Source organism: Crotalus tigris, unplaced genomic scaffold, assembly GCF_016545835.1.
Source record: "Crotalus tigris isolate CLP2741 ecotype Arizona unplaced genomic scaffold, ASM1654583v1 scf7180000018366.374532, whole genome shotgun sequence".
In the NCBI taxonomy this organism is placed as follows: Eukaryota; Metazoa; Chordata; class Lepidosauria; order Squamata; family Viperidae; genus Crotalus; species Crotalus tigris.
In genome coordinates this window covers 31242-102434 of record NW_024096967.1, presented here as the reverse complement: position 1 = coordinate 102434, position 71193 = coordinate 31242, and the positions used below count along the sequence as shown (strand labels likewise).

Below are 71193 nucleotides of genomic sequence, written 5' to 3'. Positions count from 1 at the left end.
GTCATAACACTGGACTTCACACAATCTTCACTGTAGCTCCTGCTCCCCAGACTTAGCTGTGTGTTTTCCTCAGCTGAGTGAGCTCTGGAAATGTGTGTTCACACCTCTTCTTTGTTTCTGTCACTCTCTGTTCACAGCGGTGGGATCCCCGAAGGAAATCACTTTCTCAGAAATAACAGAAAGTTCTGCTGTGGTTAGTTGGAAGCCTCCAATGACGCGGGTTGAAAGTTTCCGGATTTCCTACAGGCCGGAAGCTGGAGGTAAGAAACAGTGCTGGCTGCCCATCTTGGCTAATCGTATGCTCTGCTTTGAAGAATGATGCGGATTAAACCAAGCACAGAATTGATGACACTAGAGGAAGAGGCTTGCAAAAGTGAAGACGTTAAGGGTGGATGAGAAAGTGTGTTTGATTGTCGAAGGAACAGCACGAGGGCTCCTTGGTGTCTCTCTGAGCTTAGTTGTTTTCTTGCAGACGTTTCGTGACCCAGATAGGTAACATCATCAGTGTTAGAAGGGAATGGAGTCTGTGGAGAGGAGGAGGAGGAGACGACTGTGGGGTCCTTAGTGTTCTCTGAGCTTGATTGTTTTCTTGCAGATGTTTCATGACCCAGCTAGGTAAAACCTTGTATGAAAGCCCAAACTGACAGTTCTATTCATCCTCTATTCCAGATGATCTCAAATCTCTGACAGTTGATGGAAACAGGAGTAGAATCAAGCTAGTAGATCTGATTCCGGGCATAAAATATGTCGTCAGTGTTGTGGCTGTCAAAGGATTTGAAGAAAGTGAACCCATCTCTGGATCTTTGGTCACAGGTATGTACGGGGAGAAAATTACCGTTGATTTATTCCCCCAGGAGAATAGGGAACTTTAACAAAGTGAATAATATCCAGAAGAAAAAGAGAGAGAGAGAAAAAAAAACACCTCTTCAAAACAAGGTCAACGTGAATTTCTGAATTCACCTCTAAAGCCCTGGTGGCACAGTGGTTGGAATGCAGAATTGCAGGTTGATTCTGCAGGCTAACTTTGCCAACTGCCAGCAGTTCGATCCTGACTGGCTCAAGGTTGACTCAGCCTTCCATCCAGGACCCAGATTGTTGTGGGGCAATAGGCTGACTGCGTAAAATGGCTTTAAAGCACTGTGAAGCAGTATATATGTCCAACTCATGAGATCAGAATAACAGAATAACAGAGTTGGAAGGGACTTTGGAGATCTTCCTGTTCAAGCAGGAAACATTATACAACTTACAGACAAGTGGTTGTCCAGTCTCTTTTGAAAACTCCAGTAATGAAGCACTCACAACTCCTGGAGGCAGGTTGTTCCACTGATTACTTGTTCTCCCTGTCAGGAAATTCCTCCTTAGTTCTAGGTTGCTTCTCTCCTTGATTAGTTTCCATCCGTTGCTTCTTGTCCTGCCCTCTGGTGCTTTGGAGAATAATTTGATCCCCCTGTTCTTTGGGGCAGCCCCACAAATACTGGAACATACTGCTATCATGTCCCCCCTGGTCCTTCTCTTCATTAAACTAGACATGCCCAATTCCTGCAGCCATTCTTCATGTTTTAGTCTCCAGTCCCCAATCATCTTTGTTGCTCTTCTCTGCACTCTTTAAAGTTCAACCCTTTTCATTTATATCCATTTGCTCAGGGCTTACTTGCTGAGAGTCTACAGATGGGGAATAGTTTAAGGCAGCAATTGGTAATGAGGCCATAACTCAACCCTCTTGCCGAACTGATTCAGCCCAAAGCAGACAAAATTTCCCCAGCTTTAATGCAAAGTATGACAGCTCCTTTGATTAAGCACCATGGAAGCTGAGAGAGAGGATGAAAAATCGCCACTGAATTTTGGCCTTCTGTTCAACCCTTCCCACGCCATCTCCAGTCTCTGTTTTGTTTTCCCCAAGAAATGGCTTGAGGTTGGAAAGACAAACACAGGAGCTGTCCACAAAGGCAGATTGATGAGTACAGGCTGAACTTTTTAAGCCAGGGGCCTCTTTTTAATGAGGGAATATAAGCCAGGCTGCTTTATTTCGACATCTTTTTTAAAGCCACTTGCACATTCCTTTCTTTTTGATTTGGACTACACGTCCACCTAACTGCATCTTCTTGAACTCGGCACATTCTGGGGGGAGAAATTGGAGGGATTATGTGGGCCCTTCTGTCTTCTTTATTGGAAATTTGGTCACTGTCAATTGGATGGCAATCGAACGAGTCAGTCGCATGCAGCGTAGTAGAATAGAATAGAATAGAATAGAGTACAGTACAGTACAATACAATATAATACAATACAATACAATACGAGATAGAAAATAGAATAGAATAAAATAGAAAATAGAAATTATAAATAGAATACAATACAATACAATACAATACGAGATAGAAAATAGAATAGAATACAATACAATACAATACAATACAATACAATGCCCCCTTTAGCGACCATCTGACAAGCAAAGCCAATGGGGGAAGGCTGGATAACTTAATAATGGCAGGGGTTTGCTTAACAAGTTGCAAAATAGGGCAAAACTCACCCAACCAATTTCTTACTTAGCAACATAAACTGGGGGCTCAATTGTCGCCGTAAATTGAGGACTACCTGTACATGCACAACTTCCCATTATGACCCCAGTGCGCATATCCTTCAATGGATTGGACAATATTGTCCATATTGCTGGAGCAGGAGATCTCCAAGGTCCTTTCCAATCCTATTGTTGTATGTTCGGTGTGCTCAAGCAGGGAGTTGTCATTTATTGCAACGGTGTTGCTCTCTTTCTAGAATTGGATAGTCCGTCCGGGCTGAGGGTGGTGAACATCACGGATTCCAAAGCTTTAGCTGTTTGGCAGCCAGCCCTTGCCGCAGTCGATGAATACCTGATTTCCTATCTTGGAGAAGCAGGTGAGTTCTGATTGCTCTGGAGCTATTCCGAGTTTTCCCACTCCGGGAAAAGTGAGCATCAAATCCAATCATGTGATTTTGTGACAGCCTTAAGGCCAGAAAACCGTGATATCACCACTAAAAAGGAAGCAAAACTGGCTTTCTGCGCAGGGGTGGTGAGAATTTTAATCCAAAATAGCTAGGATTGTGGCGGCCAGGCCCGGCTGCTGATGTTGCTGCGCTGTTTTCAAGAGATCTTGAAAGAGAGATGCAACTCCGTTGGCGTGGCTGTGGGAACAAATGCCTCTCTCTCTCCCCCCCCCCAAAAAAAACCAAAACCCCAACAACCTTCCAATGCTATCTTCCACAGAAGAAAGACCATGCTGAGCCCAGCAGCTCTACTCTGCATGCCACAGATCACTCCAGCATGAAATTTGTCAACATCCACAAGCACTGGATGGATGGATGTCTCTTAAAATAAGCAAAGCAAGAGGAACAACTCACGTTTGCTCATTTATCTTATGTTTATCCTTATTGGTCATTCAGAGGCAGAAGTGACACGGAGAGTATCCGGCAACACGATGGAATATGATCTCGTTGGCCTTCGACCAGCTACCGAATACACCCTGAAGATTCAAGCCATCAAAGGCCCGCAGAAAAGCAGAATCCTCTCTGCCAAATTCATTACAGGTAACTTGTTCTGGCTTTCATCTCATTTGCTGAGATCCCTGAAGTTGGGTCAAGTCGTGACACCTGATCCAGGTTTCTGTGTCCCAAAGTGGCCTATTCAGGGAAGTCCCAAAACAGGAAATTCGTACCTTAGAGGATCAACCTTGTTAACTCTCAAGATGCTTTTTTTTCCTACTATGTATTCAAAATGGACTGTGATTAAGATAGATAGATGATAGATGGATGGATGGATGGATGGATAGATAGATAGATAGATAGGTAGGTAGGTAGGTAGGTAGGTAGGTAGGTAGGTAGGTAGATAGATAGGTAGGTAGGTAGGTAGGTGGATGGACAGATAGATAGACAGACAGACTTAGACAGATGGACAGACTTAGACAGACAGACAGTAGATAGAGATAGATAGATAGATAGATAGATGGATGGATGGATGGATGGATGGATGGATGGATGGATGGATGAGAGATTTGTGCTGATGGAGTTCCGTCAAGCTGAATCCTGTAAACCATCTCACAATATTAGGTCCTGATGCTCCCAAAGCTCTGACTGCTTCAGATGTCCAGTTTGAAACAGCCCTGCTCACGTGGAAGCCCCCCCAGGCATCTATCACAGGCTACCTCCTGATCTATGAAGCTGCTGATGGCAAAGTCAAGGTAAGGGTTTAGGTCCAGAATTGGTCCTCTCTTACATGCAAATCATCTATTGCTCTATTGGTAGCATTTAAAGGGCTTTCTCCTTATTCTTCTATTTCCCAGTGGCTAGACTGGGAAGTCAAGGGACAAAAGGGAAGACAATAGATGCGTCCATGATGTTGTCAAGAAAAAACTGCATGGATAGAAGGATTGGAAATTAAACTCAACTCAAGGCATTTTTATTTTAGATGGACTTGTAAGAAGTTCAGGTCTGCTAGAAAACAGTCCATCTGTTAATTCAATGCAGTTATTTTCATAGAGGTAGATCTTTGTATTTAATAAGCTCCAAACAAGTCATGGACATGCTAAATCAGGCATACCAGAGGTGTTTTGGACATGGTACATTCATGTGAAATTTTTGGACAAGTATTGTTCCTAGAAAAGGAGTAGGGATGACATGATAGCAGTGTTCCAATATCTCAGGGGTTGCCACAAAGAAGAGGGAGTCAACCTATTCTCCAAAGCACCTGAGGGCAGGACAAGAATCAATGGATGGAAACTCATCAAGGAGAGAAGCAACCTGGATCTAAGGAGGAATTTCCTGACAGTTAGAACAATTAACCAGTGGGACAACCTGCCTCCAGAAGTAGTGGGTGCTCCATCACTGGAGGTTTTTAAGAAGAGATTGCACACTCATTTTTCTGAAATGATATAGGGTTTCTTGCCTGAGTAGGGGGTTGGACTAGAAGACTTCCAAGGTCCCTCCCAACTCTGTTATTCTATTCTGTTCTGTTCTATTCTATTCTATTCTATTCTATTCTATTCTATTCTATTCTATTCTATTCTATTCTATTCTATTCTATTCTATTCTATTCCATTCCATTCCATTCCATTCCATTCCTTATTTCTATTCTACCCTACCCTACCCTACCCTACTCTACTCTAGATCCAAAAATGGGAATGAAGTAAAGCTGGGAGACAATTACAGCCCGAATTTCATCAGTCTTCGGAACCGTTTTCTTAAAGTTGTATGTATTATTCAACCAGCATCCATCTTCATTCTTTCTTGGTCTTCTACCTTTATATCTCTGGCAGGAAGTGGTCCTGGGGCCCGAATTGACTTCTTATAGCCTGGTGGACTTGAGTTCATCCACTTTGTACACAGCAAATCTTCAGGCACTGTTCCACACATTAAAGAGCAACTTCATCCAAACCACGTTCACCACAAGTAAGGGATGGCCTTTTCCAAAGAAAGTCATAGGGCAATTCCATTTGGGGGGCGGGGGGGGGAGAGGAAGAAGGATAAATTAAAAGCAAAAAGAAGAAGAAGAAGAAGAAAGAGGTAGAAAATGGTGAGATGAAATGAAATTTGCTATTCAAAAATCTTGGCAGCCTCTGAAGGAGTGGGGTGTGATAGAATACAATTCCTTCTTTTCTGTGATTATTGTGTTGTACGGGAAGCATGATGTGGTGCTCATGGAAGACATAGGCAGAGATTATGCAAAGAAAATCCTCCCGTTTCCCCATTGGCATAAATCTGGAACAATAGATTACTCTTTGCAAAAAGAAAGTGAAGCATAACACAGTTTTATAACGGGCCAGAAAAAAAAATGAAATACTGTAAGCTGGGAGGGACAGAACTGCATTCCACACCCCCTCCACTGACCACAGTCCCCAGGTCTAGCTTTCTTTTTCTTTTTAATCCTAATGGTTGTAATGCAAACATTGTGTGGAGAGAGGGAAGAGACAGAGAATGTCAATAGGGAGAAGGAGGAGGGGGAGGAGAAGAAGATAAAAGAGGAGGAGGAGAAGGTAAAAGAGGAGAAAGAAAAGGAGGGGAAAGTAGGAGAAGGAGGGGAAAGGAAAAGGCGGAGGAGAAGGTAAAAGAGGAGGAGGAGGAGGAGGAGAAGGAGGAAAAAATAAAAGAGGAGGAGAAGGTAAAAGGAGGAGGAAGAGAGAAGGAGGAGAAAGAGGAGGAGGCGAAGGTAAAAGGAGGAGGAGAAGGAGAAGAAGGTAAAAGAGGAGGAAGAGAGAAGGAGCAGAAAGTAAAAGAGGAGGAGAAGGTAAAAGGAGGAGGAGAAGGAGAAGGAGGAGAAAGTAAAAGAGGAGGGGAAGGTAAAAGAGGAGGAGGAGAAAGAGGGGAAGGTAAAAGAGGAGGAGGAGAAGGAAGAGAAGGTAAAAGAGGAGGAGAAAAAGAAGGAGAAGGAGGAGAAGGTAAAAGAGGAGAAGGAGGAGGAGGAGGCAAATGTCCTCTTCGACAACACATCCTGACTTCCCTTCTCTTCCCTTGCCTGCAGCTGGACTCCTCTACCCTTTCCCCAGAGACTGCTCCCAAGCTCTGCTGAATGGAGAAATCGCCTCTGGACTCTACACCATTTATCTCAACGGCAATCAGTCTCAGCCCCTGGAAGTGTACTGCGACATGAGTTCTGACGGAGGCGGGTGGATTGTATGTATTTCTCTCTTTGGCTTCTTCTTCCCTTCTTAAAGTGTTTTTGTGTGTGTGTGTGTGTGTGATTTGCACCGGTGCATGGAGAACCTAAGAAATGGCAGAAGCTTCTCCTACGCTTCAGAGAAACTCCTGCCGTACCTTAGCTTCTCACCTTGGATGTCTTTCCTAATTGATCGCAAGACTTTAGAGAGCAACCCATAGTAAGGAAGGTTAAGGAAGTTGTGCTGGCTAATGTCCAGCTCAGATCCTGTTTACCGTTCTCTAAAATGACCCTAATTGCATTGGGATTCCTCACAGGTCTTTCTGAGAAGGCAGAACGGCGAAGTAAACTTCTACCAGAACTGGAGGACTTATGAGAGTGGCTTTGGAGATCCCAACAATGAATTCTGGCTAGGTAGGTGGCTACATAGTTTATTGAGTCAATCAAGATCTATTGGTTCTGCTAAATGAATATGCAGGACTTCAAACTCCTGTATGCTTCACTAGAATGGTAAAATCCAATAAGGTTTCCCACCATGATGTCACTCCTACCAAGCTTACTTGTTTCCAAAATCACGTTATCAACCGTTACAACTGGTGGTGGGAAGCAGATAATTTCAATTACAGTTTCATTCATCTCTAACATGTGGCCATGCAGACTAAAACCCATAACACATAAAGTCCAAAACATTGGTGGGCCCAATAAACACATGGGGGGGTAATTTCAGCTGGCTGAGGAATTCTGGGAGTTGAAGTCCACAAGTCATAAAAGGGCCAAATCTGAAGACCCCTGGTCTAAACCCACTACAATGAAGGTCAATAGATTGAGCTACACTTGTTAGATATTTTGTGCCACCACTTCAACACACAAATTATGCCACGTTTTTTCGAGCAATGCATCCATGGAGGTTGCGACGAGCAGTCCATTCTATTGCAGATTATGAATGTTTTTTTTTAAAAAAAAAACCCTCTGACAGATGAATGTTTGAGTTCAAATGTGTGTTTTCCTAAAACTCTTAAGAGTTGAAGGCAAGTGACACAAAGATGGCCACTGGACAATCTCCAATCACTTAGTTGTTGGCTTTTTGTTTTCGCAGGGCTGGACAAGCTTCACAAAATCACTTCCCAAGGCCAGTATGAGCTGAGGGTGGATCTGCGCGACCGCGGAGAGACTGCGTATGCTCTCTACAACAAGTTTACTGTGGGTGATGCCAGGACACGCTATCGGCTGAAAGTAGATGGCTACAGTGGCAATGCAGGTAGATCTTTCTGATTGTTTTGTGAAAAGTAGGATTGGCAGCCATTTCTCTGGGGTCCTCGGTGCTGTCTGAGCTGGGTGGTTTTCTTGCTGACGTTTCATGACCCAACTCGGTAACATCATCAGTGCTGGAAGGGAGTTTGCAAGGAGGAGGACTATGGGGTCCTTGGTGCTCTCTGAGCTTGGTGGTTTTCTTGCTGATGTTTCATGACCCAACTAGGGAACATCATCAGTGTTCCATCAGTGCATCATTAGCATTGGTGATGTTACCTAGTTGAACCATGAAACATCTGCAAAAAAACCACCAAGCTCAGAGAGCATCGAAGACCCCACAGTCCAGTACCACCACCACCACCATCTCCTCCTCCTTCTCTTTCTCCTCCTCTTCCTCCCTGCAAACCCTTCTAGCACTAATGATGATGATGTTACCTAGTTGGGTCATGAAACATCTGCAAGAAAACAACCATGCTCAGAGAGCACCTAAAACCATATAATCTTCCTCCTCCCCCCTCCTCCTCCCTTCTGCAAACCCCACTCCCTTCTAACACTGGTGAAGTTCCCTAGCTGGGTCATGAAATGTCTGCAAGAAAACATCAGAGCTCAGAGAGCACCGAGGACCCCACAGTCTTCCTCCTCCTCCACTCTGCAAACCCTACTTCCTTCTAGCACTGATGATGTTACTTAGTTGGGTAATGAAACATCTGCAGGAAACCCTGAGCTGCAAATACTCTCTTCTGCTAGCTGCTTCTGTCTTTTGTTCTGAAAATCCGGTGCTCCGTGGCCATAATAGTAATAATAATCCCGACAGTAATACAACTATCCTTATTTACATGTCAAAAATATTCTCCTCTTCCCATCCTCTAGGTGATTCCATGAGTTACCACAACGTGCGACCGTTCTCCACTTTTGACAAGGACCACGACTCTGCCATCACAAATTGTGCCTTATCGTACAAAGGGGCGTTCTGGTACAAAAACTGCCATCGGGTCAACCTTATGGGTCGGTACGGAGACAACAGCCACAGCCAGGTAAGTAGTTCTGGTTGAGTCAATTGGCCTCCATTAGCATTGAAGATTAGAATAGAATAGAATAGAATAGAATAGAATAGAATAGAATAGAATAGAATAGAATAGAATAGAATAGAGCTAGAAGGGACCTTGGAGGTCTTCTAGTCCAGCCCCCTGCTCAAGCAGGAGGACCTATACCATCTCTGACAGATGATTGTCCAGTCTCTTTTTAAAAACTAAACCACCAGGGACTCTACATCACCTCCTCCTCCTCCTCCCTGTAAACACTCTCTTCAACCACTGATGATGTCATCTAATTTGGGTCATGAAACATCTGCAAGAAAGCCACCCAGTTCAGAGAGCACCAAGGACTCCCTCATTTCAACCCCGAGCTTCCAAAGATTCTCCTCCATTGATGAATCAAATTAAAATATAATTAGTCGGCCATTGACAAAAATATCCACATCGCCTCCCTTCCTCCGAGTTCACGGCACGGCTTTCTGTTGTTTTTTTTGCAGGGCGTCAACTGGTTCCACTGGAAAGGCCACGAGCATTCCATCGCCTTTGCGGAGATGAAAGTCCGACCTTCCAGTTTTAGGAACTTAGAAGGAAGGCAGAAGAGAGCATAAAGGATCTTTTTTTTTTCTTCTTTTTCTTTTTCTTTTTTGGCATTGACCGAGGGGGGGGGAAACCAGAATAAAAAGGGTGGGAGAAAAAAATAGAGCCTTTCTCCCCACCCCACCCAGAAAAAAATTGAGAAGAGAGAGCGATTGGCGACGAAGCTGGAACGTGTGTACCAAAGCATCCGTGTTGTTGTTGTGAGCGCTTACTCTGTGGCTCCCTTTGACCAGTTTCTATTTTTTTTTTTTTTTTTTTTTTGTGGAGTGTGGGTTGGGAAAGCCTTGTTCGAAACATGCGTTCTTTTTCCTTGTCCATAGATGGCTTTCTTTGCACCAAAGAAGATAATCTTGGAAGGAGAGGGAGGGAAGGAAATATTTCTTCACAGGACTTTTCATTTTTTCTCAGTGGGCTTTTGTTGACTTGAAACTTGGTGGGTCAGAGGAACAGTAGCTGAAGCTGGGGAAATAAAGGACTTTCTTTCTTTCTTTCTTTCTTTCTTCCTTTCTTTCTTTCTTTCTTTCTTTCTTCCTTTCTTTCTTTCCTTCCTTCCTTCCTTTCTTTCTTTCCTTCCTTCTTCCTTCCTTTCTTTCATATTCCTTTCTTTCTTCCTTCTCTCATTCCTGTCTCCTTCCTTCCTCCATATCCCTTCCTTCCTTCTCTCCTTCCTTTCCTTCCTTCCTTTCTTTTTTCTTTCCTTTCTCTTTCTCTTCTTTTTTTCTTTCTCTTTCTTTCGTTCTTTCTTTTTCTCGCTTAACAAACTATATGTTTTCACATCAACAGACACAAAAAAAAATCATATTTCATTCCGAACCATTAGTTCACTCTCTAGAGTCTCTCTTCATCTCCATCTATCCGTCCATCCATCCATCCATCCATCCATCTATCTATTTCTCAGTACCAGGAAGTCCAGAGAGTGTGGGAGTAAAACAGTTCAGCCTAAAAAATTAATATTATTAATATAAATGAAAAAAGGGATTATAATAATAAGCTAAATTTGTGTCCTTTTTAAAAAAAATAGAAGCCCATGCTTTCTGAAATACAACAGGATGGTGTCTGATTGTAATTTTTTTTTAATTAATAAATAAAAGCACAAGTTTACTTTTATACACAATTCTGGTTTCTTTCTGCCCCAGGGCGGTGTTGTTTGTGTGCAAAATCAGGGTTGTGTTGGAATAAGAGTGCAATTGTAGGGGGTGTGTGTGTGTGTGTGTGTATTTATGTATTAAATGGATGCAGATCAGTTTTGATTCAAAACACCAATTTCACTCAGAATTAAAGCAGCAACTTTAATTTTTTTCTTGGAGTATGATTCCTTCCTTCCTTCCTTCCTTCCCTCCCCCTTCCTCCACTTTCTTTCTTTCTTTCCTTCTTCCTTCCTTCTCTTTCTCCTTCCTTCCTTCCTTCCTTCCTTCCTCTCTTTCTTTCTTTCTTTCTTTCTTTCCTGTCTTTAACTAAGGCATATAAAAGGAGGAGAGAGAGAGAGAGAGAGAAGGAAACAGGGAGAGAGAAAGAGAGAGACAGAGAAAAGAGAGAGAAAAAAGAAAAAGGGGAAGGAGGGAGAAACAGAGAAAGACAAAGAGAGGGAAACAGAAATAAAAACAGCAAAAGAAATAGACAAAGACAAAGAAAGAGAGAAAGAAAGAGAAAAAATAGAAAGAGAACAGAGAAAGAGAAACAAAGAAATAGAGAGAGCACCAGAGAAATAGAGAGACAGAGAGAGAAAGAGAAAGAGCGAGAATAAATCAAAGAATTGTTTATGGGTTACTTCACAGATTTCAATGTATTTCAGTTCTTCAACCTCAAAACATCCCAGACAGGATCGCGTCAGATCCATACTGTAAATAACAAATGCAAGTCTAAAAATAAGACATGGTCAAGCCTTCGCAGTCAAGCTACTTTGGCTGGTGAGCAAAGGACAAGCTTTTGAGATGGGCTGCATTGCGCCCATCCTTGGTGTTCTCCGCACATAACCAAAAAAAGGAAACTTCGGATACTTTACGTGACGCATGATGTTACCAACCAAAGGTCATTTATCCTGTCCGCATATTTAACAGAAAGCTGCAAGATTCTGCTAACTTGGGAGCCAGGAACATTAACAACATTAACTGGCATTTTTATGACTGCACGTTGTTACCTGTTATCCGGGCACAGAGAATGGGGTTTCCGAAATGTCATTCTGCTGGAAACCTCCATTGGCAGCTGAGTTACTCATTATATGATCGGAAACCATAACTCGCAGTTTTCCCCACCAGCAGCTCTGCACTGGCGACCCAGTTACTTTTGCTAAAGGACATGAGTCAGGATCTATCTGGATTTCCTTGGTAGGGAAAATGCACAATCCAAGGCAGGGGGTCTTCAACCTTGGCCCTTTGATGACTTGTGGACTTCGACCCCCAGAATTCCTCAGCCAGGCTGGGAGTCAAAGTCCAAAAGTCATAAAAGGACCAAAGTTGAAGACCCCCTGCTCTAGAGACTTGCTAGGCTCAGCAGAAGACCTTCATTCAGATAACCTAAATATGACAAAAAGCTCCTCCATTTATGCCAGGGATCCCCAAACTGGGCAACATGAAGACATATGGACTTCAACTGCCAGAATTCCTCAGCGAGTTAACCAAAGCTGCCAAACTTGGCAACTTTAAGACTTGTTGTGGACCAATTCCCAGAATTGCTCAACCAGATTTATGGACTTCCTCAGCCAGCCAATGAAATCATGGAATTGAACTTCGCAAGCCTGGCTGAGGAATTCTGGGAGCTGAAGTCCACAAGCCTTAAGCTTGATAACTGCCTTCCAGTAGTTGAGGGACAATCACAGAAAAGAGGGAATTGACTTATTCTCCAAAGCACCTGAGGGCAGGACTAGAAATATCAGGTAGAAAATCCGTAAAGAGTAATCCAGTCTAGAACTAAGGAGAAATTTCATTATGTGGAACAATTAATCAGTGGAAGGATTTGCATCCAAGACATGGTGGGTGTTCCATCATTGGACATTTTCAATAAGAGACTGGGCAGCCATTTGCCTGGAATGGTATAGGGTTTCCTGCCTGAGCAAGGGTTAGACTAGATGACCTCCAAAGTTCCCTCCAACTCTGCTATTCTGTATTTTTGCTACCAGGAGCTCATTTCTCAAATGTGGGCTTGTAGTGCCATCTAGTGGTTCAGTATGGAGATTTCACATAAAAGGAATTTGGCAAAATACTATAGGTACAGGTGAAATACACATCTCCATTTTAACCATCATCAAAGGAAATCACAAACTGTGATAACTATGTTCAGATACATTAAAAATGCCCCCCAAATAGGAAAAGAAATAATGGGTGTACATTACAGTCAAGTAAATATTGCATAAACCAGGGGAGTCCAACTTTAGCAACTTTAAGACTTGTGGATTTCAATTCCCAGAATTCTTCAGCTGGTCATGCTGGCTAAAGAATTCTGGGAGTTGAAGTCCATAAGTCTGGCTGAGGAATTCTGGGAATTGGTCCAAAAGTTGCCAAGATTGGAGACTCAACTCCCAGAATTCTTGAAACAGACCTATGGACCTCAACTCCCAGAATTCCTCAGCCACACTCGTTGACTTCAACTCCTAGAATGCCTCAGCCAGACTTATGCAATTCCCAGAATTCCTTAGCTAGACTTATGGACTTCCCAGAATGCCTCAGCCAGCCATGAAGTCATGGAGTTGAAATTCAAAAGCCTGGTTGAGGAATTCTGGGAATTGAAGTCCACAAGCCTGGCCGAGGAATTCTGGGAGTTGAAGTCCACACGTCTTAAACTTGATAACTGCCTTCCAATAACTGAGGGACAATCACAGAAAAGAGGGAATTGACTTATTCTCCAAAGCACCCGAGGGCAGGCTAGAAATAACAGGTAGAAAATCCTTAAAGAGAAATCTAATCTAGGATTAAAGAGAAATTTCCTGATGTGGAACAATTAATCAATAGAAGGATTTGTGTTCAGATATGATGGGTTTTCCATCACTGGACATTTCAATAAGAGACTGGGCAGCCATTTGCCTGGAATGGTATAGGGTTTCCTGCTTGAGCAAGGGTTAGACTAAATGGCCTCTAAAGTTCCCTCCTGCTCTGCTATTCTGTATTTTTGCTACCAGGACCTCATTTCTCATACATGGGGCTGCATTGCCATCTAGTGGTTTTGAATAGAAATTTCACATAAAGGCATTTTGGCAAAATATTATAGGTACAGGTGAAACACCTTCATTTTGACCATCATCAAAAGAAATCACAACGGCTGGATTTGGGTCTACTAGCTACGTGCCTCCTTGGTGCTGTTTTTGCTGCTTATGCAGTTCTGAACAGCATCAAAAGAAGTTTCATGTGATACAGATATGAAGTACTGATGGTGGTGTGTGTGGTGCTCTTTGACCTTAGCTGTTTCTTGCAGACCTTTCATTGCCCAATAAGGTAATCCCATCAGTGCTCATTCCCCTTTGTTGCGCTCTGATAAATCTATGCCTCAATTATTGTGTATGATTCAGGGTTTATTGACTGGCTAAAACAAATTCAGAGAAGGAACTACAACAAAGATAAATACATGCCCAGTGTTTGCAGACTGAAAAAAACCCTGATCCGATCATCTGGAGAAATGCATCCATTTATGTGGACAGAAAAGAACTGTGATAACTATGTTCAGATACATTAAAAATGCCCCCCAAATAGGAAAAGAAATAATGGGTGTACATTACAGTCAAGTAAATATTGCATAAACCAGGGGAGTCCAACTTTAGCAACTTTAAGACTTGTGGATTTCAATTCCCAGAATTCTTCAGCTGGTCATGCTGGCTAAAGAATTCTGGGAGTTGAAGTCCATAAGTCTGGCTGAGGAATTCTGGGAATTGGTCCAAAAGTTGCCAAGGTTGGAGACTCAACTCCCAGAATTCCCCAGCCAGACCTATGGACCTCAACTCCCAGAATGCCTCAGCCAGACTTATGGACTTCAATTCCCAGAATTCCTCAGCTAGGGTTATGGACTTCAATTCCCAGAATGCCTCAGCCAGCCATGAAGTCATGGAGTTGAAATTCAAAAACCTGGTTGAGGAATTCTGGGAATTGAAGTCCACAAGCCTGGCTGAGGAATTCTGGGAGTTGAAGTCCACACGTCTTAAACTTGATAACTGCCTTCCAGTAACTGAGGGACAATCACAGAAAAGAGGGAATTAACTTATTCTCCAAAGCACCCGAGGGCAGACTAGAAATAACAGGTAGAAAATCCTTAAAGAGAAATCTAATCTAGGATTAAAGAGAAATTTCCTGATGTGGAACAATTAATCAATGGAAGGATTTGTGTTCAGACATGATGGGTTTTCCATCACTGGACATTTTCAATAAGAGACTGGGCAGCCATTTGCCTGGAATGGTATAGGGTTTCCTGCCTGAGCAAGGGTTAGACTAAATGGCCTCTAAAGTTCCCTCCTGCTCTGCTATTCTGTATTTTTGCTACCAGGACCTCATTTCTCAAACGTGGGGTTGCAGTGCCATCTAGTGGTTTTGAATAGAAATTTCACATAAAGGCATTTTGGCAAAATATTATAGGTACAGGTGAAACACCTTCATTTTAACCATCATCAAAAGAAATCACAACGGCTGGATTTGGGTCTACTAGCTACGTGCCTCCTTGGTGCTGTTTTTGCTGCTTATGCAGTTCTGAACAGCATCAAAAGAAGTTTCATGTGATACAGATATGAAGTACTGATGGTGGTGTGTGTGGTGCTCTTTGACCTTAGCTGTTTCTTGCAGACCTTTCATTGCCCAATAAGGTAATCCCATCAGTGCTCATTCCCCTTTGTTGCGCTCTGATAAATCTATGCCTCAATTATTGTGTATGATTCAGGGTTTATTGACTGGCTAAAACAAATTCAGAGAAGGAACTACAACAAAGATAAATACATGCCCAGTGTTTGCAGACTGAAAAAAACCCTGATCCGATCATCTGGAGAAATGCATCCATTTATGTGGACAGAAAAGAACTGTGATAACTATGTTCAGATACATTAAAAATGCCCCCCAAATAGGAAAAGAAATAATGGGTGTACATTACAGTCAAGTAAATATTGCATAAACCAGGGGAGTCCAACTTTAGCAACTTTAAGACTTGTGGATTTCAATTCCCAGAATTCTTCAGCTGGTCATGCTGGCTAAAGAATTCTGGGAGTTGAAGTCCATAAGTCTGGCTGAGGAATTCTGGGAATTGGTCCAAAAGTTGCCAAGGTTGGAGACTCAACTCCCAGAATTCCCCAGCCAGACCTATGGACCTCAACTCCCAGAATGCCTCAGCCAGACTTATGGACTTCAATTCCCAGAATTCCTCAGCTAGGGTTATGGACTTCAATTCCCAGAATGCCTCAGCCAGCCATGAAGTCATGGAGTTGAAATTCAAAAACCTGGTTGAGGAATTCTGGGAATTGAAGTCCACAAGCCTGGCTGAGGAATTCTGGGAGTTGAAGTCCACACGTCTTAAACTTGATAACTGCCTTCCAGTAACTGAGGGACAATCACAGAAAAGAGGGAATTGACTTATTCTCCAAAGCACCCGAGGGCAGACTAGAAATAACAGGTAGAAAATCCTTAAAGAGAAATCTAATCTAGGATTAAAGAGAAATTTCCTGATGTGGAACAATTAATCAATGGAAGGATTTGTGTTCAGACATGATGGGTTTTCCATCACTGGACATTTTCAATAAGAGACTGGGCAGCCATTTGCCTGGAATGGTATAGGGTTTCCTGCCTGAGCAAGGGTTAGACTAAATGGCCTCTAAAGTTCCCTCCTGCTCTGCTATTCTGTATTTTTGCTACCAGGACCTCATTTCTCAAACGTGGGGTTGCAGTGCCATCTAGTGGTTTTGAATAGACATTTCACATAAAGGCATTTTGGCAAAATATTATAGGTACAGGTGAAACACCTTCATTTTAACCATCATCAAAAGAAATCACAACGGCTGGATTTGGGTCTACTGGCTACGTGCCTCCTTGGTGCTGTTTTTGCTGCTGACGCACTTCTGAACAACATCAAAAGAAGTTTCATGTGATACACATATGAAGTACTGAGTATGGGGTCTGTGGTGCTCTTTGACCTTAGCTGTTTCTTGCAGACTTTTCATTGCCCAATAAGGTAATCCCATCAGTGCTCATTCCCCTTTGTTGCGCTCTGATAAATCTATGCCTCAATTATTGTGTATGATTCAGGGTTTATTGACTGGCTAAAACAAATTCAGAGAAGGAACTACAACAAAGATAAATACATGCCCAGTGTTTGCAGACTGAAAAAAACCCTGATCCGATCATCTGGAGAAATGCATCCATTTATGTGGACAGAAAAGAACTGTGATAACTATGTTCAGATACATTAAAAATGCCCCCCAAATAGGAAAAGAAATAATGGGTGTACATTACAGTCAAGTAAATATTGCATAAACCAGGGGAGTCCAACTTTAGCAACTTTAAGACTTGTGGATTTCAATTCCCAGAATTCTTCAGCTGGTCATGCTGGCTAAAGAATTCTGGGAGTTGAAGTCCATAAGTCTGGCTGAGGAATTCTGGGAATTGGTCCAAAAGTTGCCAAGATTGGAGACTCAACTCCCAGAATTCCTGAACCAGGCCTATGGACCTCAACTCCCAGAATTCCTCAGCCACACTTGTTGACTTCAACTCCTAGAATTCCTCAGCCAGACTTATGTAATTCCCAGAATTCCTTAGCTAGACTTAGGGACTTCCCAGAATGCCTCAGCCAGTCATGAAGTCATGGAGTTGAAATTCAAAAGCCTGGTTGAGGAATTCTGGGAATTGAAGTCCACAAGCCTGGCCGAGAAATTCTGGGAGTTGAAGTCCACACGTCTTAAACTTGATAACTGCCTTCCAATAACTGAGGGACAATCACAGAAAAGAGGGACTTGACTTATTCTCCAAAGCACCCGAGGGCAGGCTAGAAATAACAGGTAGAAAATCCTTAAAGAGAAATCTAATCTAGGATTAAAGAGAAATTTCCTGATGTGGAACAATTAATCAATGGAAGGATTTGTGTTCAGACATGATGGGTTTTCCACCACTGGACATTTTCAATAAGAGACTGGGCAGCCATTTGCCTAGAATGCTATAGGGTTTCCTGCCTGAACAAGGGTTAGACTAAATGGCCTCTAAAGTTCCCTCCTGCTCTGCTATTCTGTATTTTTGCTACCAGGAGCTCATTTCTCATACATGGGGCTGCATTGCCATCTAGTGGTTTTGAATAGAAATTTCACATAAAGGCATTTTGGCAAAATATTATAGGTACAGGTGAAACACCTTCATTTTAACCATCATCAAAAGAAATCACAACGGCTGGATTTGGGTCTACTAGCTACGTGCCTCCTTGGTGCTGTTTTTGCTGCTTATGCAGTTCTGAACAGCATCAAAAGAAGTTTCATGTGATACAGATATGAAGTACTGATGGTGGTGTGTGTGGTGCTCTTTGACCTTAGCTGTTTCTTGCAGACCTTTCATTGCCCAATAAGGTAATCCCATCAGTGCTCATTCCCCTTTGTTGCGCTCTGATAAATCTATGCCTCAATTATTGTGTATGATTCAGGGTTTATTGACTGGCTAAAACAAATTCAGAGAAGGAACTACAACAAAGATAAATACATGTCCAGTGTTTGCAGACTGAAAAAAACCCTGATCCGATCATCTGGAGAAATGCATCCATTTATGTGGACAGAAAAGAACTGTGATAACTATGTTCAGATACATTAAAAATGCCCCCCAAATAGGAAAAGAAATAATGGGTGTACATTACACTCAAGTAAATATTGCATAAACCAGGGGAGTCCAACTTTAGCAACTTTAAGACTTGTGGATTTCAATTCCCAGAATTGTTCAGCTGGTCATGCTGGCTAAAGAATTCTGGGAGTTGAAGTCCATAAGTCTGGCTGAGGAATTCTGGGAATTGGTCCAAAAGTTGCCAAGGTTGGAGACTCAATTCCCAGAATTCCCCAGCCAGACCTATGGACCTCAACTCCCAGAATTCCTCAGCCAGACTTATGGACTTCAATTCCCAGAATTCCTCAGCTAGAGTTATGGACTTCAATTCCCAGAATGCTTCAGCCAGCCATGAAGTCATGGAGTTGAAATTCAAAAGCCTGGCTGAGGAATTCTGGGAATTGAAGTCCACAAGCCTGGCTGAGGAATTCTGGGAGCTGAAGTCCACACGTCTTAAACTTGATAACTACCTTCCAGTAACTGAGGGATAATCACAGAAAAGAGGGAATTGACTTATTCTCCAAAGCACCTGAGTGCAGACTAGAAATAACAGGTAGAAAATACTTAAAGAAAAATCTAGAACATTTAATCAGTGGAAGGATTTGTGTCCAGACATGATGGGTTTTCCATCACTGGACATTTTCAGTAAGAGTCTGGGCAGCCATTTGCCTGGAATGGTACAGTATTTCCTGCCTGAGCAAGGGTTAGACTAAATGGCCTCTAAAGTTCCCTCCAACTCTGCTATTCTGTATTTTTGCTACCAGGAGCTCATTTCTCAAACGTGGGGCTGCAGTGCCATCTAGTGGTTTTGAACAGAAATTTCACATCAAGGGAATTGGGCAAAATACTATAGTTATAAGTTGAAATAAAGGTAGATCACATCTAAATCTAACACATTTTCATTTTAACCATCATCAAAGGAAATCACAACAGTTGGATTGGGGTCTACCGGTTACGTGCCTCTTCAGCACGTAGTTATCACAGTTCTTTTCTGTCCACATAAATGGATGCATTTCTCCAGATGATCGGATCAGGGTTTTTTTCAGTCTGCAAACACTGGACATGTATTGATCTTTGTGGTAGTTCCTTCTCTGAATTTGTTTTAGCCAATCAATAAACCCTGAATCATACACAATAATTGAGGCATAGATTTATCAGAGCGCAACAAAGGGGAATGAGCACTGATGGGATTACCTTATTGGGCAATGAAAGGTCTGCAAGAAACAGCTAAGGTCAAAGAGCACCACACACACCACCATCAGTACTTCATATCTCTATCACATGAAACTTCTTTTGATGTTGTTCAGAACTGCATAAGCAGCAAAAACAGCACCAAGGAGGCACGTAGCCAGTAGACCCAAATCCAGCAGTTGTGATTTCCTTGATGATGGTTAAAATGAAGATGTGTGTTTCACCTGTACCTATAGTATTTTGCCAAAATGCCTTTATATGAAATTACCATTCAAAACCACTAGATGGCACTGCAACCCCACGTTTGAGAAATGAGCTCCTGTTAGCAAAAATACAGAATAGCAGAGTTGGAGGGAACTTTAGAGGCCATTTAGTCTAACCCTTGTTCAGGCAGGAAACCCTATACCATTCCAGGCAAATGGCTGCCCAGTCTCTTATTGAAAATGTCCATTGGTGGAACACCCACCATGTCTGGCCAGAAATTCTTCCATTGGACTTCAACTCCCAGAATTCCTCAGCCAGACTTATGATCTTCAATTCCCAGAATTCCTCAGCCAGCCATGAAGTCATGGAGGTGAAATTCATAAGGCTGGATGAGGAATTCTGGGAGTTGAACTCCACAAGTCAGGCTGAGTAATTCTGGGAGTTGAACTCCACAAGTCAGGCTGAGGAATTCTGGGAGTTGAATCTCCAACCTTAGCAACTTGCAGACTTCAACTCCCAGAATTCCTCAGCCTGGCTTGTGGACCAACTCCCAGAATTCCCCAGCAGGCTTGTGAATTTGAACTTGTTGACTTTGTGGCTGGCTGAGGAATTCTGGGATTTGAAGTCCACAAGTTTCCAAGTTTGGACATCCCTGGTTTATGCAATGCTCTGTTCAACAAAGTTATGTGACTGTCATTTAGCCCCATTATTTCTGGTCCTAGATTGGAGCATTCCTCTTACACAAGTGTTTTATGTACTTAAACATGGTTACCACAATTTTCTCCTGTCCACATGAATGGATACATTTATCTAGGTGAACATACAGGTTTTTTTCAGTCTGCCCATACAGAGCATGTCTTCAGGCCCCTGTATTATCTTTCTTGCTTTAATCAGTCAATAAACCCAGAACCATACACAATAATTGAGGCGTAGATTTATCAGAGCGCAACAGAGGGGAATGACCACACCTAGCACTGATGAGGTTACCAAAGTGGGCAATGAAAGGTCTGCAAGGAAAGCTAAGCCCAAAGAGCACCACACACATCATAATCAGTACTTCATATCTCTATCACATGAAACTTCTTTTGATGTTGTTCAGAAGTGCGTCAGCAGCAAAAACAGCACCGAGCAGGCATGTAGCCGGTAGACCCCAATCCAGCTGTTGTGATTTCCTTTGATGGTGGTTAAAATGAAGATGTGTTGGATTCAGGTGTGATCTATCATTATTTCCCCTGTAACTATAGTGTTTTGCCAAATTCCCTTGACATGAAATTTCTGTTCAAAACCACTAGATGGCACTGCAGCCCCACGTTTGAGAAATGAGCTCCTGGTAGCAAAAATACAGAATAACAGAGTTGGAGGGAACTTTAGAGGCCATCTAGTCTAACCCTTGCTCAGGCAGGAAACCCTATACCATTCCAGGCAAATGGCTGCCCAGTCTCTTATTGAAAATGTCCAGTGATGCAATATCCACCAAGTCTGGATGCAAATCTTTTCACTAATTAATTGTTCTAGGTTGGATTTTTCTTTAAGGATTTTCTACTTGTTATTTAAATTTAAATTCCCAGAATTCCTCAACCAGGCTTGTGAATTTCAACTCCATGGACTTCATGGCTGGCTGAGGAATTCTGGGAATTGAAGTCCACAAGGTGCCAAGTTTAGAGACTTCAACTCCCAGAATTCCTCAGCCAGATTTGTGGACTTTAACTCCCAGAATTCTTCAGCCAGCCTTGTGAATTTCAACTCCATGACTTCATGGCTGGCTGAGGCATTTTGGGAATTGAAGTCCATAAGTCTGGCTGAGGAATTCTGGGAGCTGAACTCAACAAGTCTGGCTGAGGAATTCTGGGAGTTGAGGTCCATAGGTCTGGCTGGGGAATTCTGGGAGTTGAAGTCAACAAGTGTGGCTGAGGAATTCTGAGTTGAGGTACATAATTCTGGCTGGGGAATTCTGGGAGTTGAGTCTCCAACCTTGGAAACTTTTGAACCAACTCCCAGAATTCCTCAGCCAGCATGACCAGCTGAAGAATTCTGGGAATTGAAGTCCACAAGTCTTAAAGTTGCTAAAGTTGGACTCCCCTGGTTTATGCAATATTTACTTGACTGTAATGTACAAACATTATTTCTGTCCCTATTTGGGGGGCTTTTTTAATGTATCTGAACATAGTTATCACAGTTCTTTTCTGTCCACATAAATGGATGCATTTCTCCAGATGATGGGATCAGGGTTTTTTTCAGTCTGCAAACACTGGACATATATTTATCTTTGTTGTAGTTCCTTCTCTGAATTTGTTTTAGCCAGTCAATAAACCCTGAATCATACACAATAATTGAGGCATAGATTTATCAGAGCGCAACAAAGGGGAATGAGCACTGATGGGATTACCTTATTGGGCAATGAAAGGTCTGCAAGAAACAGCTAAGGTCAAAGAGCACCACACACACCACCATCAGTACTTCATATCTCTATCACATGAAACTTCTTTTGATGTTGTTCAGAACTGCATAAGCAGCAAAAACAGCCCCAAGGAGGCACGTAGCCAGTAGACCCAAATCCAGCCGTTGTGATTTCTTTTGATGATGGTTAAAATGAAGGTGTTTCACCTGTACCTATAATATTTTGCCAAAATGCCTTTATGTGAAATTTCTATTAAAAACCACTAGATGGCAATGCAGCCCCATGTATGAGAAATGAGCTCCTGGTAGCAAAAATACAGAATAGCAGAGTTGGAGGGAACTTTAGAGGCCATTTAGTCTAACCCTTGCTCAGGCAGGAAACCCTATACCATTCCAGGGAAATGGCTGCCCAGTCTCTTATTGAAAATGTCCAGTCATGGAACACCCACCATGTCTGGACAGAAATTCTTTCATTGGACTTTAAGTCCCAGAATTGCCTGAGGAATTCTGGGACTTGAAATTCACAAGCCTGGCTGAGGAATTCTGGGAATTGAAGTCCACAAGTCAGGCTGAGGAATTCTTGGAGTTGAGTCTCCAACCTTGACTACTTGTGGACTTCAACTCCCAGAATTCCTCAGCCAGGCTTGTGGACTTCAATTCCCAGAATTCCTCAACCAGGCTTTTGAATTTCAACTGCATGACTTCATGGCTGGCTGAGGCATTCTGGGAATTGAAGTCCATAACCCTAGCTGAGGAATTCTGGGAACTGAAGTCCATAAGTCTGGCTGAGGCATTCTGGGAGTTGAGATCCATAGGTCTGGCTGGGGAATTCTGGGAGTTGAGTCTCCAACCTTGGCAACTTTTGGACCAATTCCCAGAATTCCTCAGCCAGACTTATGGACTTCAACTCCCAGAATTCTTTAGCCAGCATGACCAGCTGAACAATTCTGGGAATTGAAATCCACAAGTCTTAAAGTTGCTAAAGTTGGACTCCCCTGGTTTATGCAATACATACTTGAGTGTAATGTACACCCATTATTTCTTTTCCTATTTGGGGGGCATTTTTAATGTATCTGAACATAGTTATCACAGTTCTTTTCTGTCCACATAAATGGATGCATTTCTCCAGATGATCGGATCAGGGTTTTTTTCAGTCTGCAAACACTGGACATGTATTTATCTTTGTTGTAGTTCCTTCTCTGAATTTGTTTTAGCCAGTCAATAAACCCTGAATCATACACAATAATTGAGGCATAGATTTATCAGAGCGCAACAAAGGGGAATGAGCACTGATGGGATTACCTTATTGGGCAATGAAAGGTCTGCAAGAAACAGCTAAGGTCAAAGAGCACCACACACACCACCATCAGTACTTCATATCTCTATCACATGAAACTTCTTTTGATGTTGTTCAGAACTGCATAAGCAGCAAAAACAGCCCCAAGGAGGCACGTAGCCAGTAGACCCAAATCCAGCCGTTGTGATTTCTTTTGATGATGGTTAAAATGAAGGTGTTTCACCTGTACCTATAATATTTTGCCAAAATGCCTTTATGTGAAATGTCTATTCAAAACCACTAGATGGCAATGCAGCCCCATGTATGAGAAATGAGCTCCTGGTAGCAAAAATACAGAATAGCAGAGTTGGAGGGAACTTTAGAGGCCATTTAGTCTAACCCTTGCTCAGGCAGGAAACCCTATACCATTCCAGGGAAATGGCTGCCCAGTCTCTTATTGAAAATGTCCAGTGATGGAAAACCCATCATGTCTGAACACAAATCCTTCCACTGATTAATTGTTCCACATCAGGAAATTTCTCATTAATCCTAGGTTAGATTTCTGTTTAAGGATTTTCTACCTGTTATTTCTAGTCTGCCCTCGGGTGCTTTGGAGAATAAGTTAATTCCCTCTTTTCTGTGATTATCCCTCAGTTACTGGAAGGCAGTTATCAAGTTTAAGACGTGTGGACTTCAACTCCCAGAATTCCTCAGCCAGGCTTGTGGACTTCAATTCCCAGAATTCCTCAACCAGGCTTTTGAATTTCAACTGCATGACTTTATGGCTGGCTGAGGCATTCTGGGAATTAAAGTCCATAACCCTAGCTGAGGAATTCTGGGAATTGAAGTCCATAAGTCTGGCTGAGGAATTCTGGGAGTTGAGATCCATAGGTCTGGCTGAGGAATTCTGGGAGTTGAGTCTCCAACCTTGGCAACTTTTGGACCAATTCCCAGAATTCCTCAGCCAGACTTATGGACTTCAACTCCCAGAATTCTTTAGCCAGCATGACCAGCTGAAGAATTCTGGGAATTGAAATCCACAAGTCTTAAAGTTGCTAAAGTTGGACTCCCCTGGTTTATGCAATATTTACTTGACTGTAATGTACACCCATTATTTCTTTTCCTATTTGGGGGGCATTTTTAATGTATCTGAACATAGTTATCACAGTTCTTTTCTGTCCACATAAATGGATGCATTTCTCCAGATGATCGGATCAGGGTTTTTTTCAGTCTGCAAACACTGGACATGTATTTATCTTTGTTGTAGTTCCTTCTCTGAATTTGTTTTAGCCAGTCAATAAACCCTGAATCATACACATTAATTGAGGCATAGATTTATCAGAGCGCAACAAAGGGGAATGAGCACTGATGGGATTACCTTATTGGGCAATGAAAGGTCTGCAAGAAACAGCTAAGGTCAAAGAGCACCACACACACCACCATCAGTACTTCATATCTCTATCATATGAAACTTCTTTTGATGTTGTTCAGAACTGCATAAGCAGCAAAAACAGCCCCAAGGAGGCACGTAGCCAGTAGACCCAAATCCAGCCGTTGTGATTTCTTTTGATGATGGTTAAAATGAAGGTGTTTCACCTGTACCTATAATATTTTGCCAAAATGCCTTTATGTGAAATGTCTATTCAAAACCACTAGATGGCAATGCAGCCCCATGTATGAGAAATGAGCTCCTGGTAGCAAAAATACAGAATAGCAGAGTTGGAGGGAACTTTAGAGGCCATTTAGTCTAACCCTTGCTCAGGCAGGAAACCCTATACCATTCCAGGCAAATGGCTGCCCAGTCTCTTATTGAAAATGTCCAGTCATGGAACACCCACCATGTCTGGACAGAAATTCTTTCATTGGACTTTAAGTCCCAGAATTGCCTGAGGAATTCTGGGAGTTGAAATTCACAAGCCTGGCTGAGGAATTCTGGGAATTGAAGTCCACAAGTCAGGCTGAGGAATTCTTGGAGTTGATTCTCCAACCTTGACTACTTGTGGACTTCAACTCCCAGAATTTCTTAGCCAGATTTGTGGACTTCAACTCTTCAGCATGACTGGCTGAGGAATTCTGGGTGTTGGTCCACCAGTCTTAAATTTGCCAAGTTTGGAAAGCCCCAGTTTATGCAATGCTCTCTTCAACAATATTTACTTATTTGTAATTGTGAATGAGGGAGCCAGATTCTCTTATCAACTGCTCTGTTTAACATCAGAAATTCTGGCCCCAATTGTGGTTGCAAGTTGAGGACTACCTGTATTGTTTGGTATGGGATTTCTGGAGAATTGTGATTAGCAACTGGTGTCCTTGCCCCTTGGCATCCAAGCCTTTTTTTGATGGTCTGGAAAAGAACCATTTATCACAAAAGTTTAATATTACCGGTTTTCTTTCTTCAAGGTGGTGTTTTGCCACTCATATCAAACTATTCTCCAAAGCACCAGAGGGCAGGACAAGAACAGAACAGAACAGAATAGAATATAAGTAGAATAGAGTAGAGCAGAGTAGAGCAGAGCAGAGTAGAAATACAGAAGAATAGAATAGAATAGAATAGAATAGAATAGAATAGAATAGAATAGAATAGAAGAGAAGAGAAGAGAAGAGAAGAGAAGAGAAGAGAAGAGAAGAGAAGAGAAGAGAAGAGAAGAGAAGAGAAGAGAATATGGAAGGGATAGAGTATTGTAGTCCCACCTTAGGCATGAAAGCTGACTGGGTGACTTTTGGCCAATCATTAGGAGACAGTGAGTTCTAATCCTACCTTAGGCATGAAAATTGGCCTGTTGACTCTCTCTCAGCCCTTGGAAAGAGGCGATGGCACATCAGTTCTGAAAAACCTTGCCAAGAAAACTGCAGGCACCGGTCCAAGTATTTGCCTGAAACCAACGAAACAGAAAGTTGTTTTTTTGTTTGTCTTTAAAGTGGTAATTTCCTACCTGAAATGAGAAAAAAACAGAAGCTTCTAGTTTTGGGTGATTCAATAATGAACACGTTCAAAGGACAACATGTAAGTCGCTGAGATTTGTTTTGATTGCAGTGGTATCGAATCCATCTATAAATAATTCAACACATAAAGATATGGCACCCCCCAAAAAAATCTTTGAGTCATTTGTATGTGTGATTTAGAACTCAGGGACTGTTTGAAGCTACAGGGCCAAAGCATAGCTCATAAACGGGGGGGGGGGAATAATCATAAATTTTGGTTTATGATCTTGTAAAATTGTCCACGTTTCTGCCTTCTCCGTATTTAGAATGTGAATGAATTGAAGGGATAAGTTTTTATGAAATGAACTAAACTGACTTGATTTGAACCGACAGAGATTTCTCTGGAGACACTAAATGCATTCCATTTGCTGAGCTGACAGCATCTGACTGTATATCTGACTCCGAGTTTCAAAATATAGCTGCTAAGTTTAGAGTAAATAAAGAGTAATCAAGGGAATCACCCTGGTCACTTGCTTAGACACATCTATCTAAAAACAAACAAACAAACAGACCCGCAACAAATAATAAGAAGATCGTGTGAGGTGGAAGTGAGCAGTAGCATACACACAGGCAGGGGAGGCAGGAAAAGAGGAGTCATCCATGCGAAAGCCATAATTAGAACGCAGTCAAACCAATTAGGACCTGTGACGAGGTCCAGGAGCCCAGTGCAAATGGCGGTTTGCCTATAAAGGAACTCTCCCATAGACCAGCATTAACCCTGACGATGTCAGAAGTCTCTGACGAAACCTTGGTGATTGGTGATGGTATTAAACTTTTTTAGTTTATAATATTCCTGGTGTTCATGTTTTTACTGGTTACTTAGAGGATATATATATATATATATATATATATATATATATATCAATTGCTCACCAACCACACTCACTGGAAGAAAGTATGAGAACATGACTTTTTTTTCTTCTTCTTGTGGATGGGAAGTCATTGTGAAAAAGTGCAAGTGAATGTGGTCACAGAGCATGGAAAAAATGAACCCACAATCTGATTTCCATTTCAGTTTGTGTTTAATGGTACAGAAAGTATTAAGAGAAACAGAAAGAATTTGCAGGGAGAAAAGAGCAATAGAGACAGCTGCCTGCTTCTAATCTATGTCATAGAATCATACAAAATAAAAGAATTGGAAATAACAGTGTAACAGAATACCAAAGCTGGAAGGGACCTTGGAGGTAGTAGTAGTAGTAGTAGTAGTAGTAGTAGTAGTAGTAGTAGTAGTAGTAGTAGTAATAATAATAATAATAATAATAATAATAATAATAATAATAATAATAATAAAAAGTTGGAAGGGACCTTGGAGGTCATCTGGTCCAACCCCCTGCTCAGGCAGAAAATCCTACACTATTGTGGAGAAACGAGTATCCAATTTCTTCTTAAAATCCTCCAGTGTTGGAACATCCACAACTTCTGGAGGCAAGTCGTTTCATTGGTTAATTGTTCTAACTGTCAGGAAACTCATGAGATCAGAATAACGGAATAGCAGAGTTGGGAATAGAATAGAATAGAATAGAATAGAATAGAATAGAATAGAATAGAATAGAATAGAATAGAATAGAATAGAATAGAATAATTATTGTCACTTTAGATGTACACTAATCAGCATACATTAAAATCAGATTTCATTGCATACAGCTCTCAATATACACTGCACAAACATGACAAAAATAAATAAAACAAAATAAATTATTCATATACCCATATGGACACACATATGTGGCCCGGAGACACAACACAATCTAGTTCGAATGTATACATATACATGGTGAGAAAATATATGTATATATTATCCTGGCTATCCAGTGATCAGTAACACTGTCTCAAGAAAGCAAAGTCTAACTAAGACGACCAGTAGACCGCCTAAGGTTCAGAACCCAACAGCCTGCACCAACCCTTGGGGATAATGGAGGTTGTAGTCCAGCAATCCAGAAAGTCTGCATAATAGTATCTGGGGGATGCCCTTAAGAGATAGGATGAAGGAACCCAGTCAAGGAAGCATGCAGATAAAAGCTGTTCCCGTAGCAGGAATATGGGAGGGGGATGTGGCTTGGAAGAGACCCTCCCTAGTTTCATAGGCAGTGTAAAGGGTGAGTTTCATACTTGCCAGATTCTGCTAATATAATCTTACGAATAAAGCAGAATAGCCTCCTTGTAAGAGGAAAGTAATCTCTTCCGGCCGTGGTCTCTTTACAGTCCAAGAAAAAATAGGGAAGATCCTATCTGAGCTGCTAGCCCTACCCAATCTTCCACCACAGCTTTGGATGGGTGTGTTTCTTTGGCTCACCCTGTGCCCACATACCATCAAAGCTGGTGATTGACAGAGGCAATCTTCCATGGAGGAAGTAATAAGCAATGTCTGTCTCGGCAGCCATTTCTCCTGCACAGGGAACTCTCCAGCATTTGGTATCGGTTTCAAGTCATGAACTTCTCTTGAAAAGGAGATCAGGAAAGTTGACGCACTGGTTTTGCTTTTCACCGGCTCATTTCTTGTAAGGGTGGCCTCCCCACATCTAGAAGAAAGGAGAAAGATGAAAGAACAAGGAAGGGAGTGAGAAAGGAAGGAAGGAAGGAAGGAAGGGGGAGGAGGAAAAGGAGGAGAAGAAGGAGGAGGAGGAGAAAGAGAGAGGAAGAGGAGGAGGAGAAGAAGGAGAAGGAGAAGGAGAAGGAGAAAGAGAAGGAGAAGAAGAAGAGAGGAGGAGGAGGAGGAGGAGGAGGAGGAGGAGGAGGAGAGGAGGAGGAGGAGGAGGAGGAGGAGGAGGAGGAGGAGGAGGTGAGGAGGAAGAGGAGGAGGAGGCGGAGGAGGAGGAGGAGGAGGAGGAGGAGGAGGAGGAGGAGGAGGAGGAGGAGGAGGAGGAAGAATCTTTGGCATTGTCAAGATAGAACAGGAAGGAGAAGCCAAAACTAGACACACAATGACAGTTTCCTATTGGCCTTGCTGTGTAGCAGCTGAAAACAGCTTAACAGTTCCTTAACACCATTTGATTATCCGTGCCAACTGACAGCACTGAGTTCAGATTCAGTTTCTCCAACTCCTGATGTGACTGGAGCTTCCTCTTTGGGACAGGCTTACAATTGTCACCTTATGCGAACGCCTGTCCTTCCTTTTCTCAGAACTCTTTTTCTGCGCAACAACTAGTTTCTCTTTGAATCCCATTATTTCATTTCCATTGCCTGAACTTTCAACTTCATTCATATTCATTCATTCATTTTTCATAAGAAGGATCTACCGGGGTGAATTACTTCCCGGGGAATCCTTCGTGTAAGGCCTGGATGATGGTTTCAATTAATTAAAAAAAAAAAAACACTTCCTTTAAATCTTAAAATGGCTTTGGTTAATTTTTTTCCACCACGCCTTTTTTTTCTGTTATGCCTAAATGTTATGGTAATATATATATATATATATAACCATAAGTTATATATATATATATATATATATATATATATATATATATATATATATATATGAAATGGTTCCTCAAACTCAAACTTTTGTTGGTTCCAAAGTCACTTGCTCCAGTGTTCTTGTAACTTCAAATGGTCCCTAAATAAACTGTTCTAAATCAGCATACTAAAAAGCAGAGACATCACCCTGCCAACAAAAGTGCGTATAGTCAAGGCCATGGCTTTCCCAGTTGCAATGTATGGCTGTGAAAGTTGGACCATAAGAAAGGCTGAGCGCCAAAGAATGGAGGCCTCTGAACTATGGTGCTGGAGAAGACTCCTGTGAGTCCCCCGGACTGCAAGGTGATCCAACCGGTCAGTCCTAGAGGAGATCAACCATGACTGCTCTTTAGAAGGCCAGATCCTGAAGTTGAGACTCAAGTACTTTGGCCACCTAATGAGAAGGAAGGACTCCCTGGAGAAGAGCCTGATGCTGGGAAAGATAAAGGGCAATAGAAGAAGGGAACGACAGCAAAGGAGGTGGCTGGATGGAGTCCCTGAAGCAGTAGGCGTGAGCTTCAATGGACTCCAGAAGGTGGTAGAGGACAGGAAGGCCTGGAGGAATGTTGTCCATGGGGTTGTGATGGGTCAGACACGACTTCGCAACTAACAACAACAATAGAAAATAATATTTGTAGCTCAGGGTTGAACTGTGCGCTCCTTGGTGCCCTGGTTCTCTTCTTGCAGAAGAGAAGAGAAGAGAAGAGAAGAGAAGAGAAGAGAAGAGAAGAGAAGAGCTCACCCATGCCATATTCTTAGCAACCGTACAGAAGTGTTTAGCTCCTGCTTTCTTCCTATGGGCTTTTCCAAGTGCTCAATCCACCCTCCAACAATAGGTTTCCATCATTCTCCCATCGGAAAGCCAACTAAACAAGGATGCTGTCCAGAGGCTGTTCTTTGCAGAGTTTCCCTTGAGAGAAACTCAAATCTCAATGACGTCATGGAGCACATCCATGTAGGTTTCACAACAGCCTTATGGAAATAGTGTGTCATATTTCCCCCTCCCCCACTACCCAGTCTTGACGACAAGCCTACAAGGACTACAACCAACCTTTCCAGGGGCTCTAGACTTCTAAAAATGTCTAAGACCTCCAGAAGACAAGATCAAGATCAAAAAAGATCTCAACAGACTTGGACCCTGGGCCCTATCTAATGAAATGCAATTCAACATAGATAAAAAAAATAAAGTTTTGCACTTAGGCAAGGAAAACCAGCTGTATGGGTGCAGACTAGGTGAAACTTGGCATAATACACCTCTGAGAGGGATCTTGGGGTCCTAGTGGACAACCACTTAAATATGAGCCACCAATGTGTGGCAGCGGCCGAAAGAGCCTAGACTGCATTAATAGAGGGGCAGTATGAAGACCACACCAAGTATTATTACCACTTTACAAAGCCTTAGTAAGGCCACACATGGAATCCTGCATCCAGTTTTGGTCACCACAATATAAAAAAGATGCTGAGACTCTAGAAAGAGTGCAGAGAAGAGCAACAAAGATGGCCAGAGGGCTGGAGACTAAAATATATAAGGAACGGTTGCTGGAATTGGGTATGCCTTGTTTAATGAAGAGAAAGACAAGGGTGATGTGATAACAGTGTTCCAATATCTCAGGGGCTGCCCCAAAGAAGAGGGAGTCAAGCTATTCTCCAAAGCTCTTGAAGGCAGGACAAGAAGCAACAGATGGAAACTAATCAAGGGGAGAACCAACCTAGAATTAAGGAGAAATTTTCTAATGATGACAGCAATTAACCAATGGAACAGCTTGCCTTCAGAAGTTGTGAGTGCTCCAACACTGGACGTTTTCAAGTAGAGACTGGACAGCCATTTGTCAGGAATGGTATACTAGAGCAGGAGGTTGGACTAGATCAAGGCTTTTCAACCTTTTCACCCATTGTACCACTTTTAGGATATGGCAACATCTGAGTACCACCAGTCGCCTAGCAAAGTGTCAAAAACTTATTTCCTCTGGTCTTTCCCCCAACCAGACAGATCAGCTGCTTCATTTGTTCCATTCCTCGCAATTTTCACTACTTGTTTCATGCGAAAGGAAAATGCTACTTTTTCTACCGTCCTGCCTTGAGCAGGGGGCTGGTCTAGAAGACCTCCCAGGTCCCTTCCAATCCTGTTCTTCATCCACTCTTAGAGGTGCAGTTTCCTGCGGCTGCTTGTAAATTGGCTTCTTCTACTCCTCGGCAACTTTTCTTATCACGATGAGATGTTATCTCCTCTATCTAATCCTAGGAAGGAATTACCACTGCGGAAACATAAACCACCCACACAAAATCATTCAGAAAACCTGAGAAAGGTGGGGCTGGCTACCTGCCATCCTTCAGTTAAAGGACATGCTTTGGTTTCTCTTCCGATGGTAGACGAGTTGTTTTTTTTTTTTTTTTTTTTGGTTTTTTGTTTGTTCTTCCCCTGAACTGACTATCCCCATTCAATGCCTTTTTCTTTGTTTCCAAGTCCACGTGAGCTGGTTCAAAAATGCAGAATCTACAGAGGTGGCCTGTAGTTCATTTTGTTCGTTAAGAAGGGACTTACAGAGTGACCATTTGTCCAGATCAGGGGTAGGCAACCTTGGCCCCTTCATGACTCGTGGACTTCAACTCCCAGAATTCCTGAGCCAGCATGAGGGAAACTTTGGCCCCTTCATGACTTCTGGGCTTCAACTCCCAGAATTCCTGAGCCAGCATGAGGGAAACTTTGGCCCCTTCATGACTCCTGGGCTTCAACTCCCAGAATTCCTGAGCCAGCATGAGGGAAACTTTGGCCCCTTCATGACTCGTGGCCTTCAACTCCCAGAACTGAGCCAGCATGAGGGAAACTTTGGACTCCTGGGCTTCAACTCCCAGAATTCCTGAGCCAGCATGAGGGAAACTTTGGCCTCTTCATGACTCATGGACTTCAACTCCCAGAATTCCTGAGCCAGCATGGCTCAGCTTGGAAACCTCTCCCTTTCCCCTCAGCATGGCTGGCTCAGGAATTCTGGGAGTTGAAGTCCACGAATCATAAAAGAGCCAAGGTGGCCTATCCCTGGTCCAGACTGACTCCCACTTTCACCTACCTGTCTAGATCTTCTCAGTCAACTAGGTCATATTTGTCCCAAAGGTGCTTTTTTCAGGAGGCAACTGGACTTCCTTGTTTTTCCTTTGAAGATGTTTCGCTTCTCTCCCAAGAAGCTTCTTCGGCTTCTTCCCCACCGTCCAGCCAAAGCTGAAGAAGCTTCTTGGATGAGAAGCGAAACATCTGCAAAGGAAAAACAAGGAAAGTCCAGTTGCCTCCTGGGAAAGCATCTTTGGGACTTTCACCTACGTTGTTCCTTTTCTCGCAGCTTGACAATAAACAGAGAGGGGGGGGTGGATGGAATGCAAAGGTAGGGGTACCATTGCTGGCATTTTCAAGGGCACACCGAGCAGATGTGCCAGTGTGGCTGGCTGTTTCTCACAACAATATGAACAGAATGTCCCAAAGATGTTTTCTCAGGAGGCAACTGAGCAGGGATTCCAAGCAGAGTTATCATATCAACAGTATCCAAAATTATAGAGGTCATTACTTATTTAAGATTTTAGAGCAGGTATATTTCAGGCCTGGGCACTGTCTATCTTTATGATGTGGAAAGAAAAATCTTCAATCCAAGCTGGGAATCATTAAGATGGAAGCTGCTTTAGAAAGAAGGTTGCAGTTTACTGAAGAGCAGAGCCAGACAGAAAGATGGCTGTGGAAAGAAAACTGACCACATGGAGCAGAGTGGTGGGTTTTTATATCTTCTGGAGCTCTTGAGGTTGTTTCCTGTTCCTGTTTGAGGCTTTGCATGTACTGCATGTGTCATGTACTGAGTATGCCCTCTTGGTATTGGTGGGTTAATCCTATTATGTCTCCTGTCCTAAGAATTTGGGTGGGGGTATGTAGATTTGGGGTGTCTTTGTCTTCCTAATTTCTAGCTTCCTGTCTCCAACCTTCCTGAATGGATTATCACATCTGCATTTCTAAAAGCTGGCCTCTGCCTAGGGGTTGGGGCTGATTTCTGTCTTTTTTAAAAGATCTTCTCCATTATTTCTTTGGGGAGATATATTCTGTCTTTTTAAGATCTCCCCAAATATTTCTTCCTCTGGATCAGTGGTTCTCAACCTGTGGGTCGGGACCCCATTTGGGGTCGAACGACCTTTTCACGGGGGTCACCAAACAACGCAGTCTGCCATTTTTTCCCCCTTTTCCTTAGCTGTGCTACTCCCTTTTATTCTATTGGCTTTTGAAAGCCAATAGAATAGACTCTCTTGAATAGAGTCTAATTCTATTGGCTTTCAAAAGCCAATAGGAATTGTCCAGGCTGTCTCTGCCCTGCTGAGCCCGCCAAAAGTCCCATTCTGCAAACGGTGCTGCACACCAGTTGAGTAGTCCTTGACTTACGACCGGTTGAGTAGTCCTCAACTTACGACCGGTTGAGTAATCCTCGACCTACGACCGGTTGGGGGTCGCGGCATTAAAAAGGTTGAGAACCACTGCTCTGGATTCTTCCCACAATATGATACTGTAATCGCTGTTCTGCTAATCAAACGGCTGCGCTTTCTGGAGCTTAACAAACAGACGATATCGTGTTTTCTCTCAAGTCAATCCAGGCAGCCGGAAGTTGCCTTGAACGCGTTCCAAAGAACCACAAAACTGTACAGGGCCAGTTCACAAGCCAGTGTAAAGTTCACACACCCTTAGGAGGTGTTTCGTTTTTTTCCCCTTCCTCCAGCCCTGAACTTTGAAAAAAGTTCTGCTAAAACCAATAAAAACCTCTCAGAGCTCTGCGGGACACAACGGGCACGTGTATCTGTGTGTCTGTGTCTGTGTGTCTGTGTCTCTCTGTGTGTGTAATAACCTGTTCACAGTTTACTCTGAACCATAAACTAATTTATGACCATTACAGCATTCCCAGGGTCACATAGTTTACATTCAGATGCTCGGCAACTTATGATGGTCGCAATGTCCCCGGGTCACATGACCCCCTTTGATGACCTTCTGGCAAGTCAATGGGGAATCCAGATTCCCTTAACAATCACGTTCCTAATTTAAAAACTACAGTGATTCCCTTGACAAAGACGGGGAGAATGCTGACTTAACAAGTTTCCCACTGAGCCACCTCAATTTTGGGCTCCAGAATGATCGTTAAGTGGAGGGGGGGAAAAAAAAATCAAAGCCAGAAGAAATATTGGCTCTTGTGAACGGATGATGTAGGATGTATGACGTGCCAAATCTGTCCGTTTTGTCAATAATAGTAGAATTTTTAGTCCATTTTGCTATTATTATCCATAGATTTTAAAAAGTGACCGTGTTACAACTTGACACTTATTACCCAACTAGGTAAAAATAATTCCCTGTTATGAGATTTCTCTGGCTGACATTCTGTGACTCAGGCATGATCCAATGCTGTTTTTTAAAACAAGAACTCCCTCTGATGTAAGCTCACTTTTTAAAAATAACTGTTGTTATCCACATACAATCTTATTTACAGCCTAGATATGTCCTGCTTTGTTTGACTCAGGGAAAGAAAGAAAGAAAGAAAGAAAGAAAGAAAGAAAGAAAGAAAGAAAGAAAGAAAGAAAGAAAGAAAGAAAGAAGGAAGGAAGGAAGATGAGAGGAAGAAGGAGGGAAGAAGGAAGGAAGGAAGGAAGGAAGGAAGGAAGGAAGATAGACAAAGAAGGAGGGAAGGAAGGAGGGAGGGAAGGAAGGAAGATGACAGAAAGAAGGAGGGAAGAAGGAAGGAAGGAAGAAAGGAAAGAAGATAGACAAAGAGGGAGGGAGGGAGGGAGGGAGGGAGGGAAGGAAGCACCAATCAGCTGGAAAGCGGCACTGATCCTGGCGCTTCTGCTGAGCCCTGACAGCCCTGCAGCTCCAGCCGTCTCTCGCTCAGGCTTGTGCGGTGCTGCCACCATTCCCCTCCCCCATTACCATTTTTCTAGGATGGTCGCGTACCACCTGCCAGGTGCCAATGTACCACAGGTGGTTGAATTGGTTGAAAAGCCCTGATCTAGTCTAATGCCCTACTTCAAGTAGGGCTCTATATCCTTCTGGACAAACAGCTGTACAATCTCTTCTTGAAAACCTCCAGTGATGGAGTACCCACAACTTCTGGAGACAAGCTGTTCCACTCATTGATTGTTCTCCCTGTCAGGAAATTTCTCCTTAATTCTAGGTTGGATCTGTCCTTGATCACTTTCCATCTATTACATCTGGTCCAGTCCGCAGGTGCTTTGAAGGACAGGTCAAGATCTTCTCTGATCTTCAGAGAAGAAGTTCATCTCTGCTCTATTCTGAAGTCAAGGAAAGCATTGCGACACAATCCTTAGTGAAAATTATTTTTATCTCTATCATCTCCAGATCAATCCATGCAAGATTTCCCCCACAAAACTGCTAAGAGAGGTAACCACTTCAAAGCAGGCTTTCTACAGTGCTTCCTTGTCAGTTACTGGAGGAAGAATTAGTCAACCGTGAGATGACGTTCCTTCATTCCCGATGGAGCTTCCTCCCACTTCTGAACTTAATTGCTGATGTTGCTGTTCCATGCTCTCTGTATTAACCAAGGAGTATTTTCTCTCATGAGTTTTGCAATCCGACCTCAGGCTAGGATCATGGGAACATATGCAGCCATCCTTTCTGAAGCATTGAGAAGATTGGAAGAATCCCTTCAACCCAGAGAAAGTCAGAAGAACTTTGATAACCAATGAAGGAGAATCTTTGTAACTCAGGGTTGAAATGAGGGCTCCTTGGTTTGACTTTGCTCATTTTCTTGCAGATGTTTCGTTACCCAACTAGGTAACATCTTCAGCGCTAGAGAATAGGGCTTGCTCCCTGTTTATATACAGTAGCTCTGAGCTTGGTGGTTTTCTTGTAGACGTTTCATTACCCAACCAGGTAACACCTTCAGTGCTAGTCACTGCACTGATGGTGTTACCAACTTAGGGTAACGAAACGTCTGCAAGAAAACAAGCAAGCTCAGAGAGCACCAAGAACCTTGATAAATCAGACCAAAGGCTTATTTTGCCCAGCGTCAGCTGATGAAGAGAACGAAGAGAGAGTGTTACCAACTCAAGGCTGCTTTGGCCTTCAGAATCCTGATTCAGGGAAGCAGAAGCCATTGTTCCATCCAATATAAGCAAGAACATACGGCTGGGGAATTCTGGGAGTTGAAGTCCACAAGTCTTTTGGTTGCCAAGTTTGGAGAACCCCTGGCCTAGAATAACAGAGTTGGGAGGGGCCTTGGAGGTCTTCTAAACCAACTCTCTGCTCAAGCAGGAGAACTTATACCACTCTGGGAAAACGGCTGTCCAGTCTCTTCTTGAAGACCCCCCCAGTGAGGAAGAATTGCCTCTTTCCCGTCTTTTCTCTTAGATCCTGACATCTTCGGGAGCTACCCAGCTTTCTGACTTGAAACCTGGAACTTTCTCTGGAACAGGAGTCTCCGGGGCTCTGTCTCCCGAGATCCGATCAGCTCCAATCCTCTTTAGTTTTAGGACAGTTTGGCTTCTCAAGAGACCCCCCCCCCGGAATGAGTCTCCATCCTGGGTTTCAGTTTGTCTCAGTTGCCAACATGTTTTTTGTTGGTTTTGAAATCATATCTGTAAGTGGTTAGATAGATAGATAGATAGATAGATAGATAGATAGATAGATAGATAGATAGATAGATAGATAGATAGATAGATAGATAGACAGACAGACCCTTAGATTAGATAGACAGATAATAGATGATGGATCTATCTATCTATCTATCTATCTATCTATCTATCTATCTATCTTTCTATCATCCATCTATCTGTCTGATGGAAGATAGATAGATAGATAGATAGATAGATAGATAGATAGATAGACAGACAGAAAGACAAATAGACAGATAATAGATGATGGATAGATCTATCATCTATCTGTCTGTCTATTTATTTATCTATCAATCCATCTGTCTGATGGATGATAGATACATAAGTAGATGATAGATAGACGGATGATAGATGATAGAGAGAGAGAGAGAGAGAGAGAGAGAGACAGACAGACAGACAGACAGACAGACAGACAGACAGAGCAAAATGTTATGCATAGCTGTTGAATGCAAAATATTATAAAGAAATATGCTTTTCAACCCAACATACAGAAAGAGTGATTTCCAGCTGCATATACACATTGCGAAATAGTTTATGGAAAGCTCTAAAATTCACTAAAGCTGAAAACCAGCACGATCAGCACTGTGCTCATCCTGAGTGACTCGGGTGGACCATCGAGTGACTCAAATGGATGTGATCTTTCATTTTGTGAAAGCGAGTAATGCTTTCTACAGAAATAGCCTGAGAAAACCTGACAAAGAACATGACAAAAAAAGAGGAAAGGGAAAAGGAAAAGTATCTTTTTCCGGCTCTGTGCTGTCGGTCAGAATTCCACCCCCGAAGCACAGAGGCCATCAATCAATTCTGCAAGCATTCAAGGAACCTAGCAGACTGACTCCAGATCAAGCTTGTGCAGAACAAGGTGGCTTTTTTTTTTTTTTTTAGATCACAACATTGCAAACCCCGTTTATCCAAGACCCACCCTTATTGAACTCAGCACTGTTAGTTTTGGGATAGACATTCCTAGCACTGTTCTGTTAAAGAGGTGGGGTTCCCCCCCACACACACACAAAACAATCCTTATCTCAAGATGATTGTGTTGAATTACACGCAAAGTCCCTTTCTTCCATGTCAAGTTCTCAGCTTCCAGCCAAATTTACGTTTGCATCTGTCTTCGCTTCCTGTGTGACTCAGCTTTCCTCTCCAAGCAGGAATTAGCTCAATAAACCTATGACTTTTACTTTGTGTCCAGAAAATACATCAGCCTATTGTTTTTTTTCCCCAAACAAAAAGAAATAGCAAATTTTATGTTGGAAATATGTACTCACAATCAACTTCGTGTTCCTGGTGAATACGTTCCAAAACAGGCCTTATTTTTAGCATCCTTCTCCTGAAGATGTGAGCGTAAATACTTTGTGGAATACAGTAGTCCAAAGCACCAGAAGGCAGGAGAAGAAGCAACAGATGGAAACTAATCAAGGAGAGAACTAACCTAGAACTAAGGAGGAATTTCCTAAGAGTGAGAACGACTTGCCTCCAGAAGCTGTGGGTGCTCCATCACTGGAAGTTTTTAAGAGATTGGACAACCATTTGCCAACCATTTGCCTGGATCAGAAGCAACGGATGGAAACGAATCAAGGAGAAAAGCAACCTAGAACTAAGAAGAAACTGCCTAACAGTGAAAACAATTAACCAGTGGAACAACTTGCCTCCAGAAGTTGTGGGTGCTCCATCACTGAAGATATTTAAGAAGAACCCGGACAGCCAATTGTCAGAAATGGTATAGGGTTTCCTGCCTGAGCAGGGAGTTGGATTAGAAGATCTCCAAGGTCCCTTCCAACTTTGTTATTCTGTCAAAGTGGGGATCATCTAATCTCTACAGGGGTGATGTTCCAAAGGAAGGGAGCCACTACAAAGGAGATCCTTCTTCTGGGTCCCGCCAGATGTTACTCCTTAGGAGAGAGGACCCACAACATTCCTTGCTTCCCCGCTCTGGTGATGTAATAGTATTTTATCATGCAAAATCTCACCATATTATGCTTTCATAGGCTAAAGCTCCGGTTTTGTCTAAAGTATTCTCCAAGACTATGAAATAGACAACTCCACTTAATGTAGTATGTTGTACAAATTAAACCACTTGATGGGCAGATTTTAATAGAAAAAAAAAACTACTTTGCTTCCTGATCAGTAGGTTTTTTTTTTTTAAGAATGGTTATAACCCCCAAGCTCATAGTGTCCAAATATTTCTCTCAACTCTAACAAATGGAGCTGTTGATCTCTTTCCTTGATCAAATCCAACTGCTAATTCTTCACTTGCTGGCATATCTGGACAGCTAAATTTAGCACATTTAAATGGAAATTGAAACAAATCAAGCCTCACTGGATTCTGCATATTTTGGCCTGGAAAAAGGCTAAATTTGTCTATTACAGTCAAGTAGAAAGTATCTTAAAAAATGCAACTTCCAGTTAGGATTCCTAGTGAATAAGACATTTCCAAGGGTGTAGAGATGGGAGTCTGGTGAGAACAATGGCTAGAAGGAATTTCTAACCAGCAAAGTCTCTCTGGATAAAGAAGAGCTCGTGAGATTGCCCATGTGCACTCCAGACAGCTGTTTTTTCATAAATAAATGGTAGAAACTGGGCTTTCTGCATTTAACTCTTGAGTTGAGTGGCTGGAAACCAGGGGATTTCCACACACAGCAGAACCGCAATGCAGCCTTTCTGAGTAAAACACTGATTTGGGAAAGCTACGAATGGTCTAGGATTCAAATTATTATTTAAAAAAAATGAAGTTATCCAGAATACGCAATTTTTTTAAAAAACGGTTCAGAACAATGTGACTCAGTTGATGATAATAGAGGCCTCCTGCAAACATTAGCCTGTTGTTTTACCTTGGGATTATTCAAGGCTAAAATAGGACCGGCTTCTCATATCACATTAAAAATAGAATAGAATAGAGCTGGAAGGGACCTTGGAGGTCTTCTAATCCAGCCCCCCGCTTAAGCAGGAGAATTTAAACCATGTCAAACAGGTAGTTGTCTAGTCTCTTCTTAAAAATCTCCAGCAATGGAGCACCCACAATGTCTGGTGGCAAGCTGTTCCACTGGTTAATTGTCCTCACTGTCAGGAAGTTTCTCCTTAATTCCAGGTTGCTTCTCTCCTTGATTAGTTTCCAACCATTGTTTCTCGTCCTTCCCTCTGGTCCTCTGGTGAACAACCTGGCCCCTTCTGCCTTGTGGCAGCCCCTCAGATACTGAAACATTGAAACACTGTTATCATGTCTCCCCTAAATCACTGCTTGCTGGTTCATGGCTTAGTGTATAGTACAGTGGGACCTGCAATTTGTCGTTTAGGATATTTCCTGTTCTGGAAATCCAGCCAGTGGGGCCTAATTCAGTTGACCGGGCTAACACAAGCCAGAGGTCAGTGTGATGCCTACAAACTGGTAAGTAGGATTTTTTTTTGAGAGAAAAAATAGGCTGAAAGGAAACAGACCGACATGACGCAATAATCCACTGGGCGATCTCACTTAGATCCAGTCAGATATGTCTAGATCTCTACTGATGCCAGTGGAGACAAGAGTCAGGTCTATTCCAATGCTGTGTACGCAGAGAGAAACCCCGTGAAACTCAATGGGGTTTAATTTGGGTGACTTTAGCAACCACATGTGGCTTGAGGGCTCCCCGCCCCTTTACTGCAATTCCTAGAACTTCGTGCGGAAGAGTGGGAGGTAAGGGATATATGTGGGTTCGAGTAACTTACTCAGTTTCACAGAAGAGTGGAAGGTAAGAGATATATGTGTGTTTGAGTAACTTACTCGGCATCATTCAATTGCACCCTCCCGTTAGTTTTGTGGCAAAACTAACTCCAGAGGCCAGCAGTGTCTACTTGAAGCTCTTTCCCCACATCAGCAAAACTCCTCATGGGTGTATTTGCAAAATGGTTCACCTTTCTTCCAGTTTTGTGTCCAGAGAACACCAGAGGCCCTCCTCAAATCGCAGGGACTAGCTGGGCCTCTGAAGAATGGTTGTAGGAATTGGGTAGGTCCAGTCTAATGAAGAGAAAAACTTGGGATGACATGATGATTGTCTTCCAATATTTGAGGGGCTCTTAAAAAGAAGGGGGGTGTCAACCTATTTTCCAAAGCATCAAAGTATTAGTACTGCTTTATAAAACTGTAGTAAGGCCACACCTGGAATACTGCAGTCAATTTTGGTCACCATATCACAAAAAAGATGTTGAGAGTTTGGAAAAAAATTCAGAGAAGAGTAACTAAGATGATCAAAGGCCTGGAGACTAAAATATATGAAGAACGGCTGCGGGACTTGGGTTTGGCCAGTCTAAAGAAAAGAAGAAATAAGGGAGACATGATAGCAGTGTTCCTGTATCTGAAGAGCTGCCACAAGGCAGAGGGGGCCTGGTTGTTCACCAAAGCACCAGAGGGCAGGACAAGAAACAATGTTTGGAAACTGATCAAGGAGAGAAGCAACCTGGAATTAAGGAGAAACTTCCTGACAGTGAGAACAATCAACCAGTGGAACAGCTTGCCCCCAGAAGTCGTGGACACTCCATTGCTGGAAAATTTTAAGAAGAGACTAGACAATCTGAGATGGCATAGTTCTCTTGCTTGAGTAGGGGGCTGGAGTAGAAGACCTCCAAGGTCCCTTCCAGCTTCTATTCTATTTATGTTCTGTTCTTTTCCGTTCTGTTCTGTTCTGTTCTGTTCTATTCTATTCTAAGCGAGACAAGAAACAATGGATGAAAATGAATTAATGAGAAAACTAATCTAGAACAAAGGAGAAATTTCTTGATGGTGAGAATAAGGAATTAGTGGAACAATTTGCCTCCAGGAGTTGTGGGTGCTCCATCACCGGAGGCTTTTAAGAAGCGGTTGGGCAGCCATTTGTCTGGAATGGGTCTGCGGCAGGGGACGGGAAAGGGGGGGTTGGACTAGAAGACCTCCAAGGACCCATCCAACTCTCTCATTCTGATGACTTTGGGTAAACGGATGCCTTTTAGCAGGTAAATATCACCTAACGCTTATGCCCGTTTATCCAGAATCACAGATACCCAGGTTCTGCCACAGAACCCAGCTTGGGCTTGTTATAACCCAACACAGAGGCGCAATTGCGCTTCCCAAAAAGGGAACTCAAGGCGAGTCCTGCCGCCGCTTCGCTTCCTGGTCCGGCTCGGATCCTGTAGCTCACCCCACCCCGACCTCCGGCTGCCTCTTTCATCCCTTCCCGTCTCCATCAGTCGTGAGGACTTTGCTTTCGCTTCCTCCTTAGCCAGTTCCACCCTTCCCCGCCGCAGCAAGCAAAGACACGCGAAAGCGTCTCCCCCCCTTTTTTCCCCTTCTTTTTAATCACACAGACACGCAAACCCGGTCTCTCTCTCTCTCTCTCTCTCTCTCTCTCTCTCTCTCTCTCTCTCTCTCTCTCTCTCTCTCTTTCTCTCTCTCTCTCTCTCTGTGTGTGTGTGTGTGTGTTTGTGTATGTTTCTGTCTCCAGCGGCTGCGTCCTTTCCAAAGCCACTTTCCAAGAGTAGGTGCGGCAGCAAAGCCGGGCCGGGCAGAAGGGAAAGGCGTGGTTCCACCCCCTCAGTTGGTTTCTCCGGAGGATGGGCCGATTTCACCAATGTCAGCCTATTTATACCCGGGCGCTTTTTTAAATCCAAGAGCCACAACATACGGTACCTCCGGCTCGGGAGCCCCTGGGACCAAAGTCATGCCTTTGCCGGAGCCGAGAAGCGCGTGGAGACGCGGCGGCGGCGGCTGCTGCTGCGGCAGGTGCGGGCGCGGGCGCGGTGTTAAGAAGCGCGAGGTTCAAGCGCTCCGCTGCCTTTGCGCGCTCAGCTGCCTGGGGATGCTGGTCCTGGCTCTGCCGGTCCTGTACTTGATGCGAGCCAAGCTGGCGGAGAAAGCAGCGATCGAGGAGGAGGTAAGGAGGGGTCGGTTGGCTGGGGTCCACTCTCCCCAGATGGCCTGGAAGAGGCTTCTGGTCTTCCCCAGCTGGCAGCAGGGATGGAGAGGATGCGCGTTGCCTTGGAGGAGGCTGTCAAGTTTTTAATTTGTCCTTGCAGCAAGGGAGGGCCACGGAACCTACAATCCGGTGCTTGCCTCTCTCTCTCTCTCTCTCTCTCTCTCTCTCTCTCTCTCTCTCTCCTCTCTCTCTCTCCCTCTCTCTCTCCCCCCCCCCCAAAAGACATCTGGGCTTTTTCTTCCTGCAAGATGTTTCGCTTCTCATCCAAGCAGCTTCTTCGGTTCTTGGCGGAGAAGCGAAATGCCTTCAAGAGGGAAAAAAAGAAAGCGAGTCCAGTTGCCTTTGGGAGGGGGGAAAAAAGCCCCTTTAGGACAACAGTGACCTGGATGACTGAGAATCTCCACAGACATATAATCGTAAGACTGGATGGGACCTTGGAGGTCTTCTAGTCCAGTCCTCCCTGCCCACAGCAGGAGATCCTATTCTGGACTGATGGTTGTGTGATAGGGTGGGGAATAGGTAGGACCTTTGAGGAGAACCGCGAAGTTCAGCCAAGTGGTTGCCCATTTCTGCCATGCCCAAGAACTCCATCAGACCAGCTGGTTGGTGGGACAAGAGAAAAAAGGAAGGACAGGATGAGGAAAAGGAAGGGATCGTTTGACCATTCCTTGGGAGATGAGCAAAGCCACTGAGGTGGTTCTCCTATAGGCATCTAGAAGAGGAAGAAGGCAGGTCTTAGGATAATGAAGGGCCTTGTGTCCAGATGTGATTGGAAGCCCCATCCCCTTCTTTTGCTTTTCTCCTGCTAGTTTTCTTCACTTCCCAGACTCCAGCTTCAACTGGATTGGAGTCCATCAATTTGAATAACAGCCAGCTCAAGAAGTGCTTAAGCTGATGAAATGCAAAATCAGAACACACATTGGCTGCCATAATCATAGTAATCCATGCAGATCTGATGGCTCGCTAGGGTTGGTAGTAATTGATAGTCAGCAAATTGTTGATAGACAATCATTTCTCCAGGATGACTTGAGGTCTCCTGCCTTGGGCAAGGAGTTGGACTTGAAGACCTCCAAGGTCCCCTCTGACATGGTGAGCCTATGAATCTATGATGATCAGATTCTCTAATTTGATGTATTATTATGATGGGTCACAGCAGGGTCAACCAGATGTTTAGACTGGATTGGGCATTTTGTCCATCTCATTAAAGCCTTCCCAGTTATTATTAAGATGATGATTCCAAAATTTAAAAAAAAAGTCTGTTTGTTACTCTCAGACCGCCTTGCAAGGTAGTCTAAATCAGAGAAGCCACAAGTGGCTTAAAGCGTCTCAAACAAACAGTTTGGGAAGCCATTTGAACTCAGAACTCCCTGATTTCCATCACAATTGTGCTGGAATTGTAGCGGTGGAGTGGAATTTTGGCCCCACTGAAACTCGGACGGGCGCCTGGCCAGAGGACCAGCCATGGTTCTGAACCTCAAGAGTTTCCAAAATATTCGAGGCTTTTCCAAGAGAGGCTCGGAGACATCTTCCCCGGTGGACGTGGAGGGTGGAAGGATCTCCCTCCCATGGATGGTTTCCTCCTCCCATGGATGGTTTCCTCCTCCCTCTCCAGAATGGATGTGTGGTTTTTCACTCCATGGAAGGAGACCACCAACTGCAAGACGTTCTTTCACGCTGCTCTCTGCCAAGTGTTCAACAGTGAAACTGGAAAATGCTGTTATGTTTCAGGTCACTGAAACAAGCGTCACGCCTAGTTGGACAGCCGCTGTTTGGCTGTCTCACGCGTCCTCTAATCATCTACCCTTCGCTTTAGCTGGCACGTGGCGGTGCGTTCACCTGCTGATCGCTCCATCCCTTGCCCCAAATGAAATTAAATGCCCGGTGTTCTGTAGAGAAATAGTTGGAGTGAACTGAAAAACCTTTAGCGAGCTAGCCAGGCCTATTTTGAAAAGTCAAAGCTGATGGACTGTGGGATCCTTGGTGCTCTCTGAGCTTGGGGGCTTTCTTGCAGACATTTCGTTACCAAACTAGGTAGCGTCATAAGCACAAGGAGTTTGTGGGGAAGGGGAAAGAGAAGGAGAAGGAGGAGAAGGAGGACTGTGGGGTCCTTGGTGATCTCTGAGCTTGATGGCTTTCTTGAAAATATTTCATTACCAAACTAGGTAGCATCATCAGTGTTAGGAGTTTGTGGAGAAGGAGAAGGAGGAGGAGGAGGAGGAAAAGTGTGGGGGTCTCTGAACCTGGTTGTTTTCTTGCAAACATTTCATTGCCAAACTAGGTAACATCATCAGTGCAACTGATAGCAGACCACAGCCTCTGGCCTTACAAAGATGCTGATTTAAATAGTTAGACCTCCCTAGCGGGAGGATGAATTGTTCAGTCCTCTCCATATTTTGAGCTGTTCTCCCCACAGCTGAACAGTGCATCAATGTTTTGCGTCAATATCTGCTCTGGCATTTGGCCAGAAGAGAGTTCAGAGTGCTGATTGTAAGAGTCACGCTGCTGTTGTTATGAAGTTGGGCCCGTCCCAGCTGGACCTGTGTCAAGGGTTGTAACCTTGTGTCTCAGAAATGATGTGTAACGCAGGCTGATTTTCAGTCCGTTGCACCATCCGCAAATCACTTCTGCACCATTGAGCTAATGGGCTGCGTTGTAGGAGGCATTCAAAACTGTTCTCCAAAAGGGGTGGAACTGTTGCTCTCTGAGCTTGGTGGTTTCCTTGCAGATGTTTCATGATCCAGCTACATAGCATCATCAGTGCTAGAAGGGAATGGAGTTTGCAGAGAGGAGGAGGAGGAGTGTGGGGTCCTTTAAACTTGGTTTTCTTGCAGACATTTCGTGACCCAACTAGGGAACATCATTAATAATAATAATAATAAAGTTGGAAGGGACCTTGGAGATCATCTAGTCCAGGGGTAGGCAACCTCAGCTCTTTTATGACTCATAGACTTCAACTCCCAGAATTCCATGAGTTGAAGTCCATGAGTCATAAAAGAGCCGAGGTTGCCTATCCCTGATCTAGTCCAACCCCCTGCTCAGGCAGGAAACTCTATACCATTTCAGATAAATGGCTGTCCAGTCTCTTCTTAAAAACTTCCATTGTTGGAGCATTCACCACTTCTGGAGGCAGGTTGTTCCATTGGTTAATTGTTCTGTCAGGAAGTTTCTCCTTAGTTCTAGGTTGCTTTTCTCCTTGATTGGTTTCCATCCGTTGCTTCTTGCCCTGCCTTCAGGCACCTTGGAAAATAGCTTGACTCCCTCTTCTCTGGGGCAGCCCTTGAGATAGTGGAACACTGCTATCCTGTCCCCCCTTGTCCTTCTCTTCATTAAACTAGACATACCCAATTCCAGCAACCGTTCCTTATATGCTTTAGCCTCCAGTCCCCTGATCATGTTGGTTGCTCTTCTCTGCACTCTTTCTAGAGTCTCAACATCTTTTTTACATCGTGATGACCAAACCTGGATGCAGTATTCCAAGTGTGGCCTTACCAAGGCGTTGTAAAGTGGTAGTGGGTTTGCTCCCTATTTTAATACAGCTCCTTACCTACGGTAGCTGAGTATTAAAATTTCCGGAAGGAAACAACCAACCTCAGAGAATACCAAGGACCCAACATTTAACCCTGAGGCTGCAGAATAGCTAACATGAGTCAGCTTTTGGCTGAGCTCTCCTAAGCCACTGACATCCCCACCTCTTCCTGCAGAGTTTCTAATGTTAAGATGCTTGTAGAAGACTTCATTTAAACAGGGGGTTTTGAAATTCCAGGGAAGCCCTTTTGGGGAATCTGTGCATGAGGGGGAAAAAAGTTCTCTTTATCCTAAATCCTTTATCCTTGCAAACCTCCCATCACACCATGAAAATGGCAAATAAAATCACAACAGAGGCAGGAAGGGAACGTAACTACGAAACAAACCGGATCCTCCATTCGAAAGGAACAGGCGTGTTTATTTTTGCTATCGGGATTTTATCAATGGAATGTGAACCGGGCTTGGCTGCTGGCTGCAGGAATGGCGAACTGGGCGGCTGATAAGGGAACATGGTTTGCTGATTGGCAATTCTTGCTCTCTCTTGATTCGGTTTCTTCCCTAGCTGGCTGAATGTGAATTGATGCTGTTATGGCTAGTTTTAACACCCTGTTGTTGTCCAGGGAGCTGCCTTGAGCCAAGATGTGCATCCCCAGAAAAACCATCAAAGGAGTCTTGGAGGTGACCCCCTTGTATAAAAGATGTTGGAAAGAGTGCAGAGAAGAGCAACAAAGATGATTAGGGGAGAAAACCTATGAAGGACGGTTGCAGGAATTGGGTATGTCTAGTTTAATGAAGAGAAGGACTTTAGGATGACATGGTGGCAGTCTTCCAATATCTCAGGGGTTGCCACAAAGAAGAGGGGGTCAAGCTATTCTCCAAAGCATCTGAAGGCAGGACAATAAGCAATGGGTGGAAACTAACCCAAGGAGAGAAGCAGAAAGAACTAGAACTAAGGAGAAATATTCTATTCTATTCTATTCTATTCTATTCTATTCTATTCTATTCTATTCTATTCTATTCTATTCTATTCTTATTCTATTTTCTGCATTCTATTCTATTCTATTCTATTCTATTCTATTCTATTCTATTCTACTCTACTCTATTCTCCATATTCCATACTTTATTCTATTCCATATTTCTATTTCATATTTCTATTCCATATTTCTATTCTATTCTATTCTATTCTATTCTATTCTATTCTATTCTATTCTATTCTATTCTATTCTATTCTATTCTATTGCATTCCATTCCATTCCACTCCACTCCACTCCACTCTACTCTACTCTACTCTACTCTACTCTACTCTCCATATTCCATACTCTATTCTATTCTATTCTATTCTATTCTATTCTATTCTATTCTATTCTATTCTATTCTATTCTATTCTATTCTATTCTATTCTATTCTATTCCATTGTCTTCCAGTCCTACCCTCTGCTCAAGCAGGAGATCTTATATCATCCTAGACAAACGGCTATCCAATCGCTTCTTGAAAACCTCCAGCGACGGAGCACCCACAACCCCATTGCTTGATTCTTGTCACTGTCAGGGAATAACAGAATAACAGAGTTGGAAGGGACTTTGGAGGTCTTCTAGTCCAACCCCCTTTTTCCTTTAGTGGTAGGTGGGTTCTCGCCTAAGTTCCAGGTGGGATCTCTCTCTGACTAGCTTCCACTCATTGGTTCTTGTCCTGCCCTCTGAGGCTTTGAAGAATTAATCCCCTGTCTCTGTGACAGCCCTTCAAGGATTGGAAGGTGCTATCCTGTCTCCCCTTAAGCCTTTTCTTCATTAGAGTGGACGTATCTATTTCTCCCAGATGCTCATCATAGGATTTAGCCTCCAGACCCCTGGTCGCTGATTATCACTGGTTTTTCCAAACTCCTTATCCCAAGAACATCCCTGGTTTTGTAGGTAGCCCTTGGCTTTTCCGTGGTAAGGAAGGAAGGAAAAGAAAGAAATTTCCCAAAAGGTGCTTTTTCAAAAGGCAACTGGACTTTCTCAGCTTTTTTTTTCCTTGAAGATGTTTTGCTTCTTGTCCAAAAAGCTTCTTCACTTCTCGGCACGGTGTACAGTTCTTTGAACTGAAGAAGATTCTTGGATGTGAAGTGAAATATTCTCAGGGGAAAAAAAAAACCCAAGAAAGTACATCGGCTTTTTAAAAAGCATCCTAGGGGCAAGCATGACCTAGATGATTGAAAATCTCCATCGGCAAAAGAAAACATTGAATTTCTGCTGGTCATTGCAGGAAAAGAACCAAGTTGCCAATCTCTTTATGCATGGTTGCACATTAATTTGCAGAACAATTATTCAAATTTCTTTCCATTTCCCTCAGGGAGTTATTCTGAAAACCATCTCTCTCTCTCTCTCTCTTTCTCTCTCTCTCTCTCATCCTTCTGGTGTTTCGACCACAAAGGACATTTCTTTCCTTTGTGACTCAGTCATTTTACTGTTTCAAAGCTAGCCAGCAGAAATCACGGGAACATTTCTTGTTCATTCTTCTCAAAGTGGCTTTGGTGATCCATGTTTAACTATCAATCATTTGCAAGCAACAGATGTTAAGTTTACATCCGATACACGAATTCCAGCTACATTAGCTAGTATTTACTGTACTTGGTTCACTTAACTGGGTTTATTTAAAAAAGGAAGTCTGCCAGGAGATGGTAATCAGACGTTGTCTCAGACCATGCATTGCTCAAGACATGCATTTGTGTTAACCACAGATTGCTGAATAATATATAGCAGCATTAAGCTAATAAAACCTGTTTGATACCCTGGGCTGAGCCCAAACCAAGAAAACCACATTATGACTTAGCCACAAATTGTATCGATATCGCCAAAAACTAGCAGTGCCTCCCTAAGATTCTAAAAGGATTGCTCCTGGAAAGATTTGGGTGCAAGACCTATATTTAACCATCCCCTTGACATCTTGTCAATGCAATCTTCTCCAAGATTCTTCCAAGCACTTCCTGAAGGCAGAACGAGGAGCAACAGATGGAAACTCATCAAGGAGAGAACCAACCTAGAACTAAGGTGAAATTTCCGGACAGTGAGAACAATTAGTGGACCATCTTTCCTCCAGAAGTTGTGGGTGCTCCAACACTGGAGGTTTTTAAGAAGAGACTGGACAACCATCTGTCTGAAATGGTATAGAGTTGCCTGCCTGAGCAGGGGGTTGGACTAGAAGATCTCCAAGGTCCCTTCCAACTCTGTTTCAATTATTAAATTGAATTAAATAGTGGCTGGAACTGAATTCAGTTACCCTCTAAAACACCAACAGGGACAGCCCCAGCTGCTTTAGAATAGCTAGAAAAATGGAAGCCGCTGTTGCAAAAGGAAGGAAACTTTGGACAAATGAGCATGTACAGGTGCTAGAAGGTGATGCTCAAGGAAGAACTCACTGAAGAAGGGTCCAATGCTGTGAAAAATTGAGGGCAAGAGAAGAAGGGGACGACAGAGAATGTGGTGGCTGGATGGAGTCACTGAAGCAGCAGGCGTGAGCTTCAATGGACTCCAGAAGATGATAGAGGACAGGAAGGCCTGGAGGAACGTTGTCCATGGGGTCGCAATGGGTCAGACACGACTTCGCAATTAACAACGACAACAACAAGGTGATGCAGTGGGTCAAGCGTTAAGATGCTGGACTTGATGCTGGAAAGCCAGTAGCCCAGGTTTGAGACCCGAGCACCACATGATGGGGAGAGCTCCAGTTCCTCGCTCCTGCTAATCTAGCAGTTCAAAAGTATGCAAATGCGAGCAGATAAATAGGTACCACTTCGGTGGGAAGGTCACAGCGCTCCGTGATATATATATTTTTACCAATATTCTTGAATATATATATATATATATATATATATATATATATATTCTCCATAGACATAAAAGCTTTCCAGCTGCACCTCTGTTCAAATTACCTACTTTGGGTCAGTAAAAACACTGAAGTTAATCTGAAGCATTTTATTTGATCGCTTGACAATCCAGTTGCTTCAGATTAGTGCAAAGTGTTATTTTCCCTGTGAGCTCTCTTTGGGTGGGTTTTCGTACAGATATGTCATGACCCAACTAAGGAACATCATCAGCTCTAGAAGGAGTGGAATTTGCAGAGGCGAGGAGGAGGAGGACTGCGGGGTCCTTGGTAGTCTCTGAGCTTGGTTGTTTTCTTGCAGTTGTTTCATTACCCAATTAAGTAACATTATCAATGCTAAAAGGGAGTGAGGTTTGCTCTCAATTTATGTGCAGTTCCTTCTAGCAATGGTGATGTTCCCTAGTTTGGTAATGAAACGTCTGCAAGAAAACTACGAAGCTCAGAGAGCATCAAGGACCCTACAGTCCTCCCTCCTCCTTCCTCTTCTTCCTCATCCTCCTCTTCCTCCTCCATCTCCTCCTCCTCCTCTTTGCAAACCCCACTCCCTTCTAGCACTGATGATGTTCCCTAGTTCTATTGTTATAAATGGCTTTCTTTTACAAACGTATGCTCCAAATCGTGAGAAAAGAAGACGTTACATTGATCCTAGCAATGGGCAAACTTGCTACCTCACTTCAGGCCTCTGGATAAGAATGCTCAAAGCATTTCCATTTCATGAACAGCCTCTGACCTCTGCTTTACTTTCTCAAATTGTAGACATCCTCACAGCTGTCTATCTGTCTGGAAAATGGAAAAAAAATAACTTCTAGATTCTTCAGTTCAGTATAATGGGGTCCGGGTGATGGAAGACATGAGTCAATGTCTGGATTTTGTTTGACCAGAGAAATATCAAAGAACTGAGCAGGCAGTTTTGTTGGCTGATGATGCATCTGGTCCCTTTAGCTTTAAACCTATCATGTGTCTCTGCTTCCCCTTTTGCAGATCTTGATGGAAAAGCTGTCTGCCCCCCAAAAACAGTATGGGAGTCCACCTTGCAACAACTGCGGTGAGTTTACCCCCTGCTGTCCGTTACTGTCCATTAACTTCTTGCTTTCCAAGGTGTATGTTTGTGAGTCCTTCCTTCTCATTAAGTGTCCAAAGTACTTGAGTTTCAACTTCAGGATCTGGCCTTCTAAAGAGCAGTCAGGGTTGATCTCCTCTAGGATTGACCGGTTTGATCGCCTTTCAGTAAAGCTATGACAAATCTAGACAGCATACTAAAAAGCAGAGACACCACCCTGCCAACAAAAGTGCGTATAATCAAGGCCATGGTTTTCCCAGTTGCAATGTATGGCTGTGAAAGTTGGACCATAAGAAAGGCTGAGCACCAAAGAATGGAGGCCTCTGAACTCTGGTGCTGGAGAAGACTCCTGTGAGTCCCCCGGACTGCAAGGTGATCCAACCAGTCAGTCCTAGAGGAGATCAACCCCAATTGCTCTTTAGAAGGCCAGATCCTGAAGTTGAAACTCAGGTACTTTGGCCACCTAATGAGAAGGAAGGACTCCCTGGAGAGGAGCCTAATGCTGGGAAAGATGGAGGGCAATAGAAGAATGGAACGACAGAGAATGAGGTGGCTGGATGGAGTCACGGAAGCAGTAGGCGTGAGCTTCAGTGGACTCCAGAAGATGGTAGAGGACAGGAAGGCCTGGAGGAACGTTATCCATGGGGTCACGATGGGTCAGACACGACTTCGCAACTAACAACAACTGTGTGTAGGAAACACAGATCATTTTTTTTTTCATTCATTCATTCCTTGTATCATTGCCTAATTATGACTTAACTATGGTGCAACAGATTTATAGCAGAATAACTGAATTCTCTCACTAGACATTAATTCCATAAGGGGAAATGACACTGCTGAGGGAGGAAAAAAAACTCACTTCAGTAATTACGAAATACTATTTGTGGCCTGTTCCACTGAGGCTAATAGGTGCTATTTTAGGTTTTTAACCTCATGACTGGAATTTAACAATAAACAGTGGAACAGAGTCACAGTCAGCCCAGCCCAGCCAGGAAAGACACAATTTCTCTTGGCTCGAAAGAAGGAAAGTTGTCAGACAGCAGATGCTTTGTAGATGTTCGTCCAGGGATGTTGCAGTTTTCAGACCCAAATCCAGAAAGGAAGGAACTCATATTTTCTGGCCTAGAATTCACACAAATGCCTGAAAGGAATCGGGAATTGGGGATAGAAAGAATTTCCTAGAAAATCTTCTAAAGTATAATGACCAGAATAACAGACAAACTGAGAAAGAAGAATATTTGCAGTTCAGGGTTGAAATGAGGGGTCCTGGGTGCTCTCTGAACTTGCTTCTTTTCTTGCAGACATTTCATTACCCAACAAGGTAGCCTCATCATTGTTAGAAGGGAATGGGAGAGGAGGAGGAGGAGGAGGAGGAGGAGGAGAATGATGACTGTGGAGCTTGTTACTCTCTGAACTTGCTTCTTTTCTTGCAGACATTTCATTACCCAACAAGGTAGCCTCATCATTGTTAGAAGGGAATGGGAGAGGAGGAGGAGGAGGAGGAAGAGGAGGAGGAGGAGGAGGAGGAGAATGATGACTGTGGAGCTTGTTACTCTCTGAACTTGCTTCTTTTCTTGCAGACGTTTCATTACCCAACAAGGTAGCCTCATCAGTACTAGAAGGACTGAAAAGATAAGATAGATAAGATAACCTTTATTGTTACTTTTTTGTATGAGTACACTGGCACAGATTAAAAAATGTTGGGGGGTTGGACTAGAAGACCTCCAAGGTCCCTTCCAGCTCTATTCTGATTGATATTGATTGATACTTGGAGAATGAGACGTCTGCAAGAAAACAACCAAGATCAAAGAGGTCGCAGGACCCCTAGTAACAGATGTAAGCTACTCAAATATGATTCCTGCATATGGAATTCTGTAGTTATGATCAAAAAGGAAAGCTGAGATTTCAATATCGCAATTAGGTATTCCAATGCAATATATGTCTGGGTTGAGAGGAAAAGGTGTAGCCATAAAGACGTTCCGCGGTTTCTTAATAGCTACATTTCTTAAAAGCAGCTGTGCATTTGTCATTGGTAAGGAATTCTCTTCTGGAATTTTATCAGAATGTGGTTTGCAAATTACAGAGATATTATTCTGGTGGTGTTAACATTTTTTTCCCCCTTTATATTTCAGATTCTAAAATACGGCCGAGCATTCATGCAAGAGGTAAAAAAAAATTTAGCAAGTCCAAAATGCTCCTTTCCCATGGGTCGCCCTGAAGGTGCTTTACAAGAAATTTGTAACTGTTCCTTTGAATAAACAGAGCTTCATTTGAGGACCTGTAATGGACCTTTTAGTTTAGAAGTTCTTCAGCTTATATTATAGCGTTATAAATGAGTATGCTACAGGATTGTAACTGTGAGTAGGATCTAGGAGTCCTAGTGGACCATCATTTTAGTAGGAGCCAGCTGCCAAAAAAGCCAACGCAATCCTAAGCTGCATCCACTGAGGGATAGTATCAAAATCACGTGAGATGTTCGTACTACTTTATACGTCTTTGATAAGACCATATTTGGAATAAGGCATCCAGATGTTGGAAAGAGTGCAGAGAAGAGCAACAAAGATGATTAAGGGACTGGAGGTTGAAACCTATGATAAATGATTGCATGAACTGGGTAACAGAGCGAAAGACTCGGGGGGGGGGGGTGACATGATAGCATTGTTCCAATATTTGAGTGGCTGTCAGAGGGAAGAGGGGGTTGACTTATCCTACAAAGCGCCTGAAGGCAGGACAAGAAGCAATGGGTGGAAACTAATCAAGGAGAGAAGCAACCTAGACCCAAGCAGAAATTTCCTGTTAGTGAGAACAATTAATCAGTGGGACAGCTTGCCTCCAGAAGTTGTGCTTGCTCCATGACTGGATGTTTTTAAGAAGAGAGTGGGCAGCCATTTGTCTGAAATGGTATAACACAGGGTTGGATTAGAAGACCTCCAAAGTCCTTCCAACTTTGTTATTTGGTATTCTGTGTTCTATCTGCGTTGTATCTGTGGTTTGGGTCTGTCCAGCACAAAGGGCACAGTCAGTTGCTAGAACTAGGTCTTCTTTTTAGTACGATGGATAGCAAAATTAAATTTGGCCTGCGCTCGAGAGATTAGAAAACAGGATCGTATCGTCAAACGTCCAGCGTGAACCTGCCAGTAAACTAGATTTTCTTTCTCTTTATTCACAGTCGATTCCGGGAGCAAATGTATAAATGAGACTCAGGAGGGTTCAACTCTCGTCTGGGATATTGACTTCCAAGATGGCCAGTTCCAGCTGGATGACAACAGTACTTATTTCATCATCCCCCAAGATGGGAACTATTTCGTTTACTCCCAAGTGACGTTTTCCTGCTTTAAGTGCAATTGTGAAGAGAAAATTTGCTGCGGGAAGAAAACGAAAGGGACAAGGAAGGTCTGGCAGACGATTATACATAAAACATCAGCCTATCCCAAACCCAGCGAGTTGTTCACATCCATCAGCCCCATCAACGAGAGCAAATCGCTGAAAAGCCTTTATCTGGCAGGAATCATCCCGTTAAAGAAAGACGAGAGGCTTATGGTTAATGTTTCCAACCCCGGATTGGTACAGCCAGATGTTCGGTACACTTTTTTTGGTGCATATCTCATTAGCTAAAGATAAGGATTCCAACAGCTGCCTAGCATTAGTGTCCAGGGTGGGATTGTGGTGGCGTTGCTGGGTTTTTGCTAAGCTAGGTGCTGTTGGAAAAAGAAAGAAAGAAAGAAAGAAAGAAAGAAAGAAAGAAAGAAAGAAAGAAAGAAAGAAAGAAAGAAAGAAAGGAGGGAGGGAGGGAGGGAGGGAGGGAGGAAGAAAGAAAGAAAGAAAGAAAGAAAGAAAGAAAGAAAGAAAGAAAGAAAGAAAGAAAGAAAGAAAAAAAGAAAGAGAAAGAAGGGAGGGAGGGAGGGAGGAAGGAAGAAAGAAAGAAAGAAAGAAAGAAAGAAAGAAAGAAAGAAAGAGAAAGAAAGAAAGAAAGAGAAAGAAAGAAAGAAAGAAAGAAAGAAAGAAAGGAGGGAGGGAGGGAGGGAGGAAGAAAGAAAGAAAGAAAGAAGGGAGGGAGGGAGGGAGGGAGGGAGGAAGGAAGGAAGGAAGGAAGGAAGGAAGGAAGAAAGAAAGAAAGAAAGAAAGAAAGAAAGAAAGAAAGAAAGAAAGAAAGAAAGAAAGGAAGGAAGGAAGAAAAAAGATGAAAGGAAACTCAGGGTTAAGATGACTTCCAAAACTGTCCCCATATAGTTGGAAATATTCCTTGCTGTACCATTTGCAAAGGGGAGCGGAGAAAGTGGACAGCTCCATACGGGCAGCTCTCAACTGACAAGAGCTTGTTTGGTGACCATTTAAAGTTACAACGGCACTGGAAAAAAAAGCAACTTACAACCGTTTTTTTCACGCTTGCGACCCTTGCGGCATCCCCATGGTCACATGGATTGACCTTCAGGGGCTTGGCAACTGGCATGTACCTTTGTCAGTTGCAGGGTCCTGGGGTCACGTGATCCTCTTTTGCGACTTACTGACAAGCAAAGTCCGTGGGGAAGCCATATCCATTTAATGATCATAACAACTGCACTGGTTCCCTTAACAACTATGGCAACTGACTCGTATTTATGATTGGTTCATATCTATGACGGTTCCAGCGTCCCAGGGGTCACGCGATCCCCTTCTGCAAAGTCAATGGGCAAATCAGGTTCACTTAGCAACCATCTCCTTCGCTTAAAAACTGCGGAGATTCACTTAACAAGTAGTAGAATGGGGCAAAACTGACTTCACCACCGTCTCGCTTAGCAACAGACATTTTGGGGCTCAATTGTGGTCGTAGGTGGAGGACTATTGGTATTTGATAGAAAAGGCTGCACAAGACCAAGCCTTAAGGACAAATGCATACAAAGTCAAAATTGAGAAGACAGCAAAAGACAGTAAGTGCCGCTTATGCAAAGAAACTGAAGAAACAGTGGACCACTTGATAAGCTGTTGCAAGAAGATCGCACAGACTGATTACAAGCAGCGGCATGACAAAGTAGCAACAATGGTGCATTGGAAGATCTGCAAAAAATATCATTTGCCTGTAAGCAAAAACTGGTGGGATCATAAAATAGAGAAAGTCATAGAAAATGATAAAATTAAACTGCTCTGGGACTTCAGAATTCAAACAGACAAGCACTTGCAACATAACACCGCAGACTTAACAGATGTGAGTGTAATGTTAAAAGGGTATTCCTCCAAAATTTGGAATTTCTCAGTCCTTGAATGTATCAGAGGAAATCCTGAAACTGCAGGACAAATGTAAAAATCGTAGACTGAAAAAAATGAGATTCGCTTTCAGAATTTCAAAGGGTTCTTTGTACACACAAAGAAAAGACTAAAATTTAAGTCTGCGGTTAAAAGTGAGCCACACTTTGTCATGGGACTGTATTTTATACACACACTGTGATGTATTCTTTTTTTAAAAAAAATGTTATATATTTTTCTCTTCTCGTTTTTGTATTTTAGCACACGAAATAATAAAAAATGGAAAGAAATAAAAACAAAATATGACCTCTATTTTTGTTTTCCCGGGGGGGGGGGCAGGGAATGGATGAAAGGACCATACTCAGAATCAGAATCCAGCTGGGAGGGACCTAGGAGGTCTTCTAGTCCAGCCCCCTGCTCAAGCAGGAGACTCCCTACCATTTCATTTTTACCTCATTACCCAATGATATACCATTTTTATCTCAATACCCAGCAAAAAAGTGATCTGTTCTTAACATCCAAATGTTTTGAATTAATACGGAGACTATATTTGAGGATGTCTCTTTTCAAAAATAAATAATCAGAGTAGAATGTTTTTAAGGAGGAAAAAAACTAAGAAAGTCCAGTTGCCTTTTGAAAAAGCATCTTTGGGACAACTATGTTCTGGAGGATTAAGAATCTCTCTAGACATCCCTCTTTTTTACTTCTGTGGCTGGCAGGACTGACTGTGATGTGTTGGGATTTTACTTTACTGTTATTGAGAAATACAGACTTCTATGAAAATAAAAGCTCTCCCAGCCGGAACATCTGGAGAACATCTGTCAAAAGTCTAACTCCATGGGAGGAATGTAGAGTATGTCCTTTTCATAGCCAGCCCCATGTTCTGGAGATATATCAGCCTTTCCTATTCACCACCCAGGCTTAATCTTATTAAAGACCATCCTATTAAGCATAGAAAATAGAACGTTGAATAATGGGGTTGAAAGAGACCTGGGACCATTCTTTTGAATAGAATAGAGCTGGAAGGGACCTTGGAGGTCTTCTAGTCCTTCCCCCTGCTCAAGCAGGAGGACCTATACCATCTCAGACAAGTGATGGTCTAACCTCTTCTCAAAAATCTCCATTCTGTTAAAGATTATCCTATAAAAGACCATCTTATTAAACATGGCACAGTGACTCAAGCGGTTAAGACACTGGGTTTGTCGGCTGGAAAGCTGACAGCCCAGGTTCAAGATCCGAGCACCATGCAACGGAGTGAGCTCCCGTTCCTCGCTCCATCTCCTGCCAAACTTGCAGTCCGAAAGCACATAGATGCAACTAGATAAATAGGTACCACTTTGGTGGGAAGGTAACAGCGCTCTGTGCTGTCATGCTGGCCACATGACTGGAGAAATGTTTTAGGACAGCACTGGCTTTGAAATGGAGATAGCCACTACCTACCGTGTTTTCCCCAAAATAAGACCATTCAAAAAAGGCAGTAGGTCTCATTTTCAGGGGCTGTCTTATATTTTTCCCAAGCCCTGCCTCGCCTCACAGCGGTGGCACTGACAGCCCCATCCAGCAAGAGCCTACGTAGCCGCTGGCCCGCTTTTGTGGCCAGTTGCAGCAGGAGGTCACGCAGCCCACAATGCTGTGCTGCCACCACAAGGCGAGGCAGGTGGGGGAGGGGGTGGAGCTGTCCCAAGCACCCGATAGGCACCCAAACTCTTTTTGCCCAGAGGGAGACTGGAAGCTTCGTCTGCTTGCAAAGGGAACAGTTGGAAACAGAGGGATCCACTCTGTTTCCAACTGCCCCATTTGCAAGCAGGTGGCACTTCCAGTCTCAGTCATTTCTCTGTCCAGGTAAAAAGTCTTTGGGCGCCTATGGGGCAGTTAGAAACCTATGATCTCCAAGGTTCCCTTCAACTCTTGTTGTTGTTAGTTGCAAAGTTGTGTCCAACCCATTGCGACCCCATGGACCACATTCCTCCAGGCCTTCCTGTCCACTACCATCTTCTGGAGTCCATTTAAGCTCACGCCTACTGCTTCAGTGACTCCAACCAGCCACCTCATTCTCTGTCGTCCCCTTCTTCTCTTGCCCTCCATCTTTCCCAGCATTAGGCCCTTCTCCAGGGAGTCCTTCCTTCTCTTTAGGTGGCCAAAGTCCTTGAGTTTCAACTTCAGGATCTGGTCTTCTGAAGAGCAGTCAGGGTTGATCTCCTCCAGGACTGACCGGTTGGATCGCCTTGCAGTCCAGGAGGCTCGCAGGAGTCTTCTCCAGCACCAGAGTTCAAAGGCCTCCATTCTTTGGCGCTCAGCCTTTCTTATGGTCCAACTTTCACAGCCATACATTGCAAATGGGAAAACCATGGCCTTTTTGCTACCAGGAGCTCATTTCTCAAAAGTGGGTTGGCGATGCTATCTAGTGGTCCTGAATAGACATTTCCCATCAAGGCAATTTGGCAAAAAAGGATAGTTACAGGCAGGGCTTTTTTTCTCATAGAACACCCAGAACAGAGTTCTGGCACCTTTTTTGGATGGAACCTTGTAAGGTAGGCAAGGTATGACATATGTGAGTTCCCGCACTTTTTTTTTTTTTTTAGAAAAAAAGCACTGGTTACAGGTGAAATAATGGTGGACCACACATGAACCCAACCCATCTTGATTTTCACCACTGTCAAATGAAATCAACAACAGCTGGATTTGGGTCTACCGGCTACGTGCCTTCTCGGTGCTGTTTTTGCTGCTGACGCAGTTCTGAACAACATCAAAAGAAGTCTCATGTGATAGAGATAGGAAGTACTGATTGTGGGGTCTTTGGTGCTCCTTGAGCTTGCCCCCCCTCCAAAAAAAGCACCCAAAATATTTTGCTTCTCGTCCAAGAAGCTTCTTCAATTTGTTTTTTGGATGACAAGCAAAACGTTTTCAAAGAAAAAAAACACCAAGAAAGTCATATTGCCTTTTTTGGGGGGGGGGGAAGCACTTTGGCTTCTAACCACATAGTACATTGATTTATTTATCTTTATAAATCTTGGTTTATATTACTTTGCTCCAAGCTAAAAAGCCCCAGAGTTGTTGTAAACAGCAACAGAGAAGCTGTTTTAACCTCCCAATCATTTGTCTTCTCCTTTTCTTCGATTTCTCTATATTTGCAAGGGAGAAGGTTCAGCAAACAGAATGCCGTTTTGTGCGATGATATAACATCACTCATTCATGTTTCTTGCAGAAAACTCAATTATATGGCCAGGCTTTTGGCTGCACCTATGATATTACAGGAAATTCATATCGTCTGCTCTCTAATTTCCTGGCATTTTATCACTTTGGATTGATATAAAACTGGTCGATAACTGCAGTAAACTTGAAACGAATCAAAGGGATACCATTGAAATGATAAGATCCGGAAAAGCATCCAGCTCAGAAGGGTAATAAAATGTTTAAGGAGAAAATAGCTGCACACTTTTTTAAAAAAGCATTAGCCACCCTGGATTTTCCCTAGCAATTATTAACTAGGTTCAACCTTGGTGGTTTTTCTTTTTCTGTTTGAGAATAGCCAAGATGGGTTAGGTGCTGCCATTTAGCAAAACCCCAATTCATACACGAGGAACTCTAAAATGGAAAGTTTTATTTCAGTTCCTTTCTTAATGGGGGTCCAAGTATAGAATAGAATAGAATAGAATAGAATAGAATAGAATAGAATAGAATAGAATAGAATAGAATAGAATAAGGAAAAATAGAATAGAATAGAATAGAATAGAATAGAATAGAATAGAATAGAATAGAATAGGGAAGAGAAGAGAAGAGAAGAGAAGAGAAGAGAAGAGAAGAGGAGAAGAGAAGAGAAGAATATAAGAGTAAAATATAATATTATAATAGAGTAGAGTAGAGTAGAGTAGAGTAGATTCACTAAACAGCAGAAGATTGTAAAATGGAGCAAAACTCACTTAACAAGCGTCTCACTTAGCAACAGAGTGTTTGGACTCCATTGTGCTCGTAAGTCAAGGACGACCCTGTGCTTGTACTGGGACGTATTCCCCACTTTAAGGTTCAGCCATGAAGCTTGGAAATCACGTCTTTGCAGTGCAATCAATCAGAATAGAGCTGGAAGGGACCTTGGAGGTCTTCTAGTCCAACCCCCTGCCCCCCCTCCCCGATCAAGCAGGAGTTTCAAGCTTCAAAGCTCTTTTTGATTTGGCCAGTCTGAAATAAAAATTGCGTTCTTATCTTGGCGAGATTGCAAGGGGATTTTCAAGCTGCCTTACATTACTGGAAGTTGCCTGCGCCCTGACTGGGACACTTGGATTTGTTTAATTTTTCTTTCAAATGCCTTTCTACAGAAACCACTGTATGTTTGGCTGGCAAAGCAATTGCATAGGTGAGTAGAGTTACCAGATGTAAAGCTACAGGATTATTACTCAAGACCTATGCCCAGCTAAGTACACCCTTGGTAAATGTTTACCGAGGATAGAGGGAACAGTCTTGGTATGAAATGGGGAAATTGGCTTTAGAATCAGTTATCAAAACTTTTAAATAAACGGCCGGAGAGTCAAGGCTATCTTGTCAGGACATCAGACTTGTCCAGACATTAGGAATTTAATTCTATTTCTGCAGAGAGGGTTATTATAGGATAGTAAAACAGGTTGGGAAGAAGGAGAGGTGGGGTTTGCTATTCACTCCTATCGCCACCATCGACATGGTTTGAAATCTGTGGAAAGTTGGTGACATTCATACAAAGGTTTATTAACCAATTAGTACAGGGGTTTTCAAACATGGCCCTTTGATGACTTGTGGACTTCAACTCCCAGAATTCCTCAGCCAGCGTGCCTGGCTGAGGAATTCTGGGAGTTGAAGTCCACAAGTCATCAAAGGGCCAAGTTTGAAGACCCCTGAATGGGTAAGTTTCTTGAGATTCTAGCTTTCAAGTGGGGAAAAAAAAACTCAGGTGTCACAATTGACTGTTAAGCACAGAATCGACCCCAAATACATCTTTACGGTGTTCCTCTGTCCTCATTCCAGCCCTCGTTCAAATATTGATTGCTGTTTCGGTCTAGTTCACGTATAACCGAATTTTAAAAACTAAAAACGGAAAATCGCTACTGGTTTATGGGAAAGGATACAATGGTGACATGTAAATCCTTTCGTAGTTTATCCTAGAACATAGAATAATAGAGTGGGAAGGGATCTTGGAGGTCTTCTAGTCCAACCCCCTGCTCAGGCAGGAGACTCTTCACCATTTTGGACAAATGGCTGTCCAATCTCTTCTTTAAAGCCTTCAGTGATGGAGCACCCATAACTTCTGTAGGCTGTTGTTCCACTGGTTAATTGTTCTCACTGCCAGGGAATTCCTCCTTAATTCTAGGTTACTTCTCTCCTTGATTACTTTCCATCCATTATTTCTTGTCTTCTGGAAAATAAGTTGACTCCTTTCTCTTCTTTGTGGCAGCCCCTCAAACATTGGAACACTGCTATCATGTCTTCCCTAGTCCTTCTTTTCTCTAGACTGGCCATACCCAATTCTTGCAACCGTTCTTCATATGATTTTGTCTCCAGGCTTTTAATCATCTTAGCTGCTCTTCTCTGCACTCTTTCCAGAGTCTCAACATCTTTTTATATTGTAGTGACCAGAATTGGATGCAGTATTCCAGGTATGGTCTTATTAAGTATAGTCTTACGTACCAGGTGAGGTCCTTCCTACCCAGATGAGCTTTGAGTGATGTTCAAATGTTCAAATCTCATAGAGGCAAGAAGGATAAAATGTTTCTGAGTAACATCCCCATCTAGTGTCAGCCAAGAGAGATTTTTCTTCTAACACCTGGTAAGGAATCTTTGTGACGTGACTTCGTTGCATGTCGAGAAAAAAATGCATGGGATCTTCAGAAAACATGGTGGACATCTTCTGTTTTGCCATTCAGAACCATTTCACTTGTATATTCAAATCGCCAGAGGACATTTTAAGGAAGAGGAGGAGAGGACAGCATCCGTGCGCCCGTTTTGTTCTAAAAATTAAGACACCTGGGAAGAAAAGCACAATATGTCTTAATTGAAACTTGATGACCTATAGAAGAGAATATTTGTAGCTCGAGATTGAATTGTGGGGCCCTTGGTCCTTTTTGAGCTTGGAGGATTTGTTGCAGGCGTTTCATTACCCGCATTAGGTAATATTTAGTCTAGCCCTGATGATGTTACGTCATTTGGTAATGAAATGTCTGCAGAAAGAAAACAAGCCAAAAGAGCACAAAGGACTCCACAGTTCTCCCCCTCCTCATCCTCCTTCCTAAAAACCCCACTCCCTTCTAGTACTGATGATGTTTCCTAGTTGGGTCATGAAACACCAACTCCTCCTCCTCTTCCTCCTCCTCCTCCTTTTCAGAAACCACACTCCCTTCTAGCAATGATGATGTGGCCTAGCTTGATAATGAAACATCTACAAGGAAACAACCAAGCACAGAGAACAGAGACGAGCCCACATTTGATGACGTCCTAGACTAGCAAATAATATATCACAAGACTGTACAAGATTTAAAAGGTCCAAAAGTAAATATTTGAGTCTGAAATCAAAGTCCCTCTTTGGGACAGAACCATCTTGTATTTAAAAAAAAAACTGAGATCCCTGAGTCATATAGAAATCTGAACAAAAAAATGTGGAAGCCTCAGCAACACAAGAATTGTGGTTAGGTTTTACAAAAGGCCATTTTCCATAACTCAGAATACCTATGTCAGTTCCTGTTTTTTTCTCCGTTCTGTTCTTGACTGTTCAGACATGCCCTCCTTGCTGGGTTTCCAGTTAGGGACACACCATGGATAACAATCCCAAGGCAGGTTGGTGCAAATCTGCGTGACAGTGCTTGAGGCCAAGTTTCCCCCATGTGTGTGGGAAACACTGCTTGCCATAAAAACACACTTCTCTGGGGACTGCGCTCTGCGAAAGCAAATTCACGAGAGCAATTTGGCAGCAGATGACATTTGGGATGAGAGACCCATCATTTATATACAGTATTTTGTGTATTTTTTATTTGATCAAAAATTACAAGGGGAGAGGGGGGGGAGGGAGGGAGGGACTTGTTTACATCCTAAAGATGCTTTTTCAAGAAGAAACTGGACCTTCACTGTTTTCCTCTGAAGATGATTTGCTTCTTATCCAAGAAACGTCTTCAGCTCTGACTGAAGGATGGTGGGGAATGGAAGGATTTATACTCCTTGCAGACAGCTGGTCATTTGCATTCTTTTAGAGAGTTGCTGAGGCCACTTGGAGGTTGACCTATGTTTTGCTTCTCATCCAAGGAGCTTCTTCAGCTCCAACTGGATGTGGGGAATGGAAGGATTTATACTCCTTGCAGACAGCTGGTCATTTGCATTCTTTTAGAGAGTTGCTGAGGCCACTTGGAGGTTGACCTATGTTTTGCTTCTCATCCAAGGAGCTTCTTCAGCTCCAACTGGATGTGGGGAATGGAAGGATTTATACTCCTTACAGACAGCTGGTCATTTGCCTTCTTTTAAAGAGTCGCTGAGGCCACTTGGAGGTTATCTGTGTCCTCAGGGTCACCTGAGTGGTGCAAATGAGTGTGGAGCCTTCTTGGAACTGCTTAAAGGACTGTGTTGTAGACTGGAGATAGATGATGCTGTATCCCTCCCCCTCTGTTGAGAAAGAGGGCAGTTCAATTTTGTCTTAGATGGACTCTTTAAACCAGCGGTCCTCTCCATCTAAAATGGGGACAGTTGTCTACGGTTCTCCATCCCAAGGGACAGCCCAACAGGAACAAGGCAAATTAGACTTTGCGAGGGTGGAAATGGGCAAGTCACAGTTAGTGCAAGGTGGGACCGCAGATATATCATGTGTGGTTTGTATGCAGACATTCCTCAATCTTAGGTGGGAACACACAACCCACTGGATTTGTTTGCAAATACTTTGTCCCTAGCCCTCTATTGTTCCCGAAACACTCCCTAACGCCTTCAGACTGGGAAAAGAAAAAAAATAAATAAATGAAGGATTTATTCTCGGGCACAAACAATCAGAACTGCAAATGCAGACTTCAAACAAACTATTTTATTATGTTCTGCCTATTGTTGTGTCCTGGGCCTGATGAGGAAACTCAGCAGGCCCAGAATTGTTGCAAATGGTCCCGGGCATTCTAAAAGCTGCCCGGGACCAGACAGAGTGGCGCCAGCCTTGTGCGCATGTACAAGGTGCGAAGAAAGAAGAACTCTTATTGGTTCACTCTGTCTGGGGTTCAAGCCCTATAAAAAGGCCTGCGTGCCTTTTGCTTTTTGCTTGGAGTTGGAGTAGGAGAATAAAGCATTGTTTGTTACCACCATGTCTTCATCATTCGCATGCGAACGGAGAACACAACACCTATAATATAGGAACCTCCCCAGTCTAATAGCTCACTCATCTTTGGGAACAATTAAAGTTCCGAGAAATTTAGAGAGAGTGGCACTGGCCATTTTGCAGTTGTGCAGCATATCCGACGTGCCACCACTTAAACCTCTAAAGAGAAAAGATCCTTGGCTCCATTTGTTGGGAAAGGCGTATAGTTTTATTAGAAGCCAAGTGTGTTGCAGTAATGCATAGCCAGAACTGAGAATCATGTGCCAAAATCCCTAAATTCAACTTTTCCCTCCCTTAGTTACTTCCCGTTGCCCATCCCTGTGTCACCAGTCAAATTCAAGCAGGAATGGTATGCAGATGGCATGCTGGATGACCTTGAAGCAGCCTCTCAAAGAGATACAGCAATTACTTTCGTTTTCCCTTTGGCTTTCCCACCTCCCCCTAGTTCATAGCAGTTTGTCACCAAACAGTAGCAAAGCACAAGCAAGCATTAAGGGGGCAGCTGACACAGCAACTCCAGGCTAGCTCTGTGCTTGATCCCTCCTCCCTGTCAGGAAGGGAGCGTCCCAAGGTCTATCCTCTTTGGAAGCTGGAAGCTGTTTTCCAAAGCACCAGAAGGCAAGACAGGAAACAAAGTGTGGAAACGAATAAAACTTAGAACTAAGGGGAAATTCCCGACAATTAATTTTGGGCACCATATCACAAAAAAGAAGTTGAGAGTTTGGAAAAAATTCAGAGAAGAGCAACTAAGATGATCCAAGGCCTGGAGACTAAAACTTATGAAGAATGCCTGTAGGACTTGGGCTGGCTAGTCTAAAGAAGAGAAGGACTAGGGTGGGGGGGACATGATAGCAGTGTTCCAGTATTTGAGGGGCTGCCACAAAGAAGGGGGGGGTCATGTTATTCACCAAAGCACCAGAGGGAAGGACAAGAAACAATGGATGGAAACTGATCAAAGAGAGAAGCAACCTGGAATTAAGGAGAAACTTCCTGACAGTGAGGACAATTAACCAGTGGAATATCTGGAGATTTTTAAAAAGAGGCTAGACAGTCACTTGTCTGTAATGGTATAGGTTCTCCTGCTTCAGGAGGGGGCTGGACTAGAAGACCTCCAAGGTCCCTTCCAACTCTATTCTATTCTAATTAGTAGAACAACTTGTCTTCAGAAGTTGTGGGTGCGCCAAATTAAATTTATTTAATTAAAATAATAAAAATTGGCCACAAACAAAGCAGAGATCAAAGAAAAGGAAACCAAAAACGATATGCAAAGAAATGTACACAGGAAGAAAAGATTATCTACATTTTTAAATCCCCCACGGCTTTCCTCCAAAAATGTCAGTAGACTTGACTAATTCCTGTCTAGGAAGAGCACCCCCGCAGCAAATCTGGAATTCATTAGATACTTTATTTCAGATCTAAGCCAGCCAAGAAAAAGAGAGATTTGAAGATTCTTAATAAGCTAGGAACCCAAAAGTATTTCTAAGCCTGGTCTAGAAGTTAGGCAAAAGAATAACTGAATAACCAAATAACAGAGTAGAATCATAGGGTTGGAGACCTTAAAGGTCTCCTAGTCCAACCCCGAATCCTCAGATCATCCCAGACAAACATCTGCCCAACCTTTGCTTGAAACCCTCCAGGAATGGAGACCCCACAACTCCAGGAGATAGGTTGGACCATGGTTTCTTAGCTGTCACAGTCAGGAGAATCTTCCTTATTCTGAGTTTGCATCTCCCTCCATATTACCTTCTACTATACTATATATACTATATGGTATAAATTATGCTATATTGGTTCTTGTCCTATTCATGGGAACTATGGAGAATAGAACCATAGAACCAAAAACCATAGAACATAGAACCATAGAATCAAAACCATGGAACATAGAACCATAGAATCATATAATCATATAACCATAGAATCAAAAACCATAGAACATAGAACAATAGAACATAGAAGCATAGAACCAAAAACCATAGAACATAGAACCATAGAACCAAAAACCATAGAACATAGAACCATAGAACCAAAAACCATAGAATCATATAATCATATAACCATAGAATCAAAAACCATAGAACATAGAACAATAGAACCAAAAACCATAGAACATAGAACCATAGGGTTAGAAGGAACCTTGGAGGTCTTTCAGTCTAGTCTAAACCCCTGCCCAAGGCAAGAGGCTTTATACCACCCTGAACAAATGGCTATCCATTCTCTTCTTGAAAACCTCCAGTGATGGAGCACCCACAACTTTGGGAGGCAAGCCATTCTATCGATTAATGTTCTCCTGGTCAGGAAGTTTCTCCTTCATTCCAGGTTGGATCTCCCCCTGATGAACTTCCACACATCACTTCTTGTCCTGCCCTCTGGTGATTTGGAGAATAGGTCAACCCCTTCTTCTCTGAGACAGCCCCTTGGAAGAGTGGCAGACGGCTTCCAATGGTTGATTCAACCGTCTTTGAATTGTCCCAAGCAAAATTCTAAAACCTTCTGCCTCCCACCTAGACACACCCAGAATTCAACCTGGCTCCAAAATTGAGAAGGAGGATAGGAAGGGAACCTCCAGCTGCCGAGCAAACAAAAAGGTCTTGGCGCGTTGTTATTGAAAATTGTGGCAGGAACATTGAGCCCCCTGAGAGATGCAGAGCAAAACAGACACCTGTGTTTAACGGCTTTCGCGGCACTGAATCTCCGAGCCCATTTGTGAGGCTCAGAGAAACCTTATCCATTCCCTCTCCTTGCAAGCAACCACCACCACTGCTTGAGTCACAAAACACCCTGCCTGGTTGCCACTGTGACATCCACGTGACCGAGTTTCTGGCCAACACCCCAGAGGAAAGGTTGCACAGATTTTCTTTGCAAGAGGAAGTTAACTGAAGTCAATCCTTGTCATAAAGGCGGCGGAGAGGAAAGAAGAAGGGGACAGACAGCGAAGGAGAAAAGATTGAGAGGAGCCTTCTTCCACCCTAAGACCTGAATTATGGCCTGAGTTATCACCAGTGGTAAGTCAAGATCAGCTTGCCTTAAGTCAAATTTCAGCCTCAAGGAGGGTTCTCCTAAAACTGAGGGTGGGGATTAAATCCTTTTGCTGGCCAGGATTGGATAGGGGTGATTTAACTTAGTTTCCTCCGCAGAGCAGGAGGTGAGATTTGGTGGGCTGCTCCAAGTCTTGTTGTTGTTAGTTGCCGACCCATCGCGACCCCATGGACAATGTTCCTCCAGGCCTTCCTTTCCTCTACCATCTTCTGGAGTCTATTGAAGCTCACGCCTCCTGCTTCAGTGACTCCATCCAGCCACTCATTCTCTGTCATCCCCTTCTTCTCTTGCCCTCCATCTTTCCCAGCATCAGGCTCTTCTCCAGTGAGTCCTTCCTTCTCCTTAGGTGGCCAAAGTATTTGAGTTTCAGCTTCAGGATCTGGCCTTCTAAAGAGCAGTTGGGGTTGATCTCTTCTAGGACTGACCAGTTTGATCGCCTTGCAGTCCAGTCTACAGTCTGCAGTCCAGTCCAAGTCTACAGTAGGATTATGCTGTCCCTCCACCCCACCCCATCCCTACTCACCTCTCTCATACACATAGAAGTATTTAGACCAGCAATTGGCCTTGCTGTGGAGCTTCTCCTGTGTAGTATCATGAGTTGCACTGCCATTGGAAGTTCTAGGAACTCAGGAATCTACTTCCATTATGGCATGGATGAGCGGTGATTCCAAGCAGAGTTATCATATCAACAGTATCCAGAATTATAGAGGTCTGTGGAGATTCTCAGTTTTCCCGGTCATGGTTGTCCCAAAGGTGCTTTTTCAGGAGGCAACTGGACTTTCCTGTTTTTCTTTGAAGAGGTTTCACTTCTCCTCCAAGAAGCTTCTTCAGTTCTGAGTGGATGGTGGGGAACAGAAGGATTTATACTCCTTGCAGACAGCTGGTTGTTTGCCTTCTTTTGGAGAGTCCTTAAGGCCACTTGGAAGTTTATCTGTGTCCTAATGTGTCACGGATAAACCTCCAGGTGATCTCAACGATTCTCTAAAAGAAGGCAAATGACCAGCTCTGACTGGGAGGAGTATACATCCTTCCATTCCCCACCATCCAGTGTCAGAGCTGAAGAAGCTTCTTGGAGGAGAAGCAAGACCTCTTCAAAAAGAAAAAAGGAAGTCCGGTTGCCTCCTGGGACAAAATTATAGAGAGGAATATTTCTCAGGGTTGAAACGAGGGGTCCTTAGTGCTCTCTCTCTCTCTGTCTTTTTTTCCAGACATTTCATTACCAAAATAGGTAACATCATCAGTTGGAGGGGGGGGGATGTTACCTACATTGGTAATGAAACATCTGCAGGAAAACGACCAAGCTCAGAGAGCACCGAGGATCCCTCAGCATCCAAATTCAAAGCTGGTTTTAAATCTTTAACCCAGCCCTCTCTCAGGTAGCTGGTGACCAGGAAATCCTTTGAAGATCGTCACCGACTTTAAACACTCTAGCCAAGATATTACAAGGGTTCAAAGGTTTCCTGCTCGTAATTAGCAAGATTATTCTCTAGAGTTACTTTTTTTTTTCTCGAGTTCGGCAAATAGAAGAGTTCCCAGATTAGATCAAAGCATGCCCTCAACTTACAACGATTTGTTTACTGGCCCTTCGATGTTACAACGACACTTTAAAAAAATGACTTTTAGGACCGTTTTTTCACCCTTACGACCGTAGAGGCCTCCCCAGGATCATGCGATCAAAATTCAGACCCTTGGCCACTGCGTCAGATTTATGACGGTCATAGTGTCCTGGGTTCACGTGATGATCCCCTTTTGGGGCCTCCCAACAAGCAAAGTCCAGGCAGACTCACTTGACAACCGTGTTCCTCACAACTGCAGCGTTTCATCGAACAACGGTGTCACGAAAGGTTGTGAAATGGGGCAAAGCTCAGCCACAGACAGGTTGGACTCTGTAAGTCGAGGGCCTTGTGTTTGCGATCCCCAAAAATATTTCCATTTCTTTCAACGTGGAGAAATGATCCGTTAGTGAGCTCTCTGCTCCCTCAGCACCTATCCGGCGGTATTTTAGCTGTAGAGTTTACAGATTTCATCATTCTACTGCTAGCAGGTCTGCTGGCTGAATGTTCCGGAAATGGTAGACCTGACAAAATGTTGACATCTGGGTTTGTTCGGGTTAGATGAATGTGGGCATTGCTATGTATTCCTCCTTACTTCTCTCTCTCTCTGTCTCTCTCTCTCTCTGGCTTCTATAGCCTGCAGATATGTGGTGGCAAAAATCAGAATATGCTGCTGCTTCTGCTGTAACGATGACACGGCAAAATCAGAATCTTTAACTCAAGAAAGAGGTAAGGCAAAGTGCCCAATCTCTACTAGGGGAGAGAATAAAAGGATATATAATCAGTGCTGAGTCAAATGGGTCCTCCAGTTTCATAAAAAACAAAAACTTCCTTCATTCCTCCCTCCTCCCTTCTTCTTTCCAACTCATTCCTCCATCCCTCCCTCCTTCTTCCATCTCTCCCTCTCTTCCTCCCTCCCTCTCCATTTCTTCCTCCCTCCCCCCTCCCTCCTCCATCCCTCCCTCTCCCTCCTTCCCTCTTCCTATCTCATTCCTCCCTCCTTTTCTTCCCATCTCATTCCTCCTTCCCTCCCTCCTCCCTCCCTTTCTCTTCCCATTCCTCCCTCCCTCCCTTTCTCTTCCTATCTCATTCCTCCCTCCTTCTCTTCCCATCTCATTCCTCCTTCCCTCCCTTCCTCCCTCCCTTTCTCTTCCCATTCCTCCCTCCCTCTCCCTTTCTCTTCCTATCTCATTCCTCCCTCTCTCCTTCCTCCTTTTCTCTTCCCATTCCTCCCTCCCTCTCTCCCTTTCTCTTCCCATCTCATTCCTCTCTACCTCCTTCCTGTCCCACTCACACCTCAGCTCACAAAGACCTAGACCATTTCAG

At 43.2% G+C, this 71193-nt stretch overlaps 2 protein-coding genes and 1 long non-coding RNA gene across 10 annotated transcripts in view; all 3 read left to right on the top strand.

Moving 5' to 3' along the window:
• TNC (tenascin C) overlaps positions 1 to 10101 on the top strand; it is a 46344-nt gene extending 36243 nt beyond the window's left edge. For all 8 annotated transcript variants that reach the window (XM_039350958.1, XM_039350959.1, XM_039350961.1 and 5 more), the window contains 11 exons: positions 138 to 260; positions 670 to 813; positions 2773 to 2892; positions 3418 to 3561; positions 4081 to 4211; positions 5286 to 5418; positions 6488 to 6639; positions 6940 to 7036; positions 7719 to 7880; positions 8744 to 8907; positions 9405 to 10101. In XM_039350958.1, coding sequence (XP_039206892.1) covers positions 138 to 260; positions 670 to 813; positions 2773 to 2892; positions 3418 to 3561; positions 4081 to 4211; positions 5286 to 5418; positions 6488 to 6639; positions 6940 to 7036; positions 7719 to 7880; positions 8744 to 8907; positions 9405 to 9515 — 1481 coding nt within the window. In that variant the 3' untranslated portion in view covers positions 9516 to 10101. The remainder of the gene's footprint in view (positions 1 to 137; positions 261 to 669; positions 814 to 2772; positions 2893 to 3417; positions 3562 to 4080; positions 4212 to 5285; positions 5419 to 6487; positions 6640 to 6939; positions 7037 to 7718; positions 7881 to 8743; positions 8908 to 9404) is intronic.
• Positions 10102 to 42774: 32673 nt separating this feature from the next.
• Positions 42775 to 55518, top strand: TNFSF15 (TNF superfamily member 15). The gene is made up of 4 exons (XM_039350956.1): positions 42775 to 43268; positions 51678 to 51741; positions 53889 to 53921; positions 54926 to 55518. Exons 1-4 carry the CDS (start codon positions 42966 to 42968, stop codon positions 55369 to 55371), a joined length of 846 nt encoding a protein of 281 aa, XP_039206890.1. The 5' UTR covers positions 42775 to 42965; the 3' UTR covers positions 55372 to 55518.
• Positions 55519 to 68129: 12611 nt separating this feature from the next.
• LOC120311447 overlaps positions 68130 to 71193 on the top strand; it is a 3616-nt gene continuing 552 nt past the window's right edge. The window contains exons 1-2 of the long non-coding RNA XR_005557622.1: positions 68130 to 68280; positions 70504 to 70596. This is a non-coding gene — a long non-coding RNA (uncharacterized LOC120311447). The remainder of the gene's footprint in view (positions 68281 to 70503; positions 70597 to 71193) is intronic.

What these genes read in the sequence shown, in the direction of transcription:
- TNFSF15 (XM_039350956.1), top strand. Translation starts at nt 42,966, where the DNA reads ATGTCAGCCTATTTATACCCGGGCGCTTTTTTAAATCCAAGAGCCACA. An exon ending in AAGCAGCGATCGAGGAGGAG is followed by an intron (nt 43,269 to 51,677) that starts GTAAGGAGGGGT and finishes CCCCTTTTGCAG; the next exon opens with ATCTTGATGGAAAAGCTGTC. An exon ending in TCCACCTTGCAACAACTGCG is followed by an intron (nt 51,742 to 53,888) that starts GTGAGTTTACCC and finishes TTTATATTTCAG; the next exon opens with ATTCTAAAATACGGCCGAGC.